At 39.6% G+C, this 72,089-nt stretch overlaps 1 protein-coding gene across 1 annotated transcript; it reads right to left on the bottom strand.

Annotated features, from left to right (window-relative positions):
* Positions 1-1,823: 1,823 nt before the first annotated feature.
* Positions 1,824-14,899, bottom strand: LOC140609002 (uncharacterized). Its single transcript, XM_072784062.1, has 3 exons — positions 11,735-14,899; positions 3,894-3,945; positions 1,824-3,329 (listed from the first exon to the last, which is right to left on the bottom strand). The coding sequence occupies exons 1-2, from the start codon at positions 14,866-14,868 to the stop codon at positions 3,918-3,920; spliced, it is 3,162 nt and encodes a 1,053-aa protein (XP_072640163.1). The 5' UTR covers positions 14,869-14,899; the 3' UTR covers positions 1,824-3,329; positions 3,894-3,917.
* Positions 14,900-72,089: the final 57,190 nt, after the last annotated feature.

A 72,089-nucleotide genomic window follows, 5' to 3' on the forward strand; every position in this document is an offset into this window, starting at 1 on the left:
GCAACTACCATTTCCCTGTATTTAAGAGATTGCTCTTTTTGTCTCTTTTCTTTTTTGTTAGTTTGTTTCTTAAATTCCACACATGAGTGAAATCCTGTGGTATCTATCTTTTTCTGACTGACTCATTTCACTATGCATTATTCCCTCTATATCCATATTGTTGCATAGCATGATTTCATTCTTTTTTATGATTGAGTAATATTGCATTGAATAGATATATAACATCTTGTTTTATCCATTCAACTATCAGTGGATACTTGGGAATTTATCCATTTCTTCTAAGTTGTCCAATTTTTAAAAAATATTTTATGTATTTATTCATGAGAGACTCAGAGAGAGAGAGAGAGAGAGAGAGAGAGAGAGAGGGAGAGACAGGAGGAGGGAGAAGCAGTCTCCATACAGAGAGCCTGACATGGGACTTGATCCCAGGTCTCCAGGATCGGGCCCTGGGCTGAAGGTAGCACTAAACCGCTGAGCCACTGGGCTGCCCTAAGTTGTCCAATTTGTTGGTGTATAATTTTTCACAATGTTCTCTTATAATCCTTTATATTTCTGTGGTATTGGTTATTTCTCCTTTTCTCTGATTTTATTTGACTCCTTGGGTATGTGTGTGTCTGGCTCAAGGTTTATCAACTTTGTTGATCCTTTCAAAGAACCATCTCCTAATTCATTGGTCTATCCTTTTTTTTTTTTTTTTTTTAGTTTCTATTTAATTTATTTCTGCTCTGGTCTTTATTATTTGTTTCCTTCTACTGGTTTAAGATGTTTTATTATGAGTATCAGGCAAGAAACATGTAAAGAATCTTTTATAGAGGGTAAATATAAAATTCAGAGTACACACATCTCAGTAAAAGAATGTGTAGGGATCCCTGGGTGGCACAGTGGTTTGGCGCCTGCCTTTGGCCCAGGGCATGATCCTGGAGACCCGGGATCGTATCCCACGTCGGGCTCCCGGTACATGGAGCCTGCTTCTCCCTCTGCCTGTGTCTCTGCCTCTCTCTCTCTCTCTCTCTCTATCATAAATAAATAAAAATTTAAAAAAAAAGAATGTGCAAAGTTCACAAGTCAAATGAATGACTGGTAAATACTGGTTAGGAAAGAAAGTATCAGAAAGTGCTCCAAAGAGGAGTAAATAAACACTAAGTGGCCAGATGGTGCAGTTGAGTATTTCCAGTAGGAGCAACAGCATGAGCATTATGACTAAGCCTTTATCTAGTTCAATTTTGCTAAAAAGAAGTGAAAGAGATTGGAGACAGCTGGAGAGATAAAGCAGCCAGGCCTCAGTAGAACCAGGAGTGTTCTACTCTACAGGGAATGGACATTCTGGAAGGTGACTATTGCTGGCAGATAGCAGTCAGGGGACCAGAGATGCTAAACATCCATCTGTGCAAGGCACAGTAACATATAATGAATAATTATTCTACCCAAAATGTCAATAGTATCCTTATTGAAAGACTGTATAGAGAAAATGAGGGGATGATGCTTGTAATAATTTTGGTAATGATGATGATAAGACTATAATGCTGATAATAGCCACAGCAATATAACCTTATCTGCATCTCAAACCCTCTGCAAAGCACTAGATAGGCATTGTCACCTTTACCCTCCAAAAACCCTAATGAGGGGCAACCTGGGTGGCTCAGTGGTTTAGCCCCGCCTTCAGCCCAGGATGTGATCCTGGAGACCTGGGATCAAGTCCCACGTCAGGCTCCCTGCATGGAGCCTGCTTCTCCCTCTGCCTGTGTCTCTGCCTCTCTCCTCTCTCTCTCTCTCTCTCTCTCTCTCTGTGTGTGTGTGTGTGTGTGTGTGTGTCTCTCATGAATATATAAATAAAATCTTGAAAAAAAAAAATCCTAATGAGAGTCCTACTATTTTATTGTCATTTCACAGATGATAAAAACTATAGGTCAAATAACTTGCCTCAAATCTAGTAAGTGATAAAGAGTAGGGCCTAATCTTACCTGATTCCAGAACTTTCTCTCTTGAGCTGTATGCTGTACATCTTTCTGTAGATTCTCAATTCTAGATGCACACAGTAAACAATATTATGATGCCTATTTGTTCCTCCAGACTAATTAAATCAGCCTTGGGATTGGATCTCAGGCATCAGAAATTTTCAAAGCTTCCTAGTTGGTTGAGATGGCTACCAAACTTGAGAACCACTGCCTTTCTCAAAGTTCAACCAAAGACCAAAATTAAAGGGTTTTGAAGAGTAAAGAGAAGTTATCATGTTTGTGCTTCAGAAAGAGTAAACCCTCAGTCTGGCTGGAATGGGGAAAATAAATTTGAAGGAAATCTTCACTAAAGATAGGAAGGCCTACGGCAGGGCATTGTAAAAGTTTTACCAAGAGATGCTAACGGTTTGGGTGAAGATCACAACAAAAACAATAGGCAATTGTTATGAGGGAAGGTCACCAGGATTCGGTAATCAATGGGATTTGTATGAGGTATTAGGAAGAAAGAAGTACAGGATGGTTCCCAGGTTTCTCATCCTTGCACATTGTCCATGAATTTTTCCCAAGTTTACTTAGTGCTAATGGAGCCCTCAACAGCCAAAACCATAGAGGCCAGAGAAACAGTTTTTGTTGCTGTGTTTGGAGGCAGGGACACATCTGGTCAGGGGGAAGATCAGAGGAAGGCATAGAAGAAAATGGTGCCTATGTAGCCTCCGGGAGGAGATGCTGGGCAAATAGTTGAAAAAAAACAATCTGAGCTTAAGTTAAAAGTCTAGCCTGAAAATAGACATTAGCAAGTAGTCACTGATCTTGATAACATAAAATATGATGTTCTTAGAATGCCTTAATGTTTGTACGAGCAGGTAGTTGGAATCCCAGCAACCTGATCTGTCTGGACTTACAAAAAATTTCTTTTTAACTCAACCACAATTTCTCTCTGTCCTATTACAAGTCCCCTTTAGAAGTGTGAAGGGCACATGTAAACATATATGCTATAATCCATTTAAAAAATTCCACTTATGGATTATATTTCTAGACTTTATTCAATAAACCACAACCTGTACAATTCCTTATATTTAGATGGCACTCTTCAGTTTGCAATGCCATGCCTGTATATCAAGTCATCTGATTCTTACAAAACTTCTTCCAAATGAGGAAATCCAGTCTCAGATTGTGAGAAAACTTGACAAACTGACCCAATTAGTAAGTGGAAAATCTAGGACTCAAGTTCATTTCTTCCGGCTCCCAAGCCAGCATTCTTCACCAGGCGGGTTTCAGCACATCCCATCTTAACACCACCACATTAGACTCCCAGAATCAAACTCCATGGACTCAGATTGCTTCAATATTCTGAAAAGCTAGTGGAAAATCTACCTAAATGGTGGGGTGTTGGGGAAAAAAGAAAATTTACAAGAATTAGTTGAATGTCAGTATTAGAGTAGACTAAGCTCCTGGCTCAAGGCCCAAAGACCACTTGCACTGAGAAATTCTTTCATCCCATCATGATTTAATTTGTACATTTTGATCAATATTTTGTCTCATGTATATGAGAAAAGCAATACCTAAGGCAGGTCTTTTAACTGCCAGCCTATTCATTTTCATTCATTTGTTCTCTCTCTTTTCTAAAGGTCAGAGTTCATCAAAGAATGTGGTATCCATGATCAGTCTGAAATTATTAAAAACCTCAGAGATATGCTACAGTGATCTCTGAACTGAAAAGCTCCCACTTGTTCTCCAGGAACAAAGAAACGATGAGTCAATTGATGCTGTGTACAGCTTCGATTGTTTTTTTGGAGAACAATTTGTTATTATCTGTCTTAGGTAGCTGTCATCTGCCTGGGGATTTGATAAATAGAGTATGTAAAAGTGTGGGCATCAGTGAATTAGCCAGTGATTCAGAGCTATTGAAAGGTCACATCTCATTTTTTTCATGCCTACCTGAAAATCTCCAGTGTTAATAGTTCATGATCCACCAAACTGCGTTGTAACCCTTAAAACAAATTACATTTTTAATCAGTAATTTAATACTAAATTCATTCAATAATAAATATATTCAAAACCTAGTTTTCTTAAAATTTTAAGTTCTTTGCAAAACTTATTATATTACAAATCTGGCAAAGTTTAAAAATAATTTTCAGGAGCTTTTAATTGACTAATTCCAATTAACAAAACAATGGAATTAGATATGTTAGGTATTTTAACCTGCATTTACAAATTTAACATATTTGGTGACCTTACACATGACACTTTCACTCAGATCCTAGGAGCCATCACCAAAGCAAGGAAACCTGGGAAATAGTCTCTACTTTGGTGACTGTGTATTCAACTCCTCAAGAGTCAATTTTTAAAAAGTAAAAAGGGAAGAATGAGCACTAAGGGAAAATCAGCAGTCTTCTGCCACTGGTGAATTAGGCTAATAGCTGATCCTCACTACCTTATTTTTCCCAGCAGTTCTTTGAGACCTCTCCTGTAATTACTGCAGGTGCTTCAAGCACCTGTACACTCAGGTGTTGCCCTGGCCTCAGTACACATTTGCTAACTGATTGCATCTTGCTGGATGAATTATTATGTAGAGATTGGAACCCTGTGAAAGTACTGCTAAGAGATTCTATTCCATCAGATATATCCACTCTATATAATGAACTATGTGCAGTCATTTTCTTTAGAGGTATCTCTGTATAGGATCTTGGATATCAAGGAGTTTCAAACTTGTCATTCTGTGATCCCCTGTGTTCAGAACCTTGGTTTGTGGGAGCTAAGAAGAAGAAAATTCAAAAATCAATGTGAGGAGCACCTGGGTGGTTTAGTCAGTTAAGCATCTGACTCTTGATTTCCCCTCAGGTCATGATCTCAGGATCCTGAGATCAAGCCTCTATATGTGTGTTGAGCTTCCCACTCAGTGGGGAGTCTGGTTGAGATTCTTTCCCTCTGCCACTCCTCACCCCCACCCCCACCACAGGCATGTTCTCTCTCTCTTATTCTCTCTCTTAACTAAATAAATCTGAAGGAGGTGGAGAAGGAGAAGGAGAAGAAGAAAGAAGAAGAAGAAGAAGAAGAAGAAGAAGAAGAAGAAGAAGAAGAAGAAGAAGAAGAAGAAGAAGAAGAAGAAGAAAGAAGAAAGAAGAAGAAGAAAAGAAGGAGGAGGAAAAGGAGGAGGAGAAGGGGAAGGAGAAGAAGGAGGAAGAGGAGGAGAACGGGAAAAAGAAAATCAATATGAGGTCAGAATTCATCACTTAAATAATAAAACAAGGGTCTGTATTAAAACAGTTCTGATACAACAACAACAACAAAAAAACATTTCTGATGAAGTCTATTTCTGCCTACTAGATGCAGGCTATGGAAGAAATGTTTACATAGACCATAACTGAGCTAGGTTTGCAGCTATATACATTTAACAACAATCACATTTGAACCAAAACAGCATATTTTCTTAAAGATCTTTTATATTTTCTAGAAGATTACATTTCCAAATACCATTTAGCTTGAGGAATTCTTTTCCTCATAATCTTTGCTTGGTATTTGAAAAGTTATTTCTATTTGATAGCTCATAAATCTTTAGTCTTTCCTATACCAATAACCTGAGCTCAAATGTGGAAAGGAAAGGAAGGATGATTGAGAAAAGCAAGAAGGAATAATATGAAGGTAAAAAAAAAAAATAGAACACAGTTTCCTCTTTTTTATTATAAATAAGTATTTTCAAAATACAGAACATTTCATACTCCTCTCCATTATCCCTATAAATTCCAGAATCTATTTACTATATGAAAAATTATTATATTTTAAAAGCCCATCAGCATCAACATAGGTATTTAATATTAGATTATCTCAGAGGTTTTGCTATTATTTTAGAATTTTAAATGTCATAATAAAAAATGTCAAAAAATGTCAACTTTCTCTATTTAAAAACCACTATTTCTACATGGAGCTAGAGATAGGGAGCCATTACTTTTTTTATGTCTTAGTTTTCTTTTTGAAGAGTTGGGCATGAGCATTCAGATTTGCATTTCCTGAGCCCCTTTAACTTGCTTTCAGGAGTTTGAGAGCTAGTCAGTGTTGAGAATGACATGGATTTGGCTCTTACCCTCAGTGGGACTCAGGAGGTCTAGAAATTGTTCATGGTATTGTCCGTATGGACATACTTCAGTTTTTTTGAGTAGAGGCTCCAAAAGTTTTCACTAGATTCTCAAAGGTATCTGTGACCCCAAATAAGTTTAAAACTGTGGCCTCCATTCCTTCTCTGAATTCTTGTGTGCATCTCCATACCTTTTAAGAAGTGATACATTTTTCTTTACCTGTTGGAGGTGTGGTGGAGACTGGAAGAAAGACTATGATAGGAGGATTGGCTATGGTCAGAAAGGGGTGTAGTGCTCAAAGCAGTAACAGCCATCCCATCTCAGAAGTACTTGCCAGTCTTATCCAGCCTGGGCTTCTCTGTGACATTTCTCCACCCAGCATTTCAGGTTCTCCATTTGTAAAGTGTACATTTGGAGCAGGAAAACACTACCTAGCCCTTTTCAAGACCCATGATTTGATTTGATTTGATTTTACTTGATTATTTGTTAAAGCTGACACATATGGGGCACCAGGATGGCCCAGGCGGTTAAGTCCTTGACTCTTGGTTTTGGCTCAGGTCCTGATCTCAGGGTCCTTGGATCAAGCCCTGCATCAGCCTCCATTCTCAGGAGGGAGTCTGCTTGAGGATTATCTCTCTCCCTCTGCCCTTCTTCCCATCTCTAAAATGAATAAGCAAATCTTTTTTTTTAAATTATGATTTTAAGTTGACACAAATCTTACATTACTTTCAGGTATATAGCATAGTGATTCAACAAGTCTGTATGTTATGCTGTGCTTACAAATGTAGCTCCCATCTGTTACCATACAACACTATTACAGTCCCTGTGACTTAGTCATTCAATAACTGGAAGCCTGTATCTCCCACTCCCCTTCAGCCATTTTGCCGATCCCTCCACCCCCTCTGGCAGCCATTAGTTAATTCTCTGTATTTAAACTGTATTGTAGGAATCCCTGGGTGGCTCAGAGGTTTAACGTCAGCCTTCTGCCCAGGGCGTGATCCTGGAGTCCCAGGATGTGATCCTGGAGTCCCAGGATCGAGTCCCACATTGGGCTCCCTGCATGGAGCCCACTTCTCTCTCTGCCTATGTCTCTGCCTCTCTCTCTCTGTGTCTCTCATGAATAAATAAATAAAATATTTTAAATAAATAAATAAATAAACAAACAAACTGTATTTTAGATGGTGACTTACACACAGGAGTACACTAAATCTGTTTCCTGAGGGAAGAAGCCATCTTTCCTCTTTTAGGGTCCCCTAAAAGTGCTCTTCACATCTAGTTAAATATCTCATAAAAGTTAGTTAAGTATAAGATTTAGATATATATTATACTGTGTGTTTATCAGGTCATTTGGGATTTTTATAAAATCCTGTTTCTCCAGTTTATAAAAAACACAATTTCCCTTGGGTTTCAAGTACTGCAAAGTAACAAATTCAATTAAATCTAGCAGCAAATTTCCCCATAGATAACAAAAAGCACATTTATACTAGGGAATTCTTTTTTACCTAACAGAAGAATTAACTGTATATGTGCTAGAACTCCCTGCCTTCAATTCTTCTACAAACCTAGAGGTGTGGACATGTCCGCAAATAGAATAATCACAGAAAATGGCCAGCCTTAAATCTGTTGAGATTTAAATCAAGAAATATTTATATTTTATTATTGGTTACAGTTGATGTGTAACATGATACATCTACCTAATGTTACATATTTAATTGACTTTTATTCTTGTAGCTTTTCTAAGAGTGAAAAGACTCAAACTAAATTAAATCTTCTAATCCTGAGTAATTGATAAGAAACACAGAAGTAGAAGGATATTAAAAGGAAAGGAAATATATATATTCCAAGTGCTTTATCTTATGTTATCAAAATGATTTGCTGAGCACCTAAGGCAGGCTCTGTGCCAGGCCGAAGAAGCACAACAAGGAATAAGATCATACCCTCAAACACTGGGGATGCAAATACCTAAAAATGTCAAATTCATAAAAGCAGAGAGTAGAATGACCATTGCCAGGAGCTGAGGGATCAGGGGAAAAGGGAAGAGGTTGGTCAAATGGTACAGACTTTTGTTTTAAAATGAGTAAGTTCTGGGGAATCTAACGTGCACATGGTGGCCACCGGTAACAATATGTTTCTGCACGTGTAAGTTACTATGAGAGTAGAGCTTTAATGTTCTCATTACAACAATACCAACAAAATGATAATTAGGTGAGATGAGGGAATGTATTAACTAACTTTATTGTGGTAAACATTTTGCAATGTATTTGTGTACCGAGACATCACATTGCACACCTTAAATTTAAATATGTTATATGTCAATTATATCTCTGTAAAGCTGGAGACAAAAATAAGACTTATTCAACTCACATTCAACCTCAATGTGTTAGTTAATTCTGTCCTGAATAACTTGTATTTACCATCAACTCTGGCCCACTGGGCAAACACACACACACACCATGAAATTCATGTACTCATAACTTTGCCTTCTAAATATTTTGTGGCCATGGGGATTCCTGGGTGGCTCAGCGGTTCAGCACCTGCCTTTGGCCCAGGGTGTGATCCTGGAGTCCCAGGATTGAGTCCCCCATCAGGCTTCCTGCATGGAGCCTGCTTCTCCCTCTGCTTGTGTCTCTGTCTCTGTCTCTGTCTCTCTCTCTCTCTCTCTCTATCATGAATAAATAAATAAAATCTTTAAAATAAATAAATAAATATTTTGTGGCCTGTCATTTAATTTCATGGCGAACTGCTAATGAGAACTACCTCCACTCCCCACCCCACCCATTCACCCCACTCCTACCATCCCCCTCCTGAAAATTGTCTCAGAAACCCTCTTGAATTCGTAGGACAGCCAAGGAAGATTTCTGCTCTCAGGCAACAGAAAGAGGAGACATTTTATTTTATTTTATTTTTAGGAGACGTTTTAAATGTTTAATGGGTTAAGATTTTAGGAAGAAGAGATTAAAAAATTGTTTTAAAATGCATATGCACTTGTATACCTATTTAAAATTAAAGCGGGCCAGCGCGTGAGCGATCTGGGAGGCTTGGACTCCACTAAGGGGAGAGGGAGATCCGCCTGCAGAGGTGAGGCCACTAAGCGAGGTCACCGACCTAAGAGGAGCTTGGCCCAAGGCCCGCCTCTAGCAGTGTCTGCGTCAGACTAGATCCCGGCTTCTGGGTCCGTGATCTCGCCTGGCCGCAGCGCCATGCGTGTAACGTTGGCCTCCTGAGGGGGCGTCTTCAGCTCACCGCTCCCTCCTCCTCGGGACTTTCTCAGGTACCTGCCCATCAGCCCCTGAGGCACAAACCTGGAGGATCTGGTTCTTCTCATCTAGCCAGGACCTTCCCTACACTAGTGTGGGCGTTCAGGACAACCAAGCAATGTGAAGCTATGGTTTTCACAGGCCCCTTGAGATATAGCACTGAAGATTGGCAATTAGAAAACAGAAGTAAAGGCACAACACACTATGGCCTCCTAGCCTCAGGCAGAGGGGCCAGAGGGTGTGACTTCAGGATGACTGATATAGCTCCATGAGGGTGGATACCATCTCTCATCATTTCAACCAAGGAAAGAAATCAGTGGTAGTCTGAAAGTGGCTGCTTATGTAAAAACTGCATTCCATGCCAGGCCTGAAATGTTCCAAAGCTCACTTCTATGAGTAAATTGCAACGAAGATTTCTACAAAAAAAGACACAAGCAAAAGAAGAAGGAAAAAAGTTTAAAGCTTGTCCTGGAGCACTGCTGTGATAATCCAGTAGCGTGGCATGTTAATCCACGGCCTTCAAAATCCTAGAAGACTAGCTCTAATCTCCTACTCTACAGAGAGAAGAGAGAGAGAGAGAGAGAGAGAAAGAGGAAGCGGCAGAGACACAGGCCAGAGGGAGAAGCAGGCTCCACGCAGGGAGCCCGACGCAGGACTCGATCTCTGGACTCCAGGATCACGCCCCGGGACGAAGGCAGGCACCAAACCGCTGAGCCACCCAGGAATCCCCACCCCCATTCCGTTTATATACACATTTTTTTCAGGGGAGTCAGAAATAAGGCAAAACAGATAGCCATCTGCCCATCATCCGCCTAGTGGCCATTTCCAGTCAACCAAAATGCCTTCTGGTTGCTTTATGTTCCCTGATAAAAGATGCCTAAACCTGTATTTATCTCCCTCCAACTGGCTGTCCTTCCCAACTGCTGCATTTCCACCTGCTTATCCGGGACAGAAATTTCTGAGAGTTATAGTTGATTTTTCTCTTTTCTGGATGCACCCTGCCCACTACTCCCCTCAGCAGTTACGCAGTCTTGTTGCTTCTTCCTCTGTGATGCTTTCAGGATTTTCTTTCTACTCCTATCACAGCCATTCTGTTCTGGCCCCTTGTCACTTTACTCCCAGCTTTTGCTAGACCATTCTTTCTGGTTTCCCTGGATCAAGCTTTCCTCTTTAGATCTCTCTACATAGGGAATAGAAAACAATCCTCTTGTTTTAGTGATACATATGTCTTTCTGGAAAACTTTCAATGGCTCTCTATATCTCAGCATAACTTTCAAACCCTTCTAGCTGATAGTCAAGGGTATTCATAACCGTATCTTTCACTGCTTCCTAAGCTAATGCTTTTTTTTCCGGATTTTATTTATTTATTCATGACAGACACACAGAGAGAAAGGCGGAGACACAGGCAGAGGGAGAAGCAGGCTCCATGGAGGGAGCCGATGTGGGACTCAATCCCGAGTCTCCAGGATCACGCCTTGGGCTGAACGCAGCGTTAAATAAATCGCTGAGCCACTGGGGCTGCCCTCCTAAGCTAATTCTTTTTTTTTTTTTTTTTCTAAGCTAATTCTTAATTCCTGATCATTCTCGCAGCTGTGCCTTTGCTTAGACTATACTCCCTATTCTTGCTGTATTTAACAAATCATAGCCACTCTAAATCTCAGCTGAAGTTTTAGCTTATCCATGCAACTTTCTCTGACCCCTACACTCCATTGATTACAGATTCTGGTGACTTACAGAACCTATAGTCTGTACTTAATTATAGGTCACCTGTCTTTCTATGCCTATTTCCTTTCTTCCCACCTATTATTTCATATTCTAAAGACAATGCCATACTTGCATGGCTGCCACAGTACTGAGTCCTGGGCGGGGCATAAAATGGGTGCTGTATATAGAAAACCAAGGGACAAAGATGAGTTCTAAACATAGCTGAGGAATCAAATAATAGCTAACACTCACATATATGTGAGGCACTGAAAACGTGTTTTATATGTATTAACTCACCAAATCTCACAATAATCCCACAAGGTAGTAACTATTACCCCATTTTATAGATAAGGAAATTGAATCAAAAGCTAATAAGTGACAGAACTCAATTCAAACCCAGGCAGTCTAATTCCGGAATCTCTACTCTTAACCACTTTTTTGTATATCACCAAGGAGATGGAAAGAGGGACATGTTGCTATAAAGATGGGAGAGTAGAGGTTAAGCGATTAAATCATGGGGCTAAAAAAACTGGATAAAGAATAAGGACAATTACAAGTAAACGAGTGCAGACGTGGGAACCACAGCAAACAGGAAAATGAAGATAAGGACAGTTGTCAAAGAAAAGGTAAAAAGAGAGAGTCAGTCAACATGGTTGGGGAGATGACGAAGGCCCAGGAAGACCTCAAAGAAAGGCTGCTGTGTCAAGCAGGAGGCAGGGAACAAATGAGAAAAGGCAATTCTTACAAGATGGTGAAGGTGTTGTCCGTGTTGGGCTCTGGCACAGGCACTCTGCGGAGCCTCTGCTTTGGGCTGAAACCAGTACACGATAGCGTCTCATCTTTGCAGGTACAGAGCTCACATATGTTGACGTTTGTGGTAACATTCTGTTCTGGCTGCTCAGTGAAAGTTGTATATGCCTTTTCTGGGAAGTATTTTGCAAAATGCACCACTGAGTGCTGAGTCGTTGGGGGGAGAACCGACTCAGATGACTCTGGTTGGTGACTTACAGTAATTTCCAAGTCCATAGGTGGAACAGTGACTTCAGTCAGGTTTGGCTGTTGACTCTGAACACGCTCTGGATGTGCAAGTGTCACCTCAAGGTCCGCTGGAGAAGGAGCTGTAGTCTTCTTCGTGGTTGCAGAATGTTTAGCCTCTGTAATAGGTTCTGGAGTAATGGTAAGCCCCAAGCCCCCATGATGAAATGTGATGCTGGGTGATTCTGGATGCTGGCCTTCACCCTTACTTGGAGTTGGACTCATCACTTCCTGATGAAATGGATATTGAACTTTAACCTCCTTAGGTGGCTCTGGAGGCTGAGTTGGGGTCTCTTGCATGGCTGGAGAAGGTTCAACTTCCATATTGGATCCTGCAGTTACAGTAATTTCCAGGTCCATAGGTGGAACAGTGACTTCAGTCAGGTTTGGATGTTGCCTCTGAATCTGCTTGAGATGCGCAAGCGTCATCTCAAGGTCCTTTGGAGGGGGAGTTGTAGTCTTGGTGGTTGTAGAACGTTCAACCTGGGTAGTAGGTTCTGAAGTTATGGTAAGTCCCATGTCCACAGGATGAACTGTGACACTGGGTAAAGTTGGATACGGAGCCTGATCCTGACCTAGGGTTGGAACTGTCCCCTCCTGATGGAATGGATATTGAACTACAACCTCCTTAGGTGGCTCTGGAGGCTGAGTTGGGGTCTCTTGCATGGTTGGAGAAGGTTTGGTCTCTGTAGTAGGTTCTGGAGTTATGGTAAGCCCCAAGTCCAAAGGTTTAACTGTGACTTTATTTAAGGTTGAATGCTGAACCTGAACCTGCTTTGATGGTGGAAATGTCACCTCAAGGTCCTTTGGAGGAGCTGTAGTCTGATGCAGAGTTGTAGACTGTTCAACCTCTGTAGTGGGTTTTGGACTTATGGTAAGCTCTAGGGCCAAAGGTTGTGTTGTCACATTTGGTGACCACAGGTGCTGAGCTTGATCCTGAGCTGACGTTGGAACTGCTGCCTCTTGATATATGGAAGGTTGAGCTACAAGTTCCTTAGGCAGCTCTAGAGGCATGGCTGGAGAAGGTTCAATCTCTGTAGTGGATGCTGGAGTTATGGTAAGTTCCAGGTCCAAAGGTTGAACTGTGACCTTAGTCAAGTTTGGACGGCGAGACAGAACCTGCTCGAGATGTGCAAATGTCACCTCCACGTCTTTTGGAGGAGCTATAGTCTTTTTCAGGGCTGTAGAATGTTCAACTTCTGTAGTGGGTTCTGGACTTACAGTAAGCTCCAGGTCCAAAGGTTGAACTGTTACACTGGGTGATGATGGATGCTGAATTTGATCCCAACCTGGTGTTGGAATGGTCTCCTCCTGATATACTGGAGATTGAGCTACAGTAACCTCCTTAGGTGGCTCTGGAAGCTGGATTGGAGTCTCCTGCATAGGTTGAGGAAGTTCAATCTCCTTAGTGAATTCTGAAGTTATGGTAAGCCCCAGGTCCAAAGGCTGAACTGTGACTTCAGTCAAGATTGGATGCTGAGCTTGAACCTGCTCTTGATGTGCAAATGTCACTTCCAGGTCCTTTGGAGGAGCAGTAGTTTTACTCATGGTTGTAGAATGTTCAACTTTTGTGGTGGGTTCTGGAGTTAGGGTAAGCTCCAAGTCCAAAGGCTGAACCGTTACATTGGGTAACAATAGATGCCGAGCTTGATCCTGACCTGGAGTTGGAACTGTCACCTCCCGATACATGGGAGGCTGCATTACAAACTCGTCAGGTGGCTCTAAAGGAGGACCTGGAGTCTCTTGCATGGTTGAAGTTTCAACCTCTGTAATGGGTTCTGGTGTTATGGTAAGCTCCAGATCTAAAGGTTGAACTGTGACTTCAGACAAATTTGGACTCTGAGCCTCAACATGTTCTGGATGTGGAAGTGTCACCTCTGGATCCTCTGGAGGAGCTAGAGTCTGCTGCAGGGTTGTAGAAGGCTCTGGAGGTACAGTAAACTCCAGGTCAACAGGTTTAGCAGTGACACTGGGCAAGCTTGAACGCTGAGCTTGATCTTGTCCTTGAGGTGGAACTGTCATCTCGTTATGGACTGGAAGTTGTGGTTCAACCTCCTTAGATGGCTCTGGAGGCTGAGCTGGAGAAGGTTCTGACTCTTGATGGGGCTCTGGGGACTGAGTTGAAGCCTGCTGCAGAATTGGAAATGACTCTAGCTTCTCAGGGAGCTCTGAAGGCTGAGTCTGTGCCACCTGTTGGGCTGGAGAAAGTTCTACCTCCTTAAGGGGCTCTAGAGGTAGAGATGGAGCTTCTTGCAGGACTGGAGAGGATTCCACCTTCTCAGGAAACTGTAGAAGCTGAGAAGGGGTCTTTTGAGAGACTGGAAGAGGTTCCACTTTGTCAGCAAGTTCTAAAGACTGGGCTGGGGATTCCTGTTGTGTGGCAGAAGGCTCTACCTCCTGTCGGGGCTCAGGAGATATAGCTGGGACCTGCTGGGGAACAGGAGGCTGAGCTGGAACCTCTGGTTGGGTTGGAGGATTGACGTCTTCAGTGGGCCCTGGAGAATGAGCTGAGACTGTGTACTCATTTGAAGATGGTTCAATCTCCTTATGGGGCTCTGATGGCTCAGCTGGGGCCTCCTGTTGGGCTGAAGTAGGTTCCATCTCCTTAGGAGGGTCTGGAGTCTTTACTATGAGTTCTTGTTGGCCTGGAGGAAATTCATCTTCAAGGGTCTCTGGAGACTGGAAAAGAAGCTTGGACTGGGCTGGAGAAAATTCAACCTGCTCAGGGGGAACTGGAGCTTGAGCAGAGGCCTCCTGCTGCCCTGGAGAATGTTCAAACTTAGTGGGCACTGGAGTTATGAAAACCTCCAGATCTACAGGTTTTGCTGTGATATTGGGCAACATTGGATGCTGAGCTTCACCAGGACCTAGACATGAGAATGTCACCTCATGATGTACTGTGGCTGAGCTACAATATCTGTAGAGGACTCTGGAGGCTGAGCCTGGTGCTCAGGCTGGACTGGAGAAGGTTCTACACCTACGACAGGCATCTGAGGCAGAGATGAGCTCCACTGCTGGCTTGGAGAAAGTTCAGTTTCCTCAGGAAGATCTCCAGTCTGTGTTGGTACTCCCTGCTGATCTGGATAAGGTTCAACATTTTCAGCAGGGGCTGGATGTTATTCTGGAAACTCCTGCTGGATTGGAGAAGGTTCCAACTGTTCCGGGGACATGGCAGACTGAGCTGAGGCCTCTTATTGGGGTAGAGAAGTTTCAACTTCATTAGTGGACTCTGGAGTTATAATAAGTGCCAGATCCACAGGTTTAACAGTGAGTTTGGGGAAGAATAAAAGCTCAGCTTGACTCTGACCTAGAGGAGAAACTGTTACCACATGATGCTCTGGAGAGTGAGCTGGGACCTCCTGCTGGGTTGGAGAAGGTTCAACCTCACCAGAAGGTTCTGGATACTGAGCTGTGGCTTCTTGTTGAGTGGCAGAAGGGTTAACTTCCTCATAGGTCTGTAGATGCTGACTTGGGGCTTCCTGATGGGTTGCAGAAGGTTTAACCTCCCCTAGGGGATTTGGATGTTGAACTGTGGCCTCTGACTGGGCTGGAACAGGTTCAGTGCCCTCAAGGGACTCTGCATACTTAGCTGGGGTCTCTGTTTGGGTTGGAGAAGGCTCACCCTCCTCTGGGGTCTGAGGGTGCTGAGTTGGGGACTCCTCCTGGGTTAGAGGAGGTTTGATCCCCTCGGAGGACTGTGGGTGCTGAGCTGGGGCTTCTTGTTGGATTGGAAAAGGTGCAACCTCCTCAGAGGTCTGTGGATGCTGACCCTGGCTTTCCTCCTGGGTTAAAGATTCACTCTTCACATGAATCTGTGGAAATTGAGTGGGAGCCTCTTCCTGAGCTGGAGATGGTTCTCCCTCCTCAGAGGCCTGTGGATACTGGGTTGGGGCCTCCTGCTGGGTTGAAGAAGGTTTAGCTTTCTCAGGAGTCTGTGCATGATGATCCTGGCTCTCCTCCTGTATTGAGGAAGGTTCACCCTCCTCAGGGATTTGTGGAAGCTCAGCAGGGGCCTCCTGCTGGGGTGGAGAAGGTTCCTTCTCTTCCTGAGTCCCTGGAAGTTGAGCCAGGGCCTCCTCCTGGGTTGAAGGTGATTCACCCTCCTCAGGAGCCTGTGAATCCTGAGCCAGGGTGTCCTGCTGGGTTGTGGAAGGTTTAACCTCTCCAGGGGTCTGAACAGGGGTCTCCTGCTGTGTTGGAGGTTTCTCCTGTGTGGTAGATTCTGGGGACTCAGTTGGAGTCTCCTGTTGAAATGGCAAATGTTCATTCTCCTCAGGGGACTGTGGAGGCAGAGTTGGGGCTTCATGCTGGGTTGCAAAAGGTTCCACATTAAGGGGCACAGAGGGCTGAGTGACAGACTCACGTTGAACTGGCAAAGGTCCCACCTCTGTAGTGGGTTCTGGTGTTACAGTAACCTGCACGCCTGCAGGTTTAACAGTGATATTGGGCAGGTTTAACTGTTGAACCTGATGGTGACCTGGAGGTGCAACTTTCACCTCATGATGCTCTAGAGGTTGAGCTGGGTGCTCCTGCTGGGTTGGAATAGGTTCCACCTCCCCCAAAGACAGCTCTGGTGGCTGAGCTGGTTGTTCTTGCAGGATTGCAGATGATTCTATCTCCCCTGGAGATTGACCTGGGGTCTCCTGCTGGGTTGAAGATTCTGCCTCATTAGGGAGTTCTGCAGGCCCAGCTGGGGCCTCCTGTGTGACTAGAGTAGGCCCAGTCTCCTCGGGGAGCTCTACAGGCTGAGCTGGGGCCTCCTGTGTGACTAGAGTAGGCCCAGACCCCTCGGGGAGCTCTACAGGATGAGCTAAGGCCACCTGTGCAACTGGAGTAGGTCCAGCCTCCTCGGGGAGCTCTACAAGCTGAGCTGGGGTCTCCTGTGGGACTGGAGTAGGCCCAGCCTCCTCGGGTTGATCTGGGGCCTCCTGTGGGCCTGGAGAAGGCTCAGCCTTCTTGGGGTGCTGTGGAGGCTGAGTCGCAGTTACAGTAAGTGCCAAATCTACAGGTTTAACAGTGACATTGTGTAATTTTGGCCGCTGAGCTTCATTCTGACTCAGAGATGGCACATTTACCTCCTGAGGTGGTACCTCCTCCTCTGGTGGCTGAGCTGGGGCCTCCTGAGGGGTCCAAGGTTCTACTTCCTCAGGTGCCTCTGTAGGTTGAGCTGAGGCTTCCTGTTGGACTTCAGGGGTACTTGAAGGTTCAGCTGGGGCCTCCTGTGGGCTTACAGAATTTCCAGCTTCCTTAAGGATCTCTGGAGGCTGAGATAGAGCGTCCTGAAGAAGTGGAGGTGTTTCTGTCTCTTCAGGGGACTCTGGATGCTTGGCCTGGGCCTCCACCCCAGGCACAAAAGGTTCAGGTTCCTCTACAGTGGACTGGAGAGGTCCTGCAGGGGTCTCCTGCAGGAGTGAAGAAATTTCAAGCTCCTCAGGGAGCTCTGGGGGTTGATCTGGTCCCCCTGGGAAATCCATTGGTCGGTTTTCCTCAGGGTATATGATATCCATACCAGAATCTGAATAATCGTCCTGCAGTTGTTCTAGGAGCTCTTTATTTGCAAATTGGTTTGGAGTTCCAATAACAACTTTGGCAAGCCTTCGATGCTGAACTAGATCTTTGTCCAGGTTTGGGGATGAAACAAAAAACTTTCTTTGGTTTAAACTCTGACTATCCAGAGGTGGAGCAAGTATTTCCAACGACTGGTGATCTTCTGGCTCATCTCCAGTTTTCATCTCACTTTTGAGTGGAGGAGGTAGAACTATGGCCTGATTCTCATCACCCAACGCTGGAACCACTTGTAAGAGCCTTTCGTGCAGGGTTGGCTTGTCATTCACATACTGATCTGTCTCTGGGGGCAGCTCACCATTTGAATCCGTGTCCAGGAATGGAACCAAAGTCTCAGTCAACTGCTTAGGCGGGGCCGACATCTGGGCTGGAGCAGAGGACCTCAAGTTATTAAAGCCCCCCCGGCTCTGCGGGGCGGGTAAGTGCCTGGAGCGATTCACGCAGGAGTTCAGAAGAGTGCGAAGACCAGGGTTCCGGGGATCTCCGAGGGCCGGAGGTCCGACGGGCCCACTCCGGAAGCGGAGCTGCCTGGCCCAACAACCACAATGGTTGCCAGGTAAAGAGAAGTAATAAAACGCAGAAGCAAAGCCTGGACATGATACTCTGCGGAGCAGAGACCCAAGCCAGTGGGGCGCTCGGTCTCGCCAGAGAAACGGAAATGTTCAGGGAGCCCGGTGACGCCCCCATTGTTAGCAACTGCGCGCCCCTCCCCCGCCTACGTCCCACCCTTTATTTACGCCACCTTTGTGAGCTTGGCACAGCTGGGGTGCGGCTGGGCTCCGAAGCCCCTGGCTCAAGCCTCTTCCCCAGAATCCCCAGGCCAAGCCTCCCTTCCCCTGCAAAGGCCACCACTACCTCCCGCCGAGCTACAGGGAAGGATTTGGGCTGCTGGAGTCTGCAAGGACCCAGACTCCAGCCGCTCTGAGGTGTAGGGTCGGGGTGTGGAGCAGTTTCCCCAGGAAGCAGAAGACCTGGCGTCCCGGGAGATTCAAAATGCTAGTCCACTTCTGGCGGATCGAACTTGTCCCCTTCAAAGCTTAAATCCGGGACACATTCCTCCTCCCCCTGGCTGTACTGCTTCTAAGAAAAGAGGCTGACCTGAAGAATAAGCACAGGGACAGTGGGGAGGGGAGCACACTTCACGGTTACTCTGAATGTTGCCATTTCCTCTAAGTTCTCCCATCCGAGTACTAACCAGGCCCGACCCTGCTTAGCTTCCGAGATCAGACGAGATCGGGCGCGTTCAGGGTGGTATGGCCCTAGACTCCTCTAAGTTCTCAATACGCATGTCTGAGTTTTAATCCACTACTGTGTTAGGAGGAGGCTACCTACCCCTGAATCAGCGATGGCTCCAAACTCCTGTGGGAGGGGCTTGGGGGCATGTGGGGAGGGGAGAGGTGAGCAACTCGTTCTGGGAGTGAGAGTCTGAAACCAAGGGACTAGCCCTCCGTTTACCTTAGTATGGAAAACTTCCGCGTCCCACCTGCACTCAACACACCTGTCAATCTAGAACAAGTAACCTTGAGGTCTACCCTGTGTGCACGCATGGAGAAGGCACTTAAAATGTTGAGGTCAGCATGTTCAACTTTCTGGAAATACTGTAACTAGCGCCCCGTTTACTTCCTTCACTGTCCTTTCTATAATCTCTTTCATTTTAGTCCGTGTTTATGGGCTGGCACAAGCTCTGGAGAACGTAGGTTTTTGTTTTGCTTTGCTTTCAAGGATTTATTTATTCAGAGAGACAGAGGCAGAGACACAGGCTGAGGAAGAAGCAGGCTCCATGCAGGGAGCCCGACGCGGAACTCGATCCGGGTCTCCAGGATCACACCCCGGGCTGCAGGCCGCACTAACCCGCTGCGCCGCCAGGGCTGTTGGAGAGAACGGATTTTATCCTATTCCCAGTGTCTAGCACATACTATGGTTTTTAAATGGAACTAATTCCATAACTGGTCTTATTTAGGAATGGATCTGTTGTTAGAGTCAGGTTTCTGAAATCTATAGCATCAATACTGAATCTCTTTCTCTCACATTTCACAGGAAGCTAGACTTCTTAAAGTGTAAACTTGGATAAGTCTGAAATTTCCTTGACTGGCTTGATTTAAATTGAATTAGAAGAATTCTTGCACAGACAAAACTTCAAATGCTTTTTCAGAAAGTAACCATCTTTTCATTCTCTACTCTCTTCCCTTCAAAACAAATGTTGCAACTTCAGAGTTAGTTAAATAATCATAATTCTAGCCCCAAATTCAGTTCTTAATGACATGAAACACATTCTTTGCTCCTATTATTTATTTTTTTTAACATTCAATATATAGAACATTGGCATTTTATTTTAGAAATTACTTTGTCAACTTAATCCCTAATTCAGGGTTAGGGTTACAGAAAAGTTCTTCAACAAAATATTTCATACAAGATGTCTATGTGATACTGATATCTGGGTAATATACCTTATTTGAAAGACAATTAAAAAAAATATTTTATTTATTCATGAGAGCCACACAGAGCCCTGAGGGGAGCCTGATGTGGGACTCCATCTCAGGACCCTGGGATCAGGCCCCAAACCCAAGGCAGATGCTCAACCACTGAGTCACTCAGGTGTCCCAATGCACATAAAGGTTTTCAAATGCTGTAGCATCATCTCACTTAAGGCCATAGTTACTCTGTTCCCAAGTCCCTGAGATTCTGTTTGAGGGGAGCGCTAAAAGGCTGTGTCCTCTTCTATGTCCACAACTATAGGAGCACTCTGATGCAATTGGCTCTCCAAATTTCAAATAAGGGGTCAGAGCCAAGGGCCAAGACTTCAAGAAAAGCCCCAGAAATTCCCTGCACTCAAAAGCAGTTTCAGAGTTTCACATTTCCCAAAAGATGACAGAGCTAACTATAGTCTTCCAAATCCTGTCAGTTGCTTTAAATTATGGTTATAGTATAGTATAGTATAGTATAGCTGTGGAACCCTTGAGCTTTAATAACCAGGTGCTTGAATTAAATCATGTAGCTCCTCTTGGGTTCTGGCATCTGTAATCTCTTCACACGGTCTGTATTCCACAGCTATTTTACCACTTTCTGTAATAAAGTTAACGAGGATCAATTCAGAGTTTTTCTTGTTCTAAAATGTGCTGTACTGGGTGTTATGCTATATGTTGGCAAACTGAACTCCAATAAAAAAAATAAAAATGAGATTGCTGTATACAAAAAAAAATAAAATAAAATAAAATTAAATTAAATTAGAGCAAATGTCACATTGCAATAAAAAGAAAATCTAAATGTCCACTAGGCGAATAGTTAAATAAATACTGATGCTTGCATGTGTTAAAATTCTATGTAGCTGTTAAACACTATTTAGGAAAACATTTAATGATGTAGGAAAAGATCATTATTTTTCAGTGCATGAAGCAAAAATCATAAAATAGGATATGCAGCATAATCACATTACTTTCTAAAGAATGTATATAAAAAACATTGAAATATAAACATCAAAATATTATGTGATGGGATTATGAATGATTTTTTATTTCCTGTGTTCTCTGTATTTTTCATATCTCAAGCATAAATAAATGTTGCTTATAAAGTAATTCTAAAGGTCAAAATTGTTTTTGAAGCAGAGGGAAAAAGTTTTTTATCTATAGCCTATTCAAATACCAATAATCAAAAAAATCATTGCTTTTGAATTTCACATTTGACTAAAAAAAAAAAATGGAGTGGATATTGATTGAGGTAGAAGAAGTGGAATTACCAAATAACTTTCCCTCTTTCTTTACGCAAAATCCATCACCCTGTAGAGAATTCTTTACTTATCCCCAGTAGGTCCCCTTTCTTTGTCATTCCCTATCTACAAGTAGAAAAGGGGTAGCAACCCCTACCCCCTCAAAGAACTCACTAACATTGTTAGCCCTGCCATCCCCAAGAGTCCAATTTCCAACTGTGCCTTCCTGATCTTACACTCCACTGGGAACAGTCTTTTTTAGCTCAGAGACAAAGATCTGTTTCTTTAGGGGGAATAAATAAAAAATATCCACAGATGCCTCTGTGGATAAAGTTCCATGTGACTCTTAGAGGTAAACGGCTGTTGTGCAAGGTGCAAATCTCACATATACCAGGGAGTGCTTTAATTCCACCTTCTTACTTTACTGAGAGCTAACTTGTTCTCTTAAATTTCTCTCTCTTTTTTTTTTTTTAAAGATTTTATTTATTTATTCATGAGAGACACAGAGAAAGGGGCAGAGACATAGGAAGAGGGAGAAGCAGGTTCCCTATGGGGAGCCTGATGAGGAATTTGATCCCAGGACTCCAGGATCGTACCCTACGCCAAAGAAAGACACTCAACAACTGAGCCACTCAGGTGCCCCATTCTCTTAACTTTCAATGCCTTTCTGTAAACTGAAGTATCTCCCTAAAGACTCATCTCATACATGGAAGATTATGTATGCCTTTGTGTCCCATTGGTTCTAATCTAGGGATTAAGATTTTAAAGACCTGTACCAAAGCAAAATTTGACAAAAGGCTATGTCAATTATCAAAAAAATAATTCCAGCAGAAGAACTCCTGCCTTCCCAATAGGGTACTTTAGATTATATATATATGCCTATGACCTAACACCAGGTACAGAAATTCTTCTTTAGGAGTTAAGTTTTCTTATATTAGGATTATTTTTTCCCCTGATTTTAACTACCTCCTACTCTTTCTGTCCTCCCTCTAAGTACTTAGCCAATAATCAGTTTCTGTAATTTTCCTAAAAGCTAGTTGTTAAGGATGGACATTTTCCATAAAATATTACTACATATATTATCTGCTCTGGGCACAAGAGCATCTTAAGATACTCTTTAGAATCACAAAACAATCTCCAGATCTAACAGGGATAGATTCCTCATGGTGGAATTCTAGATGTTATGAAAGTTGACATGGAAGGTGTATAAACAGGAGGTCTTCTTGTACTCCCTCAAAGCATTCCTTTCTAGGAGCTTCTGGATCTACCAACAATCCAGAGCTCTGCTCCAGACTTGGGATCAGAGGTGTCTTGAGCTCTTTTTCCAGGGATGGGAATCAGTTTGAGTTGACCCAGCTCTTGTCTTAGTAGACCAGCTTGTAATCAATAATGATCATCTGTAAGACCACAAGTGTGAACCTAATTCCATCTCCTTGTAGGACCCTGAATGCTCCTGGATGTAGTTTGAAAGCTGCACAAGATAAAATTCAACATTGCCTATTTTCCTGAGAAGTATAATTTCCCATAACTTTGGCTTAATCACAATGTAAACTGTATCTTTGGACACTTAGATAAATCCTGGTGCTGCCACATTCTTTGTTAGATAAAGTCCTATCACAGATCTTGCAAGGCATCCAACATAAGATCAACCAAATGCTAGGAAGCCCAGTAACCTCTGTTAAGGAAAAAGTTGAGATTACTATCTTTTTCATTTATTCATCAAACATTTATTGAGAGCCTATTATGTACCAAGAATTGTTCTAGGTGCTAGGAATTTAGCAGTAGTGAGCAAGGTCTGGTCAGAAAAATATCCCTATTCTAATGAAATCCCCAACTAATGAGGGAAAGGAGATGGCAACAAAATAAGCAAAATATGTATACATTAGTTTATGATAATTATTATAAAGAAAAATAAAGCAGGAAAGGAGGATAAAAAGATTCACGTCATAGAGCTGGGGAGGGTATTACATTTTAAATACAATGGTCAGGGAACGGTCACACTGTGAAAGTGATCTTTGAGTAAAAACCTGAAGAGAGAAGGAAGGGAACCATATAGGTATCTGGGCAGGGAGCATTCCAAGAAGTGCAAAAGACTTGAGGCAGAAGTATCTCTCTATGTCTGAAGAACTACAGCAAGGTCAGGATGGGTTAGGATGGAGGGAGCAAGGGGAGAGAAGTGGAAGAAGAGGTTAGAGGGTTCAAGGGCAGGGCCATGACAGCCACAGAGGTATGTAGGTTTTGTTGTGGGAGACCTGGGAAGCAATGAAAGAATCAGAGCCGACTAACTTGACAGCATCACTCTGGCGGTTGTGTTGAGTACAGACTACAGGAAAGCAAGGGTAGAGATCACACAGATTGGTGAAAATCCAGACCAAAGATGTTGATGAATTGGGCCAGGATGGTAGCAGTGGAAGCAGTAGACGTTTCAAAGCTACTCAACCAAGCATAGCAGTCACTTGTAATCATACCATCACCATATAGGGAAAACAACAGGTGCTTGTGGCCTGCCCTCAAGCCCAAGTCCAAGAGAACCTGAACAGGTTTCTGTAGAGACTGACTTAACGATGACATGATCTGTAAGGCAACCAAGCATCAACTCCCAGAAGGTCACTGAGTACATTTAAAATAGTTTTCCCTAATGAACACACAAGGAGAAACTGTAATTTCCCAAATTCAGTAAGTAAACAATATCGTAGACTCAAGGTTAAGGGCTAGATAGCAATAAATCGTTGTAGTTAGTCTCTCAGGAAATTTCTTGCAGATAAAGTAGCCAGCACTCATGATGATACAGAAAAGATATAAATCTAACAAGCAAGCATCTTCATTCTAACCTGCCCAGTGCTTATGTTCTGAGGGTCTTTAAGGTAGGTGATTTATAAATAGACTCCAGACATCCACCCTGATGTTAAAAGAGATGGAAAAGCTAGCTGCTTGAGAATAGAGTCCCTAAGCCCGGAGTCTATTTGTTCAAGATTCTTTTTCCACTGCCTGTTGAGATTTGTCACCTCTGTCACCATCTCAGACATTATCCAAAGCCGAATCAAAGAAATGGGGCTCATACTTCTTAGTCCTGTGCCTGTGCCATGGGCAGCCATAAAGAGCTTGCCACAGACTGGGATACGATCAATAGACCAAGGGGACATTCTCTTTGGGAATTCAACCTTTGTTGAAAGATTCAAACAATAGGCAAATGAGGAAGGACAGGAAAGGAAAGATCAGCAAAAATGACATTAATAGGAGGAGGGGCAGAAGTGCCTACATCTGCTGTGATGCTGACCAGCCCCTGGGGCTGCATATTTCCGTCTCTGTTTTCAGATTCCTCTCCTTCCTGTTGCCTAAGGTGTTGTTGCTTTAGCTACCCTGAATGAGAAGGCTCCTTGCAACTAAAAGTGCCTTCTTGGGGCTAAGAAAAAACAAAAAACAAAACAAAACAAAAAAAACCTAGTATTCAGAGTACTAACTGAAACTTATTTCTAATTTATGATGGTAAGATACTTCAAGAAAAAAATGTCAGGGATCCCTGGGTGGTGCAGCGGTTAAGCGCCTGCCTTTGGCCCAGGGCGTGATCCTGGAGACCCGGGATCGAATCTCACGTCAGGCTCCCGGTGCATGGAGCCTGCTTCTCCCTCTGCCTATGTCTCTGCCTCTCTCTCTCTCTCTGTGTGACTATAATAAATAAATAAAAATTAAAAAAAAAAAAGAAAAAAATGTCATCTTTAGAACTTACCTCACTAGCCAATGAAATGTATACGTGTTAGAACTAATTTTTCTGGGAGAGGTATGGGTATGCTCCCAGACATCAATTCTTATCCACACAGTGCCTATCCCAATGTTTCCCCAGAAAAAAAGTCTGCAGCCACCATGGAACAGAAAAAATGTCAGCTCAATCTTTCTCGTCCTCCTAAGTGTTGTGAGCAATTTATTCTATAAATTATCTTCTTCATGAACCACACAGCCTTTTCAGGAAAATTGTTTGCTGATGGCCCACTCATAAGCATAATATAAATAAGGTTATTTACTAATACTTAATATATATTGGGCCTGTGCTAAGAGCTTTATATGCATTCTTGTAATTAATCTTACAACAAACCTAGGAGGCCCTTTTTATCCACTTTTACAGAGGAGAGGGCCAGTTTGGAGAAGCCACTTACATGTGAAAGCCCACATGCAGTATTGTAAAATACTGCTAAAGGTATTTATTCCTCAGGGAAAAGGTCTTGCATGATTATGCTTATATGAAAATAGCAAGAAAAACACAAAAAACTTCTTGTGTCTGGGTGGCTAATTAGTAGCCCAAAGTCTTAGTTCTCAGGTAACATTCCAAGATACTAAATTATTCATGGATAACTTCCCCAAATGCAAAGGCTGAGTATAAGCCCCAAATGACTCCAGGAAAGACCACAAATTGTTGACTATGCATTTGGCTTAATTAACTGAGAAAATGCATTCACATTTGCTCAGAAAAGCTATTTTGTGAGGCAGAATTTCAATAAGTAATATGATTCACGGCACCCACTAACTGTTCTTTCATCTGTCACATTCCCACAATCCATCCCCCCACACACCCCCCCCACACACACACACACCCCTGCCAAGCATACAGGGCAGGTTGTTTGTTCATGCCAGGAACAAACTGGATATTTCTGGAAGAACAAAATGAAAAGTAAATAACCTGCAGTTTATGCATCTTCACAAATTGAAATGAAGCCGTTGTTACTCACGGACCAAAAGATGTACAGTGTTTGTGTTACAATGCAGAAGGCCCCCAACCTGTGGAAAGTCCATCAAGGCAGCAGACCACCACAGTGCTGTCTCCTTCCAACCCAGGCCCTTCCTGATGAGCCTCAGAGTTAGCAAAGAAGGGCTATGGCTTTTCACAGAGAAGGCTACCAAGTCCTTTGTGTTTGAGTGGTCTTCCCGAAAGTTTTCTCATTACAACAGTTCTGTCCATGACCTCTGTCCCATTTCCACCCCAACAGGCTTTACTACAACTCCATTCAGACTCTGACTACCCAGAGTTAAACTCTACAGGGTTAAGGTCACATTCCTCCATGAAACTGCTCTTATTTCAGATGCCAGCTTCAAGTTTTAGGTGACCCCAGGCCACTCACCCTTTTGACTGATTTGGCTACAAATTTCAGGGTTCCTGTGTTCCCCCTCAGTTTTAACAGTTGGTTAAAGTAACTCTCAAAACATAGGAAAACACAATACTTACATTTGTATCATAAAGGATACACATAAGGCAAGTTCTGGAAGAGTCCTGGATGCACAGCTTCCACACCTTTTCCCCATGGATTCAGAGTGTGTCACCCTCCCAGGACATCAGCATGTTCATCAACCAGGAAGCTCCCAGACTTTGGTGTCCAGTGTTCTTATTGGGACTTTCAGTAGTTTTCGTTATGTAGAGATGATTGATTAAATCATTGACCATGTGATTAAAACTCAATCCTCAGCCCTTCTCCCCTCCTTGGAGGTCAGGCAGGCTAGAGGTTAAAACTGTCTAATTATGTAGTTGGTTTTTCTGGTGACCAACCTCTGTCCTGAAGCTATCTAGAGGCCCACCATGAGTCACAAGGTTAGCATAACAAAGAGAGTCCTATCATTTGGGAAATTCCAAGGGTTTTTGAAGCTCTTTGCCAGGAATCGGAGAGAAAGAGCAGATATAGTATTTATCTTCCACAGCCTCCATTGTTACTATATGATAATGATTTCTGAATTCTTATCATCTTTGGTTCCCAGAACTGAATATCCAGCTCCTTGTTTAACATCTCTATTTGGCTATCTCACAGGCCCTTCAAATTCAGTATGGACCAGACTCAATGGATTTCCCTCTAACACAATGTCTCAATCAGGGTTCATCAGAGACATAGAACCACTAGTCGTGACAGATAAGATGTTTATTATAGTGATTCCAGTTGATGGAGTTGTGGGAACTTCAACTGGGTTGAACCATCTGTGTTGTGTGATGCTGTTGTTTTTACACTTGGTGCTGGAGCCTGAAGTCAGCAGGGAAGGAAAGATGGACATGAAGGAGGGGAGAACAGGGGGAGACTAAAACACATAAAGATGTGCTAGAACCCACCAGGAATAGATGGAACCCACACCGGTCTCTCATTGTTTCCAAGACTCCAACTTGCTCGATACAAGTGCCCTGTAATAGAAGCTGCATTGTGGAGCTACACAGGCATCTCATCCAGGAGTCTGAAAGGCTAAAGGAAGATCCAGTAGGTGCAATTACCACAAGCCCAGCTGCTGCTCCCAGGCTAACAAGGTATACCTGTAGAAAAGGGACAACATAAGTGAGCTGAAACATCCATTGGTGCCTCCACATCACTTCCAGCATAAAAAGAAAGGCTGCTACTTACTTCACTTCTGCTTTTCAAATCTCAAGCAGAGTGGCTCTTGTGACCTCTAATTTAGAACTATTCAGAGAAGTGGAGTCTCACAAATGTAGTTCCAACTAAGCTAAACTGATTGAGTACAAGCAGCATACAAACCAAGAAAAACTATTCCCTCTGTTCTCTTATATCTTATTAAATGGCTTCTCCCTCTCCTGTAGACTTTTAAGTCATAGATTTTGGAGAGTCATTTTTAACTTCTCACTCTTCCCCATAATCTATATCCAATCAAACACAAATCCTTTCTAGTTATGCTGCCTCAATGTTGATTCCCTTGCTTGCCACTACCACTACCCAGGTCCAAGTTACAATCACTTAGGGTTTAATTTCTACAATAGCCTCTTAGCTCAATTCTCCATACCACGTGCAGAAAAGATAGTCTAAAATCAATTCCAAAGCATGTAAGAGTCTTCACAATCTGGCTTTTGCTTACCATACTGGCTCTCCTATCCCTGCCACTTTGGTCAGATTTCAATTCCTCTCTTGCTCCATGCTCTGCTCTCAGCTCCTTGAAACTTCGCTTTTCCTATGATGGTTCCGTCTTCTCACTCCTGGCCTCACTAATAATTCCAACTCCTCTGACGGTGAGCAATATGATGAAATTATAAAGCATTTGCCAGTGAATAGACCAAAATGTCCTCTTCTTCATGTTCAAGGGGAAAACACATTTGCCCACACACAATCCATACACATGTGCACACGTGTACACACACACACACATAATTTCTAAGACAGGGACTCTCGGGGATCCCTGGGTGGCGCAGCGGTTTGGCACCTGCCTTTGACCCAGGACGTGATCCTGGAGACCCGGGATCGAATCCCACGTCAGGCTCCCGGTGCATGGAGCCTGCTTCTCCCTCTGCCTATGTCTCTGCCTCTCTCTCTCTCTCTCTCTCTCTGTGACTATCAAAGATAAAAAAAAAATAATAATAAGACAGGGACTCTCTCTTACTGTACATCTAGATCTTCCCTTTCTGTGGCGACAGGAGTAATGGATCAGTTGACAATGGAGAGAAAAAAAGCCAAAGACAATAAATTGCTGTCCCTTAAAAGGCCTAAACTTGGGAAGGTAGATTGGAGTAAGAAAAACAAGGTGCATATATTTGGGGAATAATTTGAGGGTTACTTTACATGTAAAGGGTAGAGGGAGAAAAGAAAAGAGATTTTATGAAAGGTTGCTTTCTGAGTAGTAATACAACTTAGTGGTTAGTGGTCATAGTGTTTGGGTTTATATCCAGTTTCCATTACTTACCAGCTATATAACCTTGGGTGGTTATTTAATCTCCTTGTGGCTCAAACCACTCCATTATAAAACAGTCGTTAGTCATTTCTACCTCCTAAGAATGCTATATGTCATACATAGTATGTGCTTAGTAAAACTTCCTCATATGATCTATGGAAAATCCCTTTTTGGCATTTTGTCAATAAGCTGCACTAAAATGTCAATTTTCAATGATTTGTAAAAGTCAGACTGCTATTTCTGCAAATGTGGTACCACTACAAGATGGAGTCATGATGTAAGCCTTTCAATGACATCTCAAAGATGACCTGAGCCAGGTCTCCCCCATTTTAGAATCTCATTCCCTCCCCCAGTGTCTTGGCAACACTCATCTCATATGGTATTTCCTCGTTTGGTGTCTGATCCTCACTATAACATAAACTCCATAAGGGCAAGAACCACAATATCTCTTATTTATCAGTGTACCCCTAAGTTTCTAGAACCTAGTAGGTGCTCTCTATATATTCATTGAATGAAAAAAGAAAGAATGAATGAATGAATGAGTCCATCCATAGCCAAAAGCAGGACAAGAAATATGAAGCATTGGTATGTGTTATCCCACAAGAAAAAAAAGTAAGTTTTGTGACTAAAGTGATGAAACACTGCGAACACTGGATCTGTGAGAAAATAGTGGTGTATAATCTCATTTTGCCAATTTGGTGGGCAAACCATTCACTTAGATTCTCTGAGCCTGTTTCTTCAGTTGTTATCTCACCAAAATGGATATAATCATACAGAGCTTATGGAGTGGTTAAAAGGATTAAGTAGCATACATAAAATCCTCTAACTCTGCCCAGTTGATACGTGTGTATCCATTGACTCTAGAGGGGGATTTGACACATGTCATGCCACCTCTTGATATTGTAATGGAGGCAATTCAGGAACTAGTTTTGGGGAATATAAGAAGCCGATCAATGATGCCATGCTGCAGCTTGATCCTTCAAGAATTGGCCAACCTCTGATACTTTGACAAGTACCAAAACATGTAAGACTTAGTAGTAAGTAAGAGCTCTTTAGCCTTGAAAATTATCTTTAGAGGGCCCCTGGGTGGCTCCGTTGGTTGAATGTCTACCTTCAGCTCAGGTCATGATCCTGAGGTCCTGGGATTGAGCCATGAGTCAGGCTCCCTGCTCAGTGGGGAGCCTGCTTCTCACTCTCCCTCTGCTGTTCCCCCCATTTATGTTCTCTGGCATGCTCTCTCTCTGTTAAATAAATAAATAAAGTCTTTTAAAAAATTATCTCTAGATATCTTCTTTCCATGTCATCATGATATGATATGAAGGATAGAAAAGAACCAGGACAGTTATATTACAACTAAAGACCAACCCCAGAAAAGGATAATAAAACATTCATAATTAGAAGTTAAACATTAAAAAGTTAATTTAAGAAAATCCTATGATTTGATTGTGACATTAACTGTGTGAAGATGTTGATTAAAGATGAGCCTTCTGATAAATTTATGACACAAAGTTAAATATTGCTGAGTATTTATAATTTGCCAGGCACTATTCAGTTACTGAACTAAGGGATGTTATCATCAACTGGCAGGCATTGTAGTCAGTACGAAAACCAGAAACGGTAAATTTGATATGATTATATCTGACAATATACATGTAACATACTCTTAATTATATCACTTGCCCTTGGGATGTTGTCATGGAAATTTTGTGAAGTCTTTTAATTCTCAGCGACTCCTACATGTGCTGATTTTTTTTTTCAAATCAAGAGATAGGCCATAGTTTTCTCTTTCCTCTGGCTATCTTACCCTTGGTTCCCTTCCTTCACTGGTATTTTCCTGGAATGTGAACCTCATACTTAATAAATTGCTCAGTGCAGATTTAGAACTACATGATTTGTTTTTTTCTAATATTGTCCCTAAAGCAACCAAAATTATCAGCAATGAAGTGTTAGTCACAGCTCAATTAGTGTTTTAGATGTTACTACATAGTCTGTCAAAATAAAGACTCTAACAACTATTGACGAGGAATATTGATCGACAGGCTAATACATACAGTTTGGTAAATTGTAAATATTTACTTAATTATATGAACAGACTAAAATTTAGCCTCTTTTTGTTAATATTGCTAATTAACTTTCAGGTTTACACCATGCCTTGTGTGGGCTTTCAGATTCCTGGGGAATGGTAGTAAATGTGCATCAAGCACTTACTCAGGATGGTCTGAGTTACCTCTATAGTGGAGTCAATCTCCTTCCCCTCTCTCCCTTTTACCCTGCCTGCTCTCTGGCAGTCTGCCTCAGTCCTGCAATCTGCTCTGCTCTGGGGAAGACTCCAAAAGGAGGAGATATCACTCTCAGGAACCTCTCCTGCAGAATTTTCAGGCAAGTACATGCCTGTAATGCTGGCATAAAGAATGTGTGTTCTGCACTACTGCAGCAAGAAATGCCAGAGAAGGAAGAGAGATCTCTGTGTTCCTCTCAGAGTACACATTGGCTTTGTATGGCATTCACTCTGGAGTCCTAGCTCTGGGGACCCAGGGCTGCTGCTATAGGACAAAGGTAATGCTAATACTAGCAGTTACCATTTGGGGTCCCTATCTACGTGCCAACCACGTTGAAAGGCAATTCACAAATTTTGTCAATTTAATAGTGCCAACAACTCCATGAGGGAAGTACAATTATTATGTCTACTTTACAGATGCATAAACTGTATCAAAGAGAGTCTAAGTAATTTTTTAATGAGCAAGGTATTGCAGGATCTCTTGGTCTCCCAAGTCTTTGCTTTTAATCACTATACCACATTGAGGTTCTATTTAATAATAAATATGAAACTGAAAATAAATCCCTACATGCCAAGTCATTCATTCCTTAGACGTGTTTTGAATACATGTTCTGTGTCCCTCTGTAAGGCCAGCCCCTCCCCTGCCCATAGGATTCTGCTTCCTCTTACCATTTGCGGATGTCGCTTGGGCCATTCTCTCCCCTCTTCTGCATCACCAAATTTTCCCTCTTTACTAGATCAATGCAAATATGTTGTTTTTTCTTCCAACTTAAAACAGTCATTTGTTGGGGAGCCTGAGTGGCTCAGCTGGTTAAGTATACAATTTTTGATTTTGGCTCAGGTCATGATCTCAGGGTCTTGGGATCGAGTCCTCTGTTGGGCTCTGCACTCATGCAGTGAGTCTGCTTGAAGATTGTCTCCCTCTTCCTCTATCCCTCCCCTGATATTCTAAAATAAATAAATAAATCGTTTTAAAAAAATCATTTCTTGACTCCATATCCCCCTCCACCTACTATACTACTTCTCTGTTTTCCTTTGGAGCAAAACTCACCAAATGAATTGCATATTCTCACTGGCAGTCAGTAATCCAAGTGGCTCTGTATTCTTTCTGTATTCATACCATAATGTGAGGTTTAAAATTATGGAGACACCTTCAACACCTTTTACCTTGGGCCATTTCAGCAATCAAATTGAGCATTAGACTATAGTTTTCATTTCAAATATGGTTCTCCCCCCGCCCTCCATTAACTTGGAATCCAGCAGTAAAAAATACATGAATTGGGAGGGACAGTAGAATTCTGTGGATTGCTTGACCACCCTCTGCTATTTTGCCAACATTATGTGACACCAGAGTTGGCATTATGGAGTGATCAGTGGAAATCCATTTGCCACAACTGAGAGAAAGCACTTACAGGAAGCTCCCTCCTAGTGATGTCTGAGAAGTATTCTCTTTCTACAGAGAGAGCTTGTTTGATACAATACTTTGCTATGAAGTTTATGTACAAATCATTTTCTGTAAGTAAAATTATGTTTTAAGCATAGCTAGGGAGCTTGCCATGTAAAAAAACAAATGAAACAGAATGAGCAAAAAGAACATAGAGGTACAAAAGAGCATTATGTGAATTATTATAGATTCCTTTGTAACCCAGAGAATGGTTTTGTAATGAAAGCATTTATCATTTGTGTAGCTCTAAAGGTTGATGTATCATGTGCACTTTACCAAGTGTGCACCTACATAGGAAGGGCAGTATGATTTGTTCTTCTGCATTTTATAGATATGTTTGTATTATATAATTCATTTGAAATTCTGCAACGAGCATATATTTGGTAGTTTGTGTCTCTCAAATGGGTTTTCAAAGTAGTTTTAAATGACTCTCATGAAAAATAGTGCTCAGAAAGCAACATCAGAAGGTAATTCCAATATGGTTATTTACATAAACGTGAGTCCCAGCTGTTTATACAGTGTTCTCAGAAAAGACGTTGGAATCTAGGAACTGAGAGCAAACTTCTCTCAATGAAACTCAGTATGAAGTTATTGTATAAATGTAAACTGTCACAGGAAGGAAGAAAGAGGAGAGATGGAAGGAAGAACAGAGGGAGGAAGGAGTAGAGGGGCAGGGGAAAATGAAAGGAAGGAAGGAAAAGTGAGCCCTTTGCTTGAACAAAGATCATGTCATCGTTAGTTCAGGACTGTCATATTTGTGAAAGAGGCAAGGCTGGCACAGAACTGCTAAATAATGAGCTACTTTTTCAACAGCTAACAACATATTAAATACAATTCTTAGCTTTAGATATGATGAAAGTGTATTTGGCTAATTACATATAGGTTTTTAAATTCTTGCAAAATAGACTGATGAGATGCATTTTCAAAACTCCTTTAAATCATCAGGAAAAAAAACAGATAATTCAATTAAATGGACCAAGGGCTTAAAAAGCCACTTCACAAAACCAAATATGCAAATGGCCAATAAATAATGGTACTCAACATCATTACTTATGAGGGAAGTGCAAATTAAAACCACCATGAAATACCAAAACATGCCCATCAGAATGAGAAAAGAATGAAGACCACTACGCACCAACTGGAACTTTCATGTAGTGCTGGTAGGAGTATAAGTTGGTATAGCCACTTTTGAAAATTGTTGGCATTATCCCCTGAAGCCATCTGTGTGACTGATGGCCCAGCAATCGCACTCCTCTGAACATACCCAATGGAAGAATATGGGCACCAAAAGATAAGCATATGATTCCACTTATATAAAGTTCAAAACAGAAAAAAACTACAACGAGAAATCTCAGGTTGGGGATTGCCTTTAAGGAAGATAGTGTAAGTGAATGAAAAAGGGTGTAAGGGGGCTAAGGAGGTGCTAGTATCACCCATTTTTTTAATCTGGGTGCTGGTTACATGAATCTGTTTCTGTTGTGAAAGTTCATTAAGCTCTGCACTTAGACTTGAACAATTTTCCGTGTGTATATTTCAACTAAAATGTTAATTTTAAAATGGACTGCAATGGGGAGACAGACAACTGCACAGGGTTTACTCTTGCACTGTTGTACGTCTCTTCCATACATAAACAAGGTCCATCTCTGCCTGTCTCCTGGCCCTTCCCTGACACCCTTCTTTGTGGGCAGACCACACTGCCTGCCCCCATTAGATGGTAAGTCTGTCTATGCTCAGAATTCTGATTGCCGTTACAGCAAGTCCTTTAAGAAAGCAGTCCCTACTAAATCAGCGCTGTTTACATCCTGCTCCTGCCACTTGGGACTTATGCAACCTCAAACAAGGGATTTAAAGTAAGGCCTCAGTTTCCCCATCTGGAAAGCAGGATTAATACCTCAAAGGTTTGTTTTCAGAATCACATGATTGAATTGAATCAGAGCAATGCTTGCTTTATAGTGAGCACTTGGTAAATGCAAGTTAGTGTTATTTTTGGAGCAGCAAACAGCATCTAGATCACGCAAGACTCTTCAGACCTTGAGGATAGTCCAGTTTGATTCAGATTATATGACAAAAACTGGGGGGGAGGGGACAAAGTAAGAGGCCAATCCAAAAAAGAAAGCAAAGCAAAGGAGGTGACTGTTAACTATGCCTCTCCTGTTCTTAGGACTCAGGAAATTGTGAGGAACTGGGTGCCTTGATAGGAAAGAGCTTTGAATGACCTTCACTGATGCCATCTATTGGCAGCAAACCCTTTGCCAAACTCAGGATAATATACAACTTTGGCCTCATCTAGGATGCTGCCATTCACCTGGCTTCCCACAAAGCTCTCTCATCCTCATCCTTATCTCAGATATGACCATTATTTTCTAGTGGTGTCCCTTAGTGGGAAACAACCCCTAGGAGGAGTGAGTAAGGAAGAGATCTAATGATTCTCAAATATGTAAATATAGATTTATTTTCCAGGACTCATAAAAAGAAAGAGACCTAGTGAGCTGAGGACTAACACAGCTTGAAAGAGCATAAATGTATTTCAGGCTCAGATTAACAAAACAATGCTACCCTTTACGGCCCATAGGTAAAATAATCTTTTTTAAAATGGTTAGCAATTATATCTTAAATACAATAATATTTGGAATTATGGAAAACTTTAGAATTAGGAAATACTACATATTGAGCAAGTCTGGGCCAACCATGGAATTAGTTTTTTTACATATGACCTCATTTTATCTTCTTTAAAATGGCTTAGCATTATTTTATCATTATCTCAGTGCCCATTTTTCAATTTCCATGATATTTGTGATCCAATTCTATTGGTAACTTGAAATCTGCCATGATGGGAGTATTTACAGATCAGAAATTGGCAAATGCCACAAATCAGCCTTCCCTCCATGGAGTCAGTTGTTACATACTTACCAGCACACCATTGCACTGATGATTATCCTCATAAATAAGGAAACTCAGGCTTGTACACCCACATGTCCTTTCCAAAGTTATCCAGCTACCAACCACTGCAAAGTCAGGTTTCAGAGCTAAATCTCCAACTTAAAAGCCCATGCTTCATTCCTGAAGTCTTGCTTTGTAATTTAAAGTCATTGCTAATGATCCACTTCATTAGAGATATCGTTTGAGTTTAATTGAAAAGCCAAACCTATTTAAGAATCATTTTCTTAATTTGTTATCTTACCATTTTATTATTTTAAAAAATTTTAAGGACCTTTCAAATGGCACAGCTGAGGGAAACTTGCTTAATTACATTTTCATTAATTTTGCTATGCCAGTCTGATGACAATGACTGCATACTTTGGTCCCAAAAGCAAAATCACTTAGAATGCAGGCCTTGCTCAGAAAAAGAGGACTCCCATCTAATGAGAACAAAGCAGTTCCTTGGTGATAATCATGTTGTTTATTCAATATCAGGGGACCAGTAACCTCTGAGTGATAATTTATTATCATGAAGGACAGCTGTGGAAGGCAGCACTATGATATCAGTGACTTCAAACCCTAGTTTGGGAAATGAAATAAAATCCTAGGACAGTGATTTCTAACCCTGGCTGCATATTTAAATGTAACACATAACAATGTTTGGGATTCACCCAAGACCAATGTAATCAGAATTTCAGCAGATGGGACCTGGGCAGTGGTGGGTTTTGTTTTGTTTTGTTTTGTTTCTCCAGGCTTTTGGGTGCTTATTTACCCTAGACCAACTCCTACCAAAGGACTTGGTTTTTTCCCTCTTTTTACATTGTCCTACAATACTCTGTCAACAGTTGGGTAGTCCTCCCTATCAACTCAGGTATAGGAGGTCCAGCAGCCCCACCCCACTCCAGGCAGCTTCTAACTGTAGTCTATGCTCCCCCTACCATACCCTCTTCCGCAGAGCTCAGAACTGAAGTATCCCTTGATTTATCTTCCTTCTATCTCTAGAACAAGAAGATTGCAATTCATACATGATTAAAATCTCATTTACTCTCACACACAATTACTTAGTTTTATGACTCCCCATGTATTCACTCATTCATTCCTTTGTTCTATCCAGCAGCAATTGGTACATCTTTTGAGTCAGAAAGTTTTTAGTGCTGCATCTATTTCTGCCTCTGTCCTTTAGTAGCTATGTAAAAATAGACATAGCCTGCTCTCTAGCCTCAGTGTCTTTTCCTGCAACATGTGAATGACAATAGTGTAGCGTAGTGTCTGGCACATAACATATGCTCATTGATAAAGGGGCATAATCATCAACTGCTTCTTTAAACAGGTGTTCTGACCACTACTTATGTGCATGGCATTATACAGTGCACTACCGAAAAAAAGAAAAGCAGAAATGTGAATATATTAAGGACTTTCTCTCAAAAAGTCTAGAATCTAATAAGACTAATAATCTAATAAGTCTAATAAGACTAAATGAACCCACAGATTACAGTAAGAGAGGAAACATACACTTCCATAAACAAGACACAGAGACAAGGAGAGAGATTATGGTTTTTAATAGAGTATAGGATGGAGAAGAAAACATTTCATTAATCCTTTGAATCTGCAGATAATAAGTTTCCAGGACTAAGGATATTCAGGTAAAATTGCCTTCCTACTTCAAATCTTGTCTCTTTATGCTGTCTGAAAATTTTACCTAGAAGCCGATAGTTTGATCCAACAAGTATTTGTTGAACATTGACCTTTCCAATCTTCTAGTACATCCCACCCTGGCTACTATGCCCCAGGACAGCCTGTCCTCATTGCCCCTTCTCATGGAGCCCATTGTCACATACAGGCCTTGACTCATGATATTTTTCAAGTGAAAGACTCTCTCTTTTCCAGACATGCTTTAGGAACCACTCCACCTCTTCCTTGAAGTCTTCCCTGATAGATATTTAGCCTGCAATAACCTTTGCTGAGTATCTGATTAAAGCTCTAGCTATAGCATTCCTCAAAATTAATTAGAGCATTTTAAAAAATGAATATTCCAAGATCTTAATTCAAATCTGCTGAATCTCTGGTGGCAGGGGCTTTGGAACCGGCATTATATGTACCTGGTAGATGAATTCTCTGTACAGTAATCTTTAAGAACTACCCACTAGTCTATTTTATTTCATTTGTTTATGTTATTGCCTCAACAGGATATGATTTTTTTATTGAAGTATAACTAACATATGGTGTTATACTAGTTTTAGGTATACCATATAATCACTCAACAATTCATACATTTCCCAGTGCTCATCAAGAAAAGTGTACTCTTAATCTGCTTATCCCCACTTACCTCTCCTCTAGCAACCACTAGTTTGTTATCTGCATTTAAGTCTCATGTTTTTTGTTTGTCTCTTTTTTTCCCTTTATTCGTTTTGTATCTTAAATTCAATAGGTGAAATCATATCATACTTGTCTTTCTATGACTGACATTTCATTTAGCATATACTATCTAGGCACATCCATGTTGTTACAAATGGCAAGATTTCATTCTTTTTTGCGGCTGGATAATATTCCATTCCATGGTATTCCATACCACCCTTTACAGGATGCGGATTTCTGAATCACAAAAGAGTAAGTCTTTTCTAGTCTTCCGCTCGCTGCAGTTAATTTCCATGATTTGCACCAATCACTGTGCTAAGTGTATAGCAAAGGAAAGACACACTAAACTTGTTATGTGTGCCCTTATGCATTAGATTGGTTGTAAGCAATTGAAGGAACTTGGGGATCATTGTTGAGGGTAAAATCTCCCCATTTTTAGAGAAAAATGATTTATGGGATGGATGAGAATGCCATCCTATTTGTTCAATGTGACTAATATAAATAAGATTTGGGGAGGGAAAAGACTTTGGAATTATGATGCCATTCTCCTCTGCTTTTAATAATTCATTGAGATTGAATGTCTGAAAGCAATGGAGGTAAGATTTGTTGTTGTTGTTGTTGTTGTTGTTGTTTTTTATGATAGTCACACAGAGAGAGAGAGGCAGAGACATAGGCAGAGGGAGAAGCAGGCTCCATGCACCGGGATCCTGATGTGGGATTCGATCCCGGGTCTCCAGGATCGCGCCCTGGGCCAAAGGCAGGCGCCAAACCGCTGCACCACCCAGGGATCCCCTAAGATTTGTTTAAATAACTATCTTGATCTTGTAATTTCTTAGAGATTTATCATTCAGGTTTATTGCCACCTTAGCATTTTTACCTCTAGCTGCCTTAACCTGTGGAGGCTTTCTTCCTTCAGGAAGGAGTTCCTTAAAAAATAAAAATAAAAATAAAAAAGTTTAATGTCCCTATTTCTCCTATAGAAATATTTAATTCTAAGCATAAAATTCTTTAAGTCAGCTCTGGCTAGAAAATATAATTGCTGTGCAAGGAACTTTAATGGGGAATCTTTTGAACGAATGAGAAATGTGACATAGGGCTTTAAGAAAACACATCAGACAGTTATTGTATCTTGTTAGATAAGGAAAAGATCAGAAACCTGTACATACCAATTGTTATAAACATTAAGTAAAATTTGAGTTTCTGTCTTAGACTATTTTCTTGGAAAAGCAAAGTGTTCTCTACAATATGGAAAGGTTTGTTCTAATATTTCCAAAAACAGTCAATTTATAGCCAACAGGCTAAGGACATTTATCATAGAAAACATTGGTTAAAATATTATTGTGAAAAAAGTATGTTCACTTAAAACTAATTTTACCCAGCAACTTTATCATTATCCATTAACTAAAACATTAAAGATCTAGGTTTAATTAACTCAGCCATACTAAAAAGATGTGTAGATTCTCTTAAAATTGGGAATAAAAATAGCTAAGGTATTCCTCTATCTACAAATTTTAAAAATTCTATAAAACCTAGTGCAGTAACTCAATTCTACATTTCAAACTCCTGGCTAGAAAAAATATATTTCTATAAATCCAACCAACATGGGTAGAATGTTTAGAAAAATAAAAATAAATTCAGTATAGATTGTATTTCTGACAACAAGGTAGACTAGAGATTACTTTGCACTCTGGCTGCAAAACATCTAAGAAAGCAGGGACTCCTCGGTGGCTCAGCAGCTGAACATCTGCCTTTGGCCAAGGGTGTGATCCTGGAGTCCCAGGATCAAGTCCCACATTGGGCTCCCTGCATTGAGCCTGCTTCTCTCTCTGCCTGTGTCTCTGCCTCTCTGTGTGTGTGTCTCTCATGAATAAATAAAATATTTTTAAAAAATCCAAGAATGCAAGGAAAAAAATAGATAAAATACTTTTTTAGATCCCTAGAAGAACTTGGAAGACAGTTCTTAAAAATTCCCTGGGGGCGGGGTGGGGGGGTTGCCTAGGTGGCTCAGTTAGTTAAGTGTCTGCCTCTGATCCCAGAGTCCTTCAACTAGCCTGGCATGGGGCTTTCTGCTCAGCAAGGAGCCTGCTTCTCCCTCTCCCTCTGCTTGCTACTCTGCCAACTTGTGCCCTCTTTCTTTGTCAAATAAATAAATTATTTTAAGAATCTCCTGGAAGCAGGAACTTTTTGGAAGGACACTATGTTGACCTCTAGGAACACAGAATCTAGGAAAAGCAGTAGGCATGGTTTTAGTGCTGGGGACTAGATTTTGAACTCTCATTAGTAGAGTGCTGGAACAAAGACCTCACTCCAAAAAGCAAGGAGTCAGGAAATAAATTGAGGAAAATTCTCAGCAGAGGCAGAAACTTGGCAAGAAAAAGAAAAACTATAATCTGGAGGAAGATACTCATCACACATGCAACTGGCATAAGATTAGGTTTGGGAAAACACAAATAACTGCTAAAAAGATAAAGGCAAACAACTTGATGGTAAAATGGGCAAAAAAAACATGAACAAGAAGCTCATAGATGACAAAATACACCGTTGCTAAATACAAGGAAGTATTCTCAGTCTTATTTCGAATTAGAGAAGTGTGATTTAAGAAGTACTTCATTTAACCAGGGATACTGTTAAGGTATACATAAATGCTAGGAATCCCATGGTACTTCCACCATTGGATTCTCAGAACCCTGAAAGCCAGTTCTTTACCATCCAAGCAGAAGATTGGAAGAAATTTATCTAGTGAAACAGATCGGTCTCACACAAAGACCTAAACATATTGACATCAAGTGTTCCTTCTACATGGTTCAATGAGATCACCTACCAGTTAAGCCCATCGTCAACAATCACTACCCATGTGTTCAAAGCTTTCAATACACTATTTATTCTTCTGTTCTTAATCATAAGTATGTAGCCAAGGAGGGTTCCTAGCATGCAGGATAAAGAGCATAAATAACACAAAATAATACATGAAAATAAACTAACTTGGAGGAAACAAAAACTGTAGGGAGAAGAATATCTCTTATCAGAAAGCTAAGAGAAGATTTTAAATCTATGAATTAAGAACCTGATGCAGTTAGCAGGGAAAGGAGAAGGGAAGGGAAGGAGAAACATTTAGATCAGCATATCAGCTACAGAAATGTTGAAAGACAGTTCTCTGTAGGTCACATATATTTCTGTACATCATCCCATAAAAATATTCACTTTTCTGTATTCTAGACTTATCTGTTAGAGGATATTTCAATAGCATAAAGCCCAAGAATATAAAAATAATGCTTCTCCCTGGAACAAAGGGCAGACATGCTTCCTGTTATTAAAGATGCAGGCCCCTTGGAATGCCTGGGTGGCTCAGCAGTTGAGCGTCTGCCTTCGGCTCAGGTTGTGATCCTAGAGACCCAGGATCAAGTCCCACATCGGGCTCCCTGCATGGAGGTTGCTTCTCCCTCTGCCTGTGTCTCTGCCTCTCTCTCTTTCTCTCATAAATAAATAAATAAAATCTTAAAAAATAAAAAAAGATGCAGGTCCCTAACCTCAGGATACAACCTATTCTCCTACAATACAACCTATTAAATGTGCTGCTGCTATTTGTTCCTCTTTATGTTCCTTGGTGGAAATAAATCTCTGAAAACCAACTGAGGAAAATTCTGATAGCTGATGGCTACTGCTATTGTGGTGAGTAACAAATTGTCCTTTGTCTCTGATTCAAGAGTCTCATGTCTTCTGCTAGCATCCATGCAATTGTATCAGGCTAACTTATTAGCTTGCAAAATGGGTAAAATCTCAGTCTCTTTACAGTTCTCTACAGGAAACTCATTTTTTCTGCTTTGATCTTCCTTTAAAAGCCAAAAGCAGCCCATGATAAGTTTAGAAGCAGCAAATACAGCATAGCTTTTAAATTGTTTTGTTTTGTGAAGCTGAATATCAAGTTCAAAACTCACTGGCAAAGGAAAGGCTACTGTTGACTCTATTAGAAGAGGCTCTCAGGAAAAGACAGTCATGGTTTATCAGTTTAGCTTCAGCTTTCCTGAGTTTTCAGGAGCCCTTCATAAAATAGTAGGCAAAATCATGAGGGCATCCTGGGAAACACAGGGCTTACCAGTACTGGCATATCTGGCTGCAGAGTGGTAATTTTCTGAATCTGTATTTGATGCATTTCATAATGGAGAGATCAGATAAAGCCTCTTGTAGCTCCAACATCCTCAGTGTTTCCCTCAGATAACAGTCTAGCAAATTGACAGCTAAGTGATGTCTACGATCTGGTAATTGTCTTGCTCTAACATAAACATCTCAATTCCAGGAAGAAAGAGTGAGGTAGTTAAGTATGCAAGGAGCTGTGTGTCTTTATCATAGGTAATAGGCTGATACTACCCTCAAATTCCAGAAAATCGTGAAATTGCAATAATGCCTCTTCTCTTGGCCCCATCCCTTAGAAACTTCATAACATCTGGCAAAATTAAGAGTTCAATGAATTATCCACTATAGAAAACCAACAAGGGGGGCCTGGTAGTGATTTAAAGCTTATTTTCAAGATCCCAAAGATGAAAATACAGTTATTGGGTATGATATTTAGAGAAAAAAAAAAGAAAGCTAAAGAGAAAACAGTAAACCTCTCTAAATTAATAACTATGTGGAAGAGAATGTACCTGGGTAGAACCCAGTATCAGTAGATTTTCTTTACTTTTCTTTAATCGCCTAAATTTGAGGATATAACTTTCAATTCTTCAAAATACTTACCTTAATAGTTTGTTATCACAAAAGATGAAAAACACTCCATGAAGCAGATCAAAGTAGGAGATGACTTCAAAGCTTCCCCTCATCTAGGCATTATCAATTATAAAGATATATTCAGAGCATTTTAAAAACTTTCTCTACAGCAATATTCTAAATTGATATTCTTACCTAGTAGTGATAATGTATTTTAAATAGGTATTAAACCTTTTGGATAAATACATTATTCTGCATTTATAACCTTTTTGCACTAACACAATTTTCTAATATTAAGCCATAAAGTGTATTCTATAATTCCAAGGATAGAATTTTAATGCTAATTTTGTAATATCATTCCATTTTAATGGTTTCTTTAGTACCAACTTCTTAATATGACTCCAGGACATAATTATCAAGTTTGTTTCTACCAACTTAGTAGGAGAGAAGATTGTTGGATTACTCTAACAAAGCATGCTGGGAGGTTATTCATTCATTGATTCAACACACATTGATTGACCATTTATAACTGATAAGCACTGAGATAAGTGCCATGGGGAAATAACGATAAATGGTAAAACGAGGCTAGCATCAAACATCTCACCATCTAGTTGAATGAAATGTTCACAAATGACAAAAATGTAATAAGTGCCAATAGAGAAATACAGATAAAGGAAGTTTTGTGAGGTTAGAGAGTGCTTATTTTCTACCTTCTGTTGGACTCTGTACCAGGAAGATACTTTGACACTTAATAGGTGTTATCTGAAAAAAAAGCAAATACATAGCATTTGATCTGGGCTTGAAAGATGTAATGATATGTACAAGAGATGATAGGGCACATTTGTAAAAAAATCATAATTATATTTGTAGGTCTTATAAGCTTCTCATAAATGTCACAGTGTGGTTCCCAAAAGCCCTTTCCATATTTTCTTCTTATCACATCTCAGGAAATCATCAGTGGACCTAAGGATATTGCAGGCAAAGGAGGAAATACACTGAATTATGGTTTATCCATCCAATGAGAGTTGTTTATTTAAAGGAATCACTTTCTTTCAAAGGAGTCACTTAGGCTACCATTGTTCAATACACGCTTGAAACGCTTTGTAAATTACCCTCAGAATCTGTATCCTTTGCTTTTAAACATCTTCTCCATCCTCAGTATTCACAAAGGATCAGAAATCAGAATGGTCTCAGACTTCTCAACAAGCAAAACATGGGAACCAAATGACAGTAGAACAAAAACCTGCAAAATTCTGAAGAAAAGAAAATCTATGTTGGTTCATATTTACTGTCTATAACACAGATTTTTGAATCTTTTTAATCTTTTACAAAGGTTATGTAATATAATGTATTGGGGGAAAAATTTGAGAAAATAATTCCTGTCTTCCTCCTTCCCAAATCACTATTAGTGTGAGAGAAAATGCCCTTTTTCTGTTGTTGCATCTTTTTTAATTTCTAATTCATTTTTGAGATATAATTGACATTGAGTAAGTTTAAGTCCTACAATGTGTTCCTTTGATGTCTTTCTACATTGTAACATGATTATCACTGTGGCATCAGCTAATACCTATCATATCACATAATTAACATTTCTGTGGTGGAATCAATTAAGATCTAGTCTTTTAGCAACTTTCAAGTTTATAATATAGTAGCAATGATCATAATCATTATGCCATACATTAGCTATCTGGGACTTATTTATCTACTCAGTGCAAGTTTGTACACTTAATAGCATTTCCCCAATTCTTCCTCCTTCCCCATCCCCAGGCCCTAGTAACCACCATTCTATTTTAATGAGTTAGACTGGCTTTTTTAGATTTCACATGTAAGTGATATCATATACCATTTGTCTTTTTCTTACTGATATCACTTAGCAAAATATACTCAAGGTCCATCCATGTTGTCACAAATGGCAGGCTTTCTTCTTTCTCGTGGCTGAATATTATTGCATTATATATACATGTGTGTATATGTGTGTGTGTATGCATGTATGTATGTATGAATGACAACTTAAATGTCTGTGTATACGTACACACTGCATCTTCTTTATGCATTCACCGACTGACAGACATTTAAGTTGTTTCTGTATCTTGGCTGTTGTGAATATGCTACAGGGAACATGGGAGTATAGATATTTCTTCAAGATCTTATTTTCATTTCCTGTGGATATAAGCCCAGAAGTGAAATTGATAGATCACATGGTAGTCCTATATTTAATCTTTTGAGAAATTTCCATATTGTATTTCATAGTGGCTGCACTAATTCACATTCCCAGCAACAGTGCATAATGCTTCCCTTTTCTCCACACCCTCATTGCCACCTATTATCTCTTATCTTCTTGGTGATGGCCATTCTAACACATAATAGCTCACAGTGGGTTTGATTTGCATTTCTCTGATAATTAATAAGATTGGGTATCTTTTTATGTACCTGTTGGCCATTTAGATGTGTTCTTTAGAAAATGTCTGTTTAGTTCCTCTATCCATTTTTTAAAAAATAGGATTGTTGATTTTTGTTATCAAGCTCTATGAGTTCTTTATGCATCTTGAACATTAATGCTTTATCTGATATACAGTTTGCAAATATTTTCTCCCATTCCATAGGTTGCCTATTTTATTTTTTGATTGTTTCTTTTGTTGTACAGAAGCTTTTTAGTTTAATATAGTCACATTTGTTGATTTATGCTTTTTTTGCTTGTGCTTTTGGTGTTACATATTAATATTCATTGCCAAGACCAATGTCAAAGAGCTTCTTCTATATATTTTCCTCTAGAAGTTTTATGGTATTAGGTCTTATGTTTTATCTTTAATTCATTTTGAGTTCATTTTTGTGGATGATGTAAGATAGTGGTCCAATTGCATTTTCCTGCCTGTAGTTATCCAGTTTTCCCAGAACCACTTGCAGGGGAGACTGTTCTTCACCCATGGAGTGTTCTTGGCTCCCTTGTCAAATATTAGTTGATAAATATTTCTGTATTCTATATTGTTATATTGGTCTGTTTATCTATTTTTTTAAGATTTTATTTATTTATTAGACACACACACACACACACACACACACACACACACACACACAGAAAGAGACAGGCAGAGGGAGAAGCAGGCTCCATGCAGGGAGCCTGACGTGGGACTCGATCCAGGTCTCTAGGATCACGCCCTGGGCTGAAGGCGGTGATAAATCGCTGAGCCACCCGGCTGCCCTGTTTATCTATTTTTATATTAGTACTATACTGTTTTAATTAATAAAGCTTTGTGATATAGTTTGAAGCCAGGAAGTATGATGCCTCTGACTTTGTTTTGTTTTTTGTTTGTTTTGTTTTGTTTTGTTTTGTTTTGTTTGTTTTGTTTTTCCCTGCTCCTGATTACTTTGACTATTTGGGATCTTTTGTGGATCCATACAAATTTTATGATTGTTTTTTCTTTTCTGTGAATAGTGCCATTGGAATTCTCATGGGGATTATGTTGAATCCATAAATGGCTTTAGGTAGTATGGACATTTAACAGTATTCTTCAAATTCATAAACATGGGCATCTTTCTTGTAGATTTTATTGTATTGATCTTTCACTTCCTTGTTAAATATATTCCTAAATGTTTTATTGTTTTTATGCCATTGCAAATGAGATTGTTTTCTCTTTTCCCTTTCAGTTGTTTTGTTATTGTATAGAAATACAACTGATTTCTGTATGTTGATTTTATACCCTGCAACTTTACTGAATTTGGTAAGTCTCAACAGTTTTTTTGTAGTTGAATCTGTAGCATCTTCTATATAGATCATTTTATCTGCAACAGTATAAAATTGAAAGCTTTTTCTCTAAGACCACAAACAAGAGTGCTTACTCTGACCACTCTTACTCAATAGTACTGGAACCTCTAGCCAGAGCAGTAGGCAAGACAAAGAAAATTTAAAACTTACTGACTCTACTGGTTCCACAGCCCATTCCAAGGTCTGCCTGCCTGTTACTGGATGTACAGATGGACAGGACTCCTCCTGGGTCCCTTGACGTATGCTGCTGCATCCCACAATCCCAGAAATGTGCTTTATTTGCCTTGTAAACAAGTTTGGATTTTATACTGAGATCCTTGGTGAGCCACAGAAGAATTTTTAAGTAGGAAGGTGGTATGGTCAATTAGCTAGCACTTTAGAATTTAGAACATGCCAGAGTTTGTTGGCTTTGAAGAGGGCTGGAAAGAAGCAACTCAAGAGGTAAAGGAAAAGCTGAGAAGCTATTTCTGAGGTTAAATGAGGCTAGCCTTGAAGTTGAAGTCAACCAGAAAGGAAAAAAAAGTAAATGAATAGGAAAGATTCTGAATAATACAATTAGTAGTATCTGACCCCAAGTCTGGCCTGGAGGACTTGAGAATAAATAGTGGTAGCAAACTCAGATAAAAGATATGGGAAGTTTTCCATATGTTGAGCTTCAGTAAGATATCTCTGTGTTTCATTAAGAATTGGTTGCCAGTTTTTAATGAGATAACAATGGGGCATATGGTTGTTTCCAACCAAAGAATAATTCTATTCCAAAACTCTATCATCATATACTACTGTACCCATAACTCTTCCAACTTATTTATGTTCTTAATTTACTATACCTATCCTTAGATTTGTTCAGGTAATTATCATAATTTCAAAATTGTATCATAAAGCTTTTCATAATGTTTAAGAGTGACAGAAGGATAAGATAAATTAATGTAGAATGAAAACAAAAATATTTTTCCTTAAGAATTTCAATATTCCATATCAAATACTTTTCACAAAATAATATTCCAGAATACATGAATAAATTATGCAGTGACTTCTTAGGCTGAGCAACAAAATCATGCCTCTATTTTTATTTCACAAAGAACACTTTTGGTTTCCATACCTGAGTAATTGAAATGGGGATCATTACAATACTGTTCATTATTAATTTAATAAATGGTTAGCCTACTTGGCACTCCAAATATTTCAGACTGAAAATAGCCTCTAGCCAGATGAGAATATATGTAACTTGTAGAAAAATGATTATGCAGGGATATTTTCTCATGGTATTAATGTATCAAATTTCTAACCTGCATAATGTACAAATAGATTTTTTTCTGATATTATTACTGGCCTCAAGTTTTATAACCATCCTGGATTTCCAACAGCCTTTAATACTCAGTGTCTCTTTTGCCTTCATTGAGTCAGGTTCCAGAAAGAACACTTGGCTTATCAAAGATTAAGTCTACAAACTGTCCTCAAGCTTAGGTACCATAGATTTTCTAGAAGGCAGTGGTGAGGAGAGAACTGGAAATGTGAACCTATAAAAATGAATAATGCACTTTTTACCAAGAAATTATAAATGAAAACATCCATTTCAATGTGGTGAGGAAAAGATAGATTATTTTTTAAATGGTAAACACTGGCTAGATGATCAGGAAAAAAAAATTCTACCTCACATCTTTCTCCAAAATAATGTCCAGGTAGATCAAAACTATCACTGAATTTAAAGAACAAATGGATGGACATTTTTATACACTGGAAAGAAGAAATTCTGTTACCATGATCTATGACTCTAAATAGTTCCAAAAGGAAAATGTTGTTGAACTTAACTACTCAAAGTTTTAAAAACTAAATAGAAAAAAAAAAAGAAAAAAAAACTAAATAGAAACTTGAAAAGAATCAGCATAAGCAGAGACAAAAGACAAATCTGTGTATTTGCCTCAATATATCTGATAAAGGATTTTTCCTAGCATAAACTGATTTCAATAATAGGTGGACTAAACAGTACAAAAAAACAAAAAAATAAAAAACCTGTCAAGACACCAACAGTCCAAAGAATGAGAAATGCAAATGGCTCATAAATACATGAGATTATAGAAATGTAGCTTCAAACAAGAAGATGCTACTTTTTACCTATCATATTGGTGAATATTTTTACAAAACATTGAAAATATCCTGAAGTTAGCTGCAGACCGGGTCATGAGGCTGTGCAGGTTCCTGGACCCATGCTCCTGCAAGCTGGTCAAAAACTGGGTTCCCCTGTCAGTGGCTCCCTGGCCACTGTGGGACTGGTGTGGGCCACTGACTGGTAGGTGATTCTGGACCCAATGCCCCACATCAATGGCAAGTTTAAGAAGAATGATTAGTTAAACTGACCCTCCTTGGACCCCTCTGGTACCTGGTGGTACTACCTCCTTCCTTCTTAGCTCCTGCTGGTGCCTGGAACTGTCCACTCTCTCTGGATGCCTCTCAAGGAAATCTACAGCGCGACATAGGACTTGTTATGTTTCTGGAAATAGCTTTCATGTTTGAATGCACACAGAATTTGTTTTTAAAGATTTAACTTATTTATTCATGAGAGACACAGAGAGAGAGAGAGAGAGAGGCAGAGACACAGGCAGAGGGAGAAGCAGGCTCCATGCAGGGAGCCTGATGTGGGACTTGATCCCGGGTCTCCAGGATCATGCCCTGAGCTGAAGGCAGCACTAAACCGCTGAGCCACCTGGGCTGCCCTGCACACAGAATTAAACCTCACTCTGAAACCTGCCCCACCTGGACATGGTCATACTATGGACTTGGTTACCTTGACTGCCACCCTAGTGGCTTGAGTGACCCAGGCATCCTTTCAGCTCCAAAATTTTACAAATCTAGGAGTTTCTTAATGGCTGGCAGAAATTATTTAAGATATTTAATGGATAATACCTATACAGTGTATTTATCTGTTTCTACCTTAAGAAGTTTCTGCACAACTTAGTGGCAAAACAATAGATATCTATTATCTCACACTTTCCGTGGGTAAGAACTTCGGAGTAACTTAGTTGGTAGATCTGGCTCCAGATTGCTCATGAGGACTCAATCATGCTGTCAGTGCAGGCTGTCTCATCTGAAAGCTAGACCAGGGTGGGAGGAGCTGGTTCATTCTGTCACCTTGCTTACAGGGGTGAAGTGGGCAGCTGCTGGCAGGAAGCCTCTTTTCCTCACTGGGTGGGTGTCTGTGAGGCTGCTGGAGCCGCTTTGTGTTTCTGGAGGTGGAGACCACATGTCTTTTATGACCTTCCTCCAGAAGTCTTGCACCATGGCTTCCTCCACAGTCTGTCCAATAGAACCATATACCCATATCCAGCCCACACTCAAGAGGAAGAGAATTAGACTGTTTTGAAAGGAGAAGTATCAGAACTTGTGAAACCATCACATGAAGTATACAAAAAAGAGCAGGTACACAGGGATCTATGGCACACAGTTCCCTTCTTGCTGCCCCTGCGCAGTTCTTGAAAATTCTATAAACAGACTGCATATATAAGCATAGTTGTGAAAACAGCAGCCTTGTTAGTCTGCCATAACAAACCACTGGCTGGGTGGCTTAAGCAACAAAAATAAATTTCCTCAGTTCTGGAGGCTGAAAGTTGAGATCAAGGTTCTGGCAAGGTTGGTTTCTGGTGAGCTCCTGCTTCTGCCTTCCTTGTAGACTGCCAGCTTAACTTCTTGCTGTGTCTTCACATGGCCCTTCGGCATTGTACCTGCAGAGGGAGGGAGAGAAAGAGCTCCCTGGAGCTCTAAGAAGGACACTAATATATCTGGACAGGGCCCCACCCTTCTGAATTCACAATAACCTTCATTACATCCTTAGAGGTCTCTATCTCCAGCAGCCACCCTACACAGAGCTTCAGCATAGTACTGGGGTGCGGGTGAGGGGGACACAGACTTTAGAACAGCCACACATTTTTAACACAAGTAGTGGCATTTGTGACACCTCTTTCTGCTCTTTCTGCACAATGCTGTTTTGGCCAACATGCACATGAGAAAATGCTCTGCATCACTTGCCATCAGGGAAATACAAATCAAAACCACAATGAGATACCACCTCACACCAGTGAGAATGGGGAAAATTAACAAGGCAGGAAACCACAAATGTTGGAGAGGATGTGGAGAAAAGGGAACCCTCTTACACTGTTGGTGGGAATGTGAACTGGTGCAGCCACTCTGGAAAACTGTGTGGAGGTTCCTCAAAGAGTTAAAAATAGGCCTGCCCTAGGACCCAGCAATTGCACTGTTGGGGATTTACCCCAAAGATACAGATGCAATGAAATGCCGGGACACCTGCACCCCGATGTTTCTAGCAGCAATGGCCACAATAGCCAAACTGTGGAAGGAGCCTTGGTGTCCATCAAAAGATGAATGGATAAAAAAGATGTGGTCTATGTATACAATGGAATATTCCTCAGCCATTAGAAACGACAAATACCCACCATTTGCTTCAACGTGGATGGACCTGGAGGGTATTATGCTGAGTGAAGTAAGTCAATCGGAGAAGGACAAACAGTGTATGTTCTCATTCATTTGGGGAATATAAATAATAGTGAAAGGGAATATAAGGGAAGGGAGAAGAAATGTGTGGGAAATAGCAGAAAGGGAGACAGAACATAAAGACTTCTAACTCTGGGAAACAAACTAGGGGTGGTGGAAGGGGAGGAGGGCGGGGGGTGGGGGTGAATGGGTGACGGGCACTGGGGGAGGGGCACTTGACGGGATGAGCACTGGGTGTTATTCTGTATGTTGGTAAATTGAACACCAATAAAAAATAAATTTATTAAAAAAAAACAATGCTGTTTTGTGTTTGTTTTTTACTTAAAGCATATTTCCTGGGAGCCATGCCACTTCAGAAAGTCCTCAGCTTTGAAACGTTTGCTCAGTACCAACACTTAACTAGTCTGTTAATAAATCCCATCATTTGCCATTATAATATCATCTGTGGAGTGATGTTATTTCTGACATATATTATAAATAGATCCATCATTTAAATACCTATAAGTGATAAGCCATGAGATAAATGAGTTATGCTTTTAAGTTGCTGTTCTTGCTGTTGTTTTTAATGATTTCCAATTCATGCAAGAGTGGAGGTCCCACAGCCCCCTGGGGCTATACTGAGCCATGTCATAGGCTGAAGCAGAAGGAAACCTAACCTGTGCCCCTATTGCCATGATTTTATGTATTTTTTGTAATGTTTAATGTTTTTAATGAAAATATAGCTGAAGGGAAGCTGGCTGGCTCAGCCCATAGAGCATACAGCTCTTGATCTTGGGGTCGTGAGTTCAAGCCACATGTTGGGTGTAGGGACCCAATTAAATTAATTTTTTAATTAATTTAATTTAATTTAATTTATTATTTAATTTAATAAATAATAATTTAATTTAATAATTAAATTATTATTTAATTAATTTAATTTAATTTAATTTAATTTAATAAATTAATTTTAAAAAAAGAAATGAAAATATAGCTGTTTGCTTCTATGAAAACCAGAAAAATAAAATTCTAATTCAAGCTCTGGTATAAACACAATATTTTAAGCTTAAATGATTGTGAGTTTAAAAAGAAAAGAAAATATCCTGAATTGGTAAGATCGTGATGAGACAAGATTCTCACAAGCTATTGAGGCGGAGGGTCTGAATTAGTGCAACCATGTTCTCAGGGCAAGTGGGCAGTATTCACTAAGAGCTTTAATGTGCATATCTATAAACCAACAATTTTCCCTCTAGATGTTTATCCTAAAAAAAACATTTACACAAGGGATCCCTGGGTGGTGCAGCAGTTTGGCGCCTGCCTTTGGCCCAGGGCACGATCCTGGAGATCCGGGATCGAATCCCACGTCAGGCTCCCGGTGCATGGAGCCTGCTTCTCCCTCTGCCTGTGTCTCTGCCTCTCTCTCTCTCTCTCTCTCTCTGTGTGTGTGTGTGTGACTATCATAAATAAATAAAAATTAAAAAAAAAACATTTACACAAATGTGCAGTAATATATATTTATTCCAGAAAATGCATTGCAGCATTATATGTAAGAGCAAATATGAAAACTAATTTATTAGTCAATTAATAATTAATCACATAATTAGGGAATTGATTGAATAAAATATTGTACACATAGCTATTACAAAGAAGTCATTCTGTATATATTGACATAGAAAAGTATAATAATTATACAGGAATATTAAGTGAATAACCAAATTATAGAACAATATATTTACTAAATGTGTTTAGAACAATCTCATTTATGCTAACATGTTTCTACATCTATGTGTATGTAAATGTATAAATTACACATATGGATCTTTGTTGCATAATAGTGAACTATTGTAGAATCATGTTCAGTATTACAATAGATAATAAAGCTTTTCTTCTCTTCACCTCCTATTTTTCTTTCCCCTTCTCACTTGGTAAAGAAACGGCCTTTGGTAGGGCAAGAAAAAAGAATTTTTTAGGACGTTGACACTTCAAATTTATGCTACAAAAGATGGTTAACATCAAGAAGAGAAAGATGTGTGTAATAGCCATTTCTTAATGAAGAATTAAAAACAACTATACCTCATTCCCAAGGACCTTCCAAGGGAAAGCCAGAAACCAGTATCAGAGCCTTGGGACTATCTCAGGAGGGGAGAGATCTCCTCAGGCTGGGAAAGACAGTGGGGCACCTAGAGGAAGGAAAGGAGTGGGAAGGACCTTCCAAATGTCCATTGCAGGCAACAGCTTGGGAAAAAATGAAGAGCTACTTTGTACCTCTTTGTTCTGTAATCTGTGTGTATTAATGGGTGGTAAAAGTGTTGTCTTTATCCTTCTGGTAAAGAGATATAACTGAGTAATTTTTTTTTTTCCAGATGTTGCAGGATACACTAAAATGATCTGTATCAAAAGATTCTGAGATTATGCATCCTGGGGAACACGATACAATGAGTAGGGTTTTGTTTTGTTTTGTTTTTTTCTACATTCACTTCTACATTTTTCAAATTTTTAAGAATTAAGGCATAAATAAATCATTGGGGAAGATTTTTGCCTGTCTTTTTTTTTTTTTTAAATTCTACTTTTCCTTAGAGAAAATCATCTCAGAAAGATAGATTTGGCTTTGACTCTTATTTTTGTCCATCTTTAATAAAAGGGTATATAGCAATCAACATAATAAAGTGCATGCTAGGTACACCTGGGGTGGCTCAGTCAGTTAAGCATCTGACTCTTGGTTTTCGCTCAGGTCATGATCTCAGGTTTATGAGATCAAGCCCTGTGTCAGGCTCTGCACTCAGCAGCATGGAGTCTGCTTGAGTTTCTCTCACCCTCTCTCTTGACCCATCTTTCACCCACCTGCCCCCCATGCTCACTTACTCTCTCAAATAAATAAATCTTAAAAAAAATTTTATATATATTCTATATGTTGGCAAATTGAACACCAATAAAAAATAAATTTAAAAAAATTATATAAACTCCATACTATGTAGATAGCAATCTGTTCAGTAGCTTGAAGGAAAAAAGATGGATTTGGGGAGATGGGACTATGCACATGGAAAATAAATGATATATTCTCAAATCATTGTTGTACACTTGAAACTAACATTGTGTATCAACTATATGCAAAGAAAGTAAGATAGTGAGTGATGATGAGGCAGAAATTATATGCCTGCAAATAATAAGCTGCGTGGAATCAGACATGAACTGAGGGAATTGGTATAGTCAGAGGATTCAGAAGATCCAGGGTAAGAGGGTCAGGTCACTCACTAGGCCAACAACCCATTGGTGACCTTTTAGTGTGTGGTATCAGCCATATATTTGAAAACTGTGAGAGACTCAAAGATTCATGAGAAAATATGAGTAGAAAGAAGAGAATATAACAAGGACACATGTGAAGAACTTAGAGAAAGTTCTTCTCTTCAGTCATAGAACTATAACACTAGCAGAAATCTGATCAATCAGTCCCTTCACTTTACATGTATATGTAAATGAGGATGGAAGAGATTCAAATAGTCAGCCAAAGGTCATCAACTGCTTTGTTCTAGGGTTAAGGCTAGAATCCAGATCTCCAGACTTGGTACCATTCATGGAGATGACATCAAGTTATAGTCTTGGTCGTCTTTGTCTCTCAATAAAAATAATGTTTAAGTATATGTCCTTTTTCTAGAACTTATAATAGTGTTTGAGGACATATCCCTAAAAAATCCATAAAATCATACATGATCATTCTAGGCTTTCTTAGAACCAAATTTACTGAGAATGGAACTACATTTCAGAAACTGCCAGCCACCAAGAAAGTTACTCAGGCACCTGTCAGACTATTTATCCCAATAATATTTGAATGTTCTGGAGGGTCTCTGTTACGGCCAGTGCCTAATCCTGCTTTTCCTGAGATTTTTAGTCACAAATATGCAAAGATTCTCAAGGTGAGAGTAAGCATTCGAGATAAGCCATTTTTAGCTGTTCAGGCAATTTTTCAAGCAGATTAAAATTGAATCCCTGTCACTGGTTTTAATGACATAGATTTAGCATCTTTCAGAAACTCTTTTACTGAAGCATTTGAAAATTGGTGACATTATCAAATCATATTTCCATCTCATACTCAAAACCTTTTGAGAGTTTAGAGAAACGCTTCATTTTCATAGACTTAAATGGCTTAACATATAATACATATGGAAAAGATTGCTTTCAATTATCTTTCTCAGGGTTCAGAAATAATTGTGAAAAAAATGACCTGCTTGTCAAATATTAAAAGGTGATGTTCTTCATAATTATCATGCTCTGAAGCATACTGTTAAAATTACTATTTAATAGTTATATCAGTCAGGGTCTAATCCAGAGATAGAAACCACGGAGTGATTTGAATAGACAAAGTTTAATACAAAGTCTTAACTATAAAGAATTATTAACTATAACAGGAGATTGAAGAAACAGATGGGTGGCTAATAAGGAGTAAAGAGAAAGAAGAGTTTACTAGAGCAACTACTGCCCCTGAGGGTGACATACAGAATCCAAAGGAAAGACAAATTTGGAAGAGGTCCCCACTAGGGATCCAAACTTCATTGGTGAGAACATAGTGAAGGTTCACTGGAGGGCAGGGAGGTCCCCTGTGGCTATTTTCATAGAGTATGTGGGGAAAGCCATTCACAGGGAATTTCCAGGCTGGTAGCGCTGTGCTGGTAGCCTCCCAGGGAGATGCTACGGGAAGATGTCCACAGGAAATCCCACGTGCTGCTGGGCATTGGCTGCTGCCAGAGTCTCGAACTGTAGAAATGTACCTACTATAGGAACGTGCTTAGAGGAACACCCTGCTGCCATGAAGAGAAAAATCCTTTTCTTCCCCACTGTCCCTTTGGGACTCTCTCCTGACAAAGCTTGACATCCTGTCAACTGGCAAGGGAGAAATATTGTTACAGAGCAGAAAATGAAGGGTAAAATTTAGAGCTGAGAGGCAATAAATTGATTACTCGCACAATTGTTCAGCAAGGTTCTAAGAAACGGCTCTATTTGTCGTATCTGTATTTTTCAATTTTATCTGTTAAAAATCATAATCTCCATATGGGCCAAAAAATATGTCTTATCTGAATAACCTCATACCCTCAACTGGCCAGGTCACTACTGTGTCCTGTACAAAAAATATTTTAGAATGTCAAAAAGAGGAAAGACCAGATGAGTGTGTTTAACTGATACTTCCTTGTTGTGTGTTGACTTGAGAGTAGATCTCTCTCTTTTCTCTCATGTGTCCAAGTGGAGGAACTTTCCTGGCCTCTCTTTACCACTTCATCTGTCCTAAATAAGGAAAGTGATGTACCTGATTAGTCAACTTGGAAGACCAAATGGGAAGATCTGGCCCAGCTGCTTTCATCTACTCTTTAGAAGCCAGGCTTCCTTTGGGACACATGTGTTTTTTTATCATCATAGAACACATTCAGAAGGATGGCTCTGCCCTTCTGAGAGAGGTATACCAATGTCCGCATGTGCCAGCAACTCAGAGGCATACATGCGTCTGTCTAGAGGCAAAGGGTATTACCTGTCACATAACTAAGTTGCATTCTCCAATTCAGCTTTTATCAGGAATCAACAATTTCAACCTCTTCCTTATTCCTGTCTGTCCACTTCTCAGTTCTGAATTCAGGTGATAAAAGACAGAAGTGGTATTTATTAATCCTTCTAAAACTCCAAAATTGATCAAATAACTTCTTAAAGAAAAGAATGGGCCTCTGAATTTCCAGTCTAAGCCTGTGGAAGGCTCTACATCACTTGCCCAAATTTCACCCCTCCTCTACAGGATAATAAACTGTGCATGTTTTGCCCTACAGGACCGTGAAGCCCCCTTTCCATTTTCTTTTCCCTCCACAGATTGCCTTGTTCCACCCTAGTGCTTGACACAGAGATATATACACATACACACATACACATACACACCTTTTTAAAAAGCCTGACTCTCAGGAAGATCTGCTAGCAGCGATTGTCACCTCAGTGGTTCTCTCTACCAAGACTGATGGGATTTTGAATCTGAGATTTAATATTAGAACATAAAGCTATTAGTAAATGGTCCAGTATTAGGCAGCTGACAGAGTCATGCGGATTCTTTCTGGTGCACCGGAAATTATAACCACAGACAGCTCCTATACTTCCTATCTAACGTAGCAGAATTGGCCTGGGTAATCATACTTTCAGAGGCTCTGAGATTGAATGCCTCTATCACCATATGTTCAAATGTCAAAGCACTCTTCACTTTTTCACTTAAATTTGACTCTCCCCCCGCCCCCAGAATATGAATATGGCTTCAAAAATGAACCAGATACAATTTTTGTCCTTGAGAGTTTATAGTTTAAAAGTCAAAATAAGATCAGTCCATTTAAATTATTTATTTGAGGGGAGAGCATATTCGAGTCTAAGTGGGCAAAGGAGCAAAGGTGGAAAGAGAGGGAGAATCTGAAGCAGACACCCTGCTGAGTGCAGAGCCCACGTGAGGTGGTCTCAATCTCAGTACCTGGAGGCCAAAATCTGAGCAGAAACCAAGAGTCGGTTGCTCAACCAACTGAGGCGCTCAGGCACCCCATCAATGCAAGATTCTATTAGGCAGAGTATAGCAAGGGTCATGGCAGAGTTCTATAACAAAATAATATGGGCATTCACAGAATATTTGACTGGAGCCATCAGGAAAAGCTTCACAGCCAAGTTAGCATTTGAGAAGGCTTTTTTTTTTTTTCCTTTTTTGAGTATAGTTGAATCATCATGTTACAGTAGTTTCAAGTATACAACTGTGTAATTTTACAAGCTTAGACATTATGCTCTATTTACAAGTGTAGCTGCCATCTGTCCTATTGCTATTACAATATCAGTGACTATGTTCCTTATGCTGTGACTTCTTTTATTACTGGAGGCCTTTATGTCCCTGTCTCCTTCACCCATTCTTCCCACTGCCCACTCCCCTAACCATCAGTTCTCTGTATTTTTGGTCTGACTCTGCTTTTCGCTTATTTCAATTTTTTTTAGATTCCACATATAGGTAGAAGAATATAGTATTTGGCTTTATCTGGCTTATTTCACTTAGCATAATACCCTCTAGGTCCATGCACTGTCTCAAAAGGCACGATCTCATCCTTTTTCACGGTGGCTTAATAATCCATTGTTTATACACATTTACTTCTTCCTTACCCATTCTTCTATTGGTAGACACTTAGATTGCTTTCATATCTTAACTATTACAAATAATGCTGCAATGAACTTAATGGTGCATATATCATTTCAAATTAATGTTTTTATATTCCAGTAGTGGAATTATTGGATCATAGGGTACTTCCATTTTTAACTTTTTGAGGAAACTCAATACTGTTTTCCACAGCAGCTGTACCAATTCGCTATTCTCACTCACCACTACTGCGTGAGGGTTGCTTCTCCATATCCTTGCCAACACTCATAATTGGTTATTTTGATTTCAGCCATTCTAACTGGTCTAAAGTATCCTATTATGGCTTTGATTTGCATGTCCCTGATGATGAGTAATGTTGAACATCCTTTCATTTCAGGACATTTCAGTAACTGACAAGTCTTACTTACAACTTACAAGTCTTACTTGTCTCTAAGTTACAAAATACTCTGAATTGTTGATACCCCACCAACTTGTCATCAACTTGCAATAGCTTTTTATGAATCTTGTGATATTAATGTGAGTGTTAAGTATTTCATTTCATGTCAGCAGGAAATTTAAATTTTTTTCAGTGTGTTTATATAATTTATTCTTCTATCATTTTTTGATAAAGGTATGTAATGTCTCTAACCATAAATTTTTCCCTACCTTTTTGTGTGAAATTTAAGGCTCATATTTGGTTTCCTATTAGATCTTCTCAAAATTTCCCTCAAAGATAAAAATCTTAGCATGTATTTCCCTTGCTCTGCTTCTGTTGCAATCATAATGGAGGAATAGGGGACAGTTTTTGAAAAAAGGCTTCTAGGAAAACTATCTAATAGATAGTTCTCTTACACTGCTATTATAATGGCTAAGATTAAGCAAAACTAAGACTACCGGTTAAATAATATTGTAATAATCCAAACAATGTAGTAAGACCTTGAAGAAGAAAAGTGGCAATGGAAACATACAGAATATTGAGATCTATAGATGAAATTAATTTGACATCAATTTCTACATTCTGCATATAAGCATGATATATTCACACCTATACTAGAATTCCTTTCCTTATATAAAAACAATGTGTTAAATATAAATGAACTAGAGAAAAAAAAATCTGATGAGAAGTGAGTTAAAATATGAGAAGAAGGATTTGACCAAGGCATCTCCAGCTAGTGGGATAAGACTATTACCACCAGAGTTCTGGGCAACCATAAGTCATTGAAACAGAATTACAATACAGTGATATGTAACTCTGAAAAAAGAACTGAACTACACAGAGCCTTATGGAAAGTGTAACAATTCAGCTCATAGTTGAACCCTGAGGAAATACTTTTATGATTAACTCTGCTTGGTGATGGGTCTAATTTTAATATTGTCTCAGTAATTTCTGCATGACTTAATTGTTAGTGATGAATAGCAGCAGTTGGAATTCAAGCAAATCAAAATCACAAAAGCAAACGAGGTAAACAAAATATGTAAAATAGTCTCTGTAGAACAAGTGAGCACACATGATCCAGGGATGATCAGTGAGATAAACACAGTCCACCCCAGAAAAAATTTTTTCCTGCATTGGAGTCACTGTTTTGACCAACCTAGAGAAAATTTCAAAAAATATCCAGAATGAATAAGTATTAGCTAACAATTTTTAACTTACTCTCCCATCACTATTAATCACTAGGAAACTTTCTTTGCTATATATTCTGTATATAGAATATACATGGTACTTAGAATGTAGTTGGAGTTTTTAAAAGGAATTTAAAAGATTTTAAGCTTAAGCTCCCACAAGTTCCATAACTTCAGGTCTTTAAAGTCATATTTAGTGAGATTTATTCAACAAACATTTGTTGGGCACCTACTTTGTGCCAAGAATTATGTTAATAATAAAAATTTAAAAAAAAAACTGAATTCCTGCCCTCAAGGTCTTTCTGAGCTGAGTAGAAGACAGAAATGAATATGTAAATTTTGCAAGGGAACACACTGGGAATTCAAAGGATAAAGTGGCAAACTTTAACATCTAGTCCTGACTCAGGTACTATGGACAGATAGAGGAACTTAGCCAATGAAGCCCTTCTCCATAAAATGGTTTTGCCCTATAGAAAAGGTCAATACTTTGCCCAAAGTCATAAAGCCACTAAGAACAAGAACTGGATCTCTATATATCAGTCTTTTGAAGCTCCCATAACAAAAATACCATGGACTGGGTGGCTTACACAACAAGTATATCTCTCACAATTCTTCAGGCTGAGAAGTTCAAGGTCAAGGCACTAGCTGATTCCATGTCTAGAGAGAGTTTGCTTCCTGGTTCATAGAGAGTTGCCATCTTGTTGTATCCCCTACAGCATAAAGATTAAGAGAGCTTTCTGGGGTCTCTTTTATAAAAACACTAATCCCATTCATGAGGGCCCCACCCCCATGATCTAATCACCTCCTAAAGGCCCTACCCCATAATACCAACACACTAGGAATTAGAATCACAAAATATGAACTTGCATTGGACACAGTCAGTTCATAACATCTTATAAGTAAAGAAAAAGCAGTATATTTTACCCCAGCTCAAATCTGAGAGCTCAAGCCTAGACCTCTCTTGGAATGTTCACCTTAAAACAAAGCTACTAAAAGCTTTGTTTATAACAACCAAGGTATGGAAGCAACCCATGTCCATCGATGGATAAAGAAATTATATATTCACAATGGCATATTATTCAGCCATAAAAAAGAATGAGATCTTGCCATTTACCACAACATGGATGGACCTACAGAGAACTATGCTAAGTGAAGTAAGTCAAACAAAATGCTGGAAGGTAGAGAAACTATCCTCCAAACCAAGAAGGCACTTTGAGACCGAAAGATAAAGCACGCAACTCCATCCAGTTTACACAGTTATATTCAGGGTCACTTACTACAGGGAGAATTGGGCAGATGATGATCCAGGGCTTCAAAGCTACTTTCTGCAAAGTCCAGATCTTAGTTCACAGATTTTATAGAATGAAGGAATATGCAGGAGGGCACCCTGGTGAGGTCAAGGGTCTGAGTATGCTTAACTGACAACTAACACTAGGCAGGTCTTGCAGCGCCACCTGTGCATGGCAGGTGGGGGAAATGTGTTATCTCTACTAGTTTTCTAAATGAATTTAGGGAAGACTCCCTGCATTCCAGTCATGGAATGTATGTGTGCGTGTGTCTGTCTGTCTGTATATATGTGTGTATAGGGAATTGTCAATCAACAGCTTTTTAAATTGAAGTGTAGTTGACACAATGTTACATTAGTTACAGGTGTACAGCATAGTGGTTGAACAAGTCTATACATTATGCTAATGTCTCCAAGGGGCCACATAGAGCGGAGGGAAGTCATCTCACAATTTTGGACAAAGTGGCAGGCCAAAAATGGAGTCAGTGTTGTCAGCAGTCTTACACAAAAACAAATATCATATGATTTCATTTATATGTGGAACTTTAAAAAAAAAATCAACAAGTAAAAAACAGGAACAAATTGGTGGTTACCAGATGGGAGGGGGTATGGAAATAAACAAAATGGTTGAAGGGAAGTGGGAGATACACACTACTGGTTAAGGAATAAATGAGTCACAGGGATAAAAGGTACAGAACAGGGAATACAGTCAGTGGTATAATAGTGCTGTATGGTGACAGAGGGTAGCTACACTTGTGTTGAACATAGCATAATGTATAGACTTGTTCAACCACTACATTGTACATTTATAACTAATGAAACACTGCATCAATTATAGTTCAATTAAAAAAAGCTATTGATTGACAACTCCCTACACACACACGCGGGCGCGCGCATGCATGCACCTTAAGTCAAACCTAGCTACCCAGTTTTCCTTCCTTTAATATTGATAACCCCAAATCACCATTTAGGAAAAACAGCTGCAATAAATTAAAAACCCAAACTATTTACTCTGTACGTAATAGATAATTATGGAAACAAAAGAGAACTTAAGGAGGAAAAAACTCGGGGATCCCTGGGTCCCACAGTGGTTTAGCGCCTGCCTTTGGCCCAGGGTGCGATCCTGGAGACCCGGGATCGAATCCCACGTCGGGCTCCCGGTGCATGGAGCCTGCTTCTCCCTCTGCCTGTGTCTCTGCCTCTCTCTCTCTCTCTCTCTCTCTCTCTGTGTGTGACTATCATAAGTAAATTTTTAAAAAAGGAGGAAAAAACTCTTAAAAAGTCAGAGAAACTTGAGAGAATATTTTATCCACAAAATAAGAACAAAGAGGTACCTGGGTGGCTCAGTTAGTTAAGCATCCGCCTTCAGCTCAGGTAATGCTCTCAGGGTCCTGGAATTGAGCCCCGCATTGGCCTCCCCGCTCAGCAGGGAGTCTGTTTCTCCCTCTGTCCCCCCCCCCACCCCCTCATTATTCTCTTTCTCTCTCTCTCTGAAGTAAATCTTAAAAAAAGAAAAGAAAATTAGGCAATTCTGCATCTTGCAGAAAACAAAAAAACAAAAAGATACTAAGAAAAAGTACCAATTACAGATGAAGGAAGACCTACTAAAGGTTAAAATAATTGCCTTTGTTAAAAAAATCAATAAGAAAGATTATAAATAAAGCTGAGGATCTCTCCCAAACACAGAGAAAGAAGATAAAGATATAGAAAATATGAGGTAAAAGAAAAGACATATAAAAGACAAAATCAGATGGTTTACCATTTGACTAATAATGGCCTTAGGAAAAGTGAATGGAGAAAATAGAATGGAAGAATGTAAGGTAAATATATTAATGTAATATATGTAAATATAAAAATCATAGGAGACAATTTTCTGGCCACAGAGGAGACATACAGAGTGCCAAGTTCCATAAATAATTTTTGTAAAGCCTATCTTACCTGCATCTTCATGAATGTCAGACTGCCAAAGATAGAAGATGATAGAAGCTTTTAGAAAGAAGAAATCAACCAAAGAAGGTAAATCGTATTGTCATTGTTGTCTTAAAAACAAGGCTTTGTCCTTGTTTTTATGCCAAGAGCTTGACCATCCTTTTTGATGAGCAGAAGAGACAATGTCATTGTAAACAAAGAAATGATGTTGTTTATTTTATAAGGATAAAAGCAGAAGAGTCTGTTTCTTGATGTGCTCTCTCTGATTTCTTTGGCCCCCTTAAACTGGCCACTAGCAAACCAAGTGTTAGGAGGTTTTCAGAGATGTGGGAGTTGAACATATTTATAAGAACAGCCCCCTGTTTTTATACCCAGATGGTCTTTATAACTTTTGCTATTAATAAGTCCAATCAGACATCATGTCATAGGAAACAATTATAACTTTAGACACATCTAACCACAGACATCCTCAAGGCATATCAGTCAGCCCTCTGGATGGAAGCTTCTCAGGAATTATAGTCCACATGGCTAAATCCTCAAGACAACCCTCTGAAGTAACGGAGCAATGCATTCTGAGGGGGACAAAATGACTTTATAGCAATCAAGTGTGAGAGTGAATAAAGGCATTTTCGGGCAAGCAATGACTTAGAAAACTTAGCTTTTCAGACTACTTCAAATTATTTGTAAATATGTTACTTAAATGTCAGATGTTTAAGCCACTGCTATCTGAATTCAAACGTAATACAATGGATCTGGGGTGGAGGGGGATGTGGAGAGTATCAATGATACCATGTGTATGTCTTATTTTGATTTTTGACAAATTAAATTAAGATAGAAATCACCAGATGCAACACTATCATTTTTAATAGAATGGTGATATCATAAAACCCTATATTCACAGAAGACTCACTTTGAACCTCTCACTATACTTTTCCAATGTTTGTTGCCTCACCAATTTTTCGATAAAAGACATATTACTTTTTTAGAGGACTTTTCTTTGGCTTGTGGACTCAAAGTAGATACTGGTTACCTAATTCCTTCCCAGGAACCAATTTTTCATATCAAGGCTAAAACAGCCAGCACTGCTGTTCTCCTCTAGATTATATCCTAAACCTGGTCAGTCTCAGCTCCAAGTGTGGTTTTGGATTATCTTCACCTGCTGATGTCTCCAAGTCTAAATCTCCATCCTGGAGTTCCTCATCTCTGATTAACATCTCTGTTGCTTGTCCCACTAAAGTTCAAATACTGAACTCATTATCAACCCTTGCAAAATTCTTACTATATTTCCAATTTCAGTAAAGGCATCATCATCTCCTCAGTCCTGTGGATTAGCCATCTCTAAAGGATATGATGGTTTGACCTATTCATCCCCCTTCCACGTACCTTCTAATGTGTTTTCTTTTTTAAGATTTTACTTCTTTGGCCAAGCATGAAAAAGCACAAGAAGGGGGAGCAGCAGAGGTAGAGGGAGAAGAAGACTCCCCACTGAGCAAGGAGCCCAATGCACAGCTCGATCCCAGGACCTCAGATCAGCATTATGATCTGAGCTGAAGGCAGATGTTTAACTGTCTGAGCCACCCAAATGCCCCTAGTGTTTTTTTTTTTTTAATTTTTTTTTAAATTTTAATTCAATTTTAAGGTTGGGAAATTCAAACTACATTTCTCATATTTGTTTGCAGGCATGGCTTAGAACACCAGTTTAAGTTGGAGGCACACACCCAAGTCTGAAAGGGCTGCCTTTTGGGCTACATTACTTTTCAAATCAAGGGTATAGAAATATGAGGTTTTGCAGCCATACTGCCTGCCATGTCCTTTCACCAACTTCTTGGATATTGACCAGGAATTGTGGTTGCAGTAGCCAGGCTCTGGATTCTTCTGCCCAACCACAGTTGAGGTAGAAGTGTTAGTCTATATCGTGGGGCACCTTTGAACTCAATTCCAGTGATGACCTTGGCAGTAGTAAATGTCCTAATGGGCCAGACATGGAATCTAGGAATTCTTTCTGAAGACCTAGGCTAGATTCCAGTCTTCTGATGACCTTGGCAGTAGTAAGTGCCCTACTAGGCCAGACATGGAATCTGGAAATTATTTCTGGAGACGGAGGTTACATTCCACTCTTCTGGCACACCTATGATTTTCTAAGCCTTAATGACTGCAATTGAATCTCTTTCTGCTAAGTAAGGACAGTTACTGTTTTCTGCTGTAAATCCCAAAGTCTTATTCAGTTGTTCCTCTTTCTTCATACCCCAAATCAAAGCAGTAAAAAAATCTTACCAATCCTGCCAGAATTTCTTTTGTGTCTGGTTACTCTCTCCTTTCTGTAGTTTAAGCTTTTAGGATATAAAGAGCATAAATTGTTTGGGTCCTGGAATCAACTGATGGCCATGTTACCTTACATAAGTCACCTATTCTCTCAGAATCTTAAATCCCTTACCTATAAAATGAGATTGTTACTTAGTTTATAGGATTTTGTGAAAATTCAAGCTATGATATGATGTTCTATGGAAATAATCTAGCCTAGTATTTATGTGCTATTGAGTCTTAGTCACACTATCATTATTAAAATCCTACATAGTTACCTTATCCTTGGATCTCTATCAATCTATTAGTAGAGAAAGAAAAGCTTGGAATAACCAAGAAAATAAAAAATTGCTCTTGGCCTCAAGGAGCTTTCCATTTACAGAACAAATATAAAGCTCTCTGGAAAGCATGACTTAGATTTGAAAATGGAGAAAGCAAGACTAGATTGGCTTAAGAGTTCTAGATTAAGTCAGGTAAGCCTTTTAGGTAAAATCAACGGAAGGATTTTTAGTGCTTTGTTGAGTCCTTACTCAGATGACATATCTCCCTAACCAACCAATGATGGAATTATTTTTCGTCAGTGGCTGAGAGAACATGACTAATTTCAAAACTCAGGAAGTGTATATAAAATGAATATAAGCAGATTGTAAAAGGGAGAGGTAAGGTAACAGACCACTAGAGAATATAGGACCAAGGAACAACATGGTGATGAATTCCCTGAGTTTTCTTTTTGCCTCCTATATTCCAGACTTGGAGCTGAAGGAGCCAACAACCCAGCCATGCCAATGGGCACAGACCAATAAGCTCCAACAAAAGTCTGCTCTCTCTAGCCAGAGAACACCAAGACAGAAAACTTTTAGACAATAACCACACTATTTCCATCTATATCAGCAAAGGCTGAGGGCGGGTGGCTAAAAGAAATTCTCTAAAGAGAAAGCCAGAAGGAATCTTCTAACATTAAGAAGGAAGAAAAAACATGGTAACATGCATAAATACAATAGTTTTTTTTCCTTCTCTAGATTTTTCTAAATTATGTTTGATGGTAGAAGCAAAAAATATACTACTACCTGATGTGGTTCTAAATGGATGTCAAGGAAATATTTAAGACAATTACATTAAAATAAGGGAGAGGGCATAGAACTTAAAAGGAGGTAAGTTCTTATATTTTACCCCAATTGGTGAAATGATTATATTCGTAGATTGTGATAGTTATGTATATATAATGTCTAAAGCAACCACTAGAAAAGAGATGCACTCAAGAACAAAAGTTCGGTGAAAGATAAGGTTTTCAATACATAATGCTGGAGCAACTGGACCTCCATAGAGGGAGGAAAGATGTCTTCACCTAAGTCTCATACCTTATACAAAAATTAACTCAAAATAGATTATAGACTCAAATGTAAAATATAAAGCTATAAAACATTTAGGAAAAAGAACAGAAAATCTTTGGGACATAGGACTAGACAAAGTTCTTAGACCTGACACAAAAAGCACAGTCCATAAAAGGGAAAGTGGGCAAGTTAGACCTCATCTAAATATAAAACATTTCCTTTGTAAAGTACCTTGTGAAGACCATAAAAGAATAAGCTACAGAGTGAGAGAAAATGCTAACAAACCACTTATCTGTCAAGGACTATAGAAGAACTTTCAAACTCAACAGTAAAATAAAACAATCTAACTAGATAATAAGCAAAAGATCTAAATACATATTTTCCTGAAGAGGCTATATGGATGGCAAAAAAAAAAAAAAAAAAAAAAAAAAACACAGGGAAAGATATTCACCATTATTAGCCATTAAGGAAAGGCAAATTAAAGCCACGATGAGAGTATCACTATCTAACTCTCAGAATGGCTAAAATAAGAAATGCTGACAATCGCAAATAGTGCCGAGGAAGCAGAGAAACTGGAGTGCTTATATACTATTCTTGGGAATGTAAAAGGACATGACCAGTCTGGAAAACAGCTTAACAGTTTCCTAAAAATTGAAAATACTACAATCATATGACCCAGTATTGGCACATGACCATTGATCCCAGAGAAATGAAGACTTAGGTTCATGCAAAAATCTGTACACAAATGTTTATAGCATCATTATTTGTAATGGCCCCAAACTAGAAACTACCTAGATGTCCTTCTGTGGCTACATCCATCCCATGAATAATCAGCAATCACAAGAAACAAACTAGTCCCACAACAATCTGGATATGAATCTACAGAGTTATACTAAGTAGCAAAGCCAATTCTAAAAGGTCACATAGGATCCCATTTATACAGCGTTGTCAAAATGGCAACAAATTAGTGGCTTTCAGGGGTCAAGGAGTAGGTGATTTGAGAGAAAAGTGGATATGACTCAAAAAGGCAACATGCGAGATCCTGTGTGATGAGATTGTTATGTATCTTGAGTGTATCAGTGTCAGTTTCCTGATACTCTTCTGTAGTTTCCCAAAGCGTTACAGCTGAGGGAAGTAGGGTGAAGGGGACATGGGATCTCTGTGTATTATCTCTTACACCTACAAGTGAATCTATGATTATCTCCCACCCCCACTCCAAATGCTTAACTAAAAAAAAAAAAAAAAAAAAAAAAAAAAAAAAAAAAAAAACAACTTATGCCAAGAAAATTACTGGCCAGAAACGAAAAATTCCAGAGGAGCTGCCTTGCCTTCTTATAGTCAGACTATTTTCTTCATTATTTTGTTACAAAGTTTATGAAAAGATTCAAAAGTATTCCAAATTTCACTGAAGAGTTCTGAGCATTTTGAGAACAATTTGAGGAGGTAACACCACTGCCTTTTAAAGTAGAATCGCAGGGGGCTCTGGGTGGCGCAGTCGGTTAAGTGGTTAGGTGTCTGCCTTGGGCTCAGGTCTTGATCCCCTGGGTCCTGGGATGGAGCTCCCTTCTCAGCCGGGAGCCTGCTTCTGCCCCTCCCTGCTTGTGTTCTCTCTCTTTCTCTCTCTCTCTCTCTGTCAAATAAATAAAATCTTTAAAAATAAATAAAATTGCAGACTTCTAGAAGAAAGCTCTCAGCTGCAGTCCAAGCACTATAGCACTTGGGGTCTTCTTATTTTAAAGTATATTTTGATGACATAAATGGTGCCCCCACACACACTGTTTTGAGGAAGCAGCCCTCATTCATTTACCTTACTAATCCTTTTTTCCCTCGCTAATTACTAAAGAGACCCCAGTAAGGGGATGCCATCATGTTATAGCAACTACAAATCCTAGGTTAGATCCAGGAGCCTTTAAATAGTTTAATCCCCATACTCAGAGAGGTGGCATCTTCCTCATTTACTCTTTTCCATGACCTTCTCCCTTCTACTTACCTTTCTCTTCAACTCTCATTCACTATCCACGTTAACAGGGAGGTGCTCCCATTTGGGATTCTTATTGGCAGAAGTAAGGAGGTGGGTGCTGGTTATTCATGAGAAAATTAAGTGCAGCCTAGAAGCAGTGACTTCAATTCTCTCTTTGCTGGGCCCTCCTAGAGTTTGACAAGCTTTTCCCATGCCCCCTGCCAGGCCCCTTGCACTTGCAGCGAAGCTCCTATAGTCTCAGCCTCTGAATTTTAGCTCACTATATTCCTTTTGATACTTTATTCCCTTCTTTCCCCTTGCCCTTTATTTGAACATGATCTCATACCGCCCGGAAAGCTACTCAGAAGCTCTGGGACCCTGTGTGGAAACACAGGGTTAAAGCCCTTTGAAGCCTGGAAAAAGTTTTCCATAAATTCAGGCAGGAGTGAAGTTCATATGGGGTCCCTAGAGTAACATTTCAGATGATGAAATATTTCAACCACTATTTCATTGCAACATGCATGCTAATAGTTCCAGTAGGAAATATCTTTGCCTTGCTCCATGAAATAAACAGGTGAGCTACCAAATATAAATACAGAAGCAAGGGGCGTACTCTTGAAAATGAATATAGTTTTGAAATGCATAACAGTTCCTTTCACAGATTGATTTTCATTAGTGCATTTCATAGGAAAAATTTGAGTTTTTTATTGCCTAGCCACTGATGTACACTTCTTCTTCCAATACCAAACACACTATGTTTTTCCTTTCAAAAGAATTGTGGTTTTGTTCTAATAATATTATCTAATCCTTGTAATAATTTAACTGTAGGAAGACACGTAACAAAATTAACAGGGTTAAAGGGTTTTTGTATTTCTAATGAAAAATGAACTCAAACTATACATACAGTTCTAAAAATTTCCTTTTTACATTATACATAGTAAACAATTTTCCAAGTCAAGATTTACTTTTGACCACATAGGTTAGATCGCATATAGCATCTATCTCCAGAGTTCCTGACAAACGGTGAGACATATCCTTACATTGCCAGAAGCGGGCAGAGTAGGTCTCCAGATAGTACTGAGGACTGCTGTGTGTCTGCCAGAAACATACACCCTTTGATTCACATTTTCAGTTACATGTGGTTCTCTGCCTTTGGTAATGATGGTGAAATACAACTTCTGAAGTAGAGCTCTTAGTTCCCTGGGAGCAGAGCTGAGGACAGTGAGGAAGCACTGGGTCCTACAAAGGGGGATAAAACTTAGAACTTTTAAAGTATAACCATAAAAATAGTGGCCACAGTGCTCTGAGCATTTATTATATCAGAAGCACTATAGTCAGCAATTCACATAATATCCTCACGTCAACCCTAGGAGGGCTGTTGGTATTTCTTATCTCATTTATAGATGAGGGGGACCATCCTCCTCCCTTACTCACTTTGAGAAGTAAGTATCTTGCTCAAGGTTAGCTGGCTGGTAACTCGTAACACAAATGTTTTATACTGGTTAAAAAAATGTAATAGTATAGAGCACTCAGAGTTTGAAAGAATAAATGCTTATCCTATGCATTCCAACCTCAGTTTTATATACCAGTGATGACTTCTTTTAACTGTTTCTGATTTTATCGTTTTTTGTCATTTTACTTACTATTTTGTTTTTAAACCACTTTATTGAGGTACAGCTGCCATGTAAAAAGCTGTACGTATATATTGTATACAACGTGATGAATTTGAAGAGAAGTATATACCCACGAAACCGTCATCAAGGCCATAAAGCATATCCATCACCTCCCAATGCTTTCTCTCACCCTTTATTATTGTAATTTTTTGTGGTAATACTTAATATAAGATCTACTTTCATAGGAATTTTTTTTATTGAGGACAGTTGACACACAATGTTACATTAGTTTTAGGTTTACAACATAGTGATTCAACAACTCTGTATGTTCTGCTATGCTCACAAGTGTAGCTATCATCTATCATCATAAAAATATTGTTATATTACCATTTACTATATTCCCTAATCTGTTTCTTTTATCATCACGATGTATCTATTCCATAACTGGAAGCCTGTATGTCCCAGTCCCCTTCATCCACCTTGCCCATCCTCCCACTCCCTTTCTTTCTGCCAACCATCAATTCTCTGTATTTACAGGTCTGATTCTACTCTTTGTCTTTTTAAAAATTCATTTATTTTGTTTTTTAGATTCCACCTAAAAGTGAAATGATATGGTATTTGTCTTTCTCTATCTGATTTATTCAACTTAGCATAATATCCTGTAGGTCCATCCATATTGTCAGAAATGGCAAGATATCTCTTTTTTTAGGTACCTGAATAATATGTCTGTTGTACATATACCAATTGGCACTTAGATTAGTTTCATAATTTGGCTATTGTAAATAACGCTGCAACAAATATAGAGGTACATCTATCTTTTCAAATTAGTGCTTTGGTTTTCTTTGGGTAAATCCCCAGTAATGGAATTACTGGATTGTACAGTAAATCTGTTTTTAAGTTTTTGAAGAAACTCCACATTAAAAGTATCACATAGTGTAATCGAGTGTAATTTATTCCTGAAATGGAAAAAATTATTCAATATATGCAATCAATAAACATGATATGCAGGCAGCCCCCGTGGCCAGCGGTTTGGCACCTCCTGCAGCCCAGGGCATGATTCTGGAGTCCCGGGATCCAGTCCCACGTCAGGCTCTCTGCATGGAGCCTGCTTCTCCCTCTGCCTGTGTCTCTGCCTCTCTCTCTCTCTCTCTGCATCTCTATGAATAAATAAATAAAATCTTAAAAAATTAAAAAAAATAAACATGATATGCCACATTAACAGAATGAAAGATAAAAATTATATAATCATCTCAGTAGATGCAAAAAAGCATTTGACGAGACGATTGCTATTAATAATGAAGCATTTTCCACTTCTATCTCTGAATGATGTTACCATAGAGAAGAGTTATGGATTTTTGTATATTCCCCTTATATTCAGTCACGTTAATAATACCCTTGATTTATATAGTTCTTTGGTACAGTCTCTAAAACTTCACAGAAAACGGTTTTGATTAGCAAAAGGAAAGCATTTACCTCTTCTTTTTCAAATGTTGTACCGACGATTTCATCTTGCCATCTTACTGTAGTCTCTATATCCTCCAGTGAAATGATAAGTTATAATGGGGATAGTGTTTTCTTATTTTTGTGAGAATCTTGCGTCTTATTAAATGTGTTTGGCATCTGTAGATATAATCATATAATTTTCTCCTCTATTCATGTAGATAGATATTTTAATTTTAGACTAATCCTACTTAGTAGTATAATGTAGAGTTTTTGTACTTATGAATGAAATTGGTCTATAACTTGCTTTTCTGAACAATTTTCATCAGCTTTTGCTATTGCTATTAAGCTTAAATGCTAACCTCATGAAATTATTGGGAGTTTCATTCTTTGTCTGGAATAGTTTAAATCACACTGAAGGTTATGAAACCATGTGGTTCTGGCATATTTTGTAGTGAAAAATCTTTCTCTCTTTTCAATTTCTTTCATTATGATTGATCCATTCAAATTTTAACTTATTCTTGGAATAAGTTATGCTAATTTATACTTTTTAGCAAATCATTTTTCTCCAGGTTTTCACATTTGTTGCCACAGACTTTCAGGTAGTACAGTAGT

Source organism: Canis lupus, chromosome 18 (genome assembly GCF_048164855.1).
Source record: "Canis lupus baileyi chromosome 18, mCanLup2.hap1, whole genome shotgun sequence".
NCBI lineage: Eukaryota > Metazoa > Chordata > Mammalia > Carnivora > Canidae > Canis > Canis lupus.

Coding starts and splice junctions, on each gene's coding strand:
- LOC140609002 (XM_072784062.1), bottom strand. CDS start 14,868: ATGTTGCCCAATATCACAGCAAAACCTGTAGATCTGGAGGTTTTCATA. Junction 3,946..11,734: donor GACAACACCTTCACCATCTT/GTAAGAATTGCC, acceptor ATTTGTTTTAAG/GGTTACAACGCAGTTTGGTG.